The sequence below is a fragment of the Lithobates pipiens genome, unplaced genomic scaffold, assembly GCF_037356315.1.
Source record: "Lithobates pipiens isolate NorthernLeopardFrog02 unplaced genomic scaffold, aLitPip1_a1.2 Scaffold_8, whole genome shotgun sequence".
In the NCBI taxonomy this organism is placed as follows: domain Eukaryota; kingdom Metazoa; phylum Chordata; class Amphibia; order Anura; family Ranidae; genus Lithobates; species Lithobates pipiens.
Window position 1 is genome coordinate 342,946,944 of NW_027507903.1, and position 72,089 is coordinate 343,019,032.

At 42.2% G+C, this 72,089-nt stretch overlaps 1 protein-coding gene across 1 annotated transcript; it reads right to left on the reverse strand.

Annotated features, from left to right (window-relative positions):
• Positions 1-12,173: 12,173 nt before the first annotated feature.
• On the reverse strand, positions 12,174-39,717 carry LEAP2 (liver enriched antimicrobial peptide 2). The gene is made up of 3 exons (XM_077473206.1): positions 39,593-39,717; positions 20,096-20,241; positions 12,174-14,899 (listed from the first exon to the last, which is right to left on the reverse strand). The coding sequence occupies exons 1-3, from the start codon at positions 39,653-39,655 to the stop codon at positions 14,863-14,865; spliced, it is 246 nt and encodes an 81-aa protein (XP_077329332.1). The 5' UTR covers positions 39,656-39,717; the 3' UTR covers positions 12,174-14,862.
• Positions 39,718-72,089: the final 32,372 nt, after the last annotated feature.

Sequence of the window (72,089 nt, forward strand, 5' to 3'; positions counted from 1 at the left end):
TTCTGAAGAGGACCTCTTAAAAGCCAAAGGTCTCTCAGATAAAGTAGTGAAGACCCTGCTGTCTAGCAGGAAGGCAGTTACACAGGCTATTTACATGAAGGTCTGGAAGAAGTTCAACTCCTGGTGTAGTTCTAGAGAGCTCAAAGTCAAGAGCACGGTGTCAGTCTTGGAGTTTCTCCATGAAGGAATGGAGAAGGGTCTCGCAGCCAGTACCCTGAAGACTCAGGTGGCTGCCTTATCAGTTTTCTTTGAAAAGACTTTATCTAAAGAGACTTTAATTTCTAGATTTTTTAGGGCTCTTGCTCGACTTTCCCAGTTGGGATTTGTCTACAGTTTTACAGGGTCTCTCGGGAGCACCGTTTGAACCCTTACAAGAAGCTTCTTTACAGAAGGTGGTTTTAAAAACAATCTTTTTGGTGGCCATCACCTCGGCCAGGAGAGTGAGCAAGCTCCAAGCTCTAGCTATTACAGAACCCTTCCTTAGAGTTTATCAGGACAGGGTGGTACTGAGGACGGATCCAGCATTCCTACCGAAAGTATCCTCAGCTTTTCATCGATCACAGGAAATAGTGTTACCTACATTCTCTGCAACCCCATCGAATGCAGGAGAGGAAGTTTTTCACACATTGGATGTGAGAAGGTGTCTATTGCAGTTTCTGAAAATGACTAAAGATTTTAGAAGATCAAATGCCCTTTTTGTGATATTTTCTGGATCACGCAAGGGGGAGAAAGCTTCTAAGAGTACGCTGGGTAGGTGGCTTAAGCTGGCTATAACAGAAGCCTATAAAGCAAAAGGAGAAATACCTCCCTCAGGTATTGCTGCTCACTCTACTAGATCCACAGCAGTTTCCTGGGCTGAAAGGGCCGGTGCAACGCTTGAACAAATCTGCAAGGCTGCCACTTGGTCCAGTTATTCGACATTTCTCCGGCACTGCCGGTTAGATCTACTGTCTGCGGCAGATCAGGTACTGCAGGCAGTAGTCCCACCCTGGGGTAAGTTTCTCGGTTATCCTCTCCGGGGTTGTCCTGAAAGGCGATTTGAGAAAGACTAAGTTAGACTTACCGGTGACGGTATTTCTAAGAGCCTTTCAGGACAACCGTTACTTCCCTCCCTAGGTTATTCTTAGTAAATGTATTAAGTTCTACCATGGTGTTGTGCTTTCTGTGCTTTGTTTTCCAGTGTCGGAAGGCCACAATAACTGAAGCCATGGAGGAAGAGGAGGTCTTTTTAAAGTGGGCATGTGTTTCCTAATGACAAGGTGGAGCTACACTCTCTCCGGGGTTGTCCTGAAAGGCTCTTAGAAATACCGTCACCGGTAAGTCTAACTTAGTCTTTTTACTTTTTGCTATAATAAATATCCCCAAAAAATATATAAAAAAACATTTTTTTTCCTCAGTTTAGGCCGATACGTATTCTTCTACATATTTTTGGTAAAAAAAATCTCAATTAGCAATTATTGATTGTGTTGCGCAAAAGTTATAGCGTTTACAAAATAGGGGATAGTTTTATAGCATTTTCATTTTTTTTTTTACTAGTAATGGCTGCGATCAGCGATTTTTATTGTGACTGCGACATTATGGCGGATACATCGGACATTTTTGACACATTTTTGGGACCATTTATACCGCAATCAGTGCTATTTAAATGCACTGATTCCTGTGTAAATGACACTGGCAGTGAATGAGTTAACCACTAGGGGGCAGTGTAGGTGTATATATGACGTTATGTGTTTTTTATTGTAGGGGGCGTGGCCTGGCATGTGACGTCACTGATCGTTCTTCCCTATAAAAGGGAACAGACGATCGGTGACAGCCACACTAGGAAGCACGGCGAGAGGTTTGTTTACACAGACCTCTCCTCGTTCTTCAGCTCTGTGACCCAATCGCAATCACAGAGCTCAGGACTCGGTCAGGAGCGCACCGCCGCGCTCCAGACCCCAGGCTGGGCACTTAAAGCAATGTACCAGGTATGTGCTTGTGCCCAGCTGTGCCATTCTGTCGACGTATATGTGCAGGAGGTGGTCCTTAAGTGGTTAAAAGAAAAAAAATGCCAAAAAGCAGAGACGGGCATTCTGATCATGTTATTGGATGTTTCAGCGGTCATATGGTCAGAAGCTCCCAATCACAAGTGTGCATCGGGGAGCTTCCTGTGACATTTTGGTTACTTTTTAGTGAGTGCACTCTTAGCATAGAAAACCATTTCCTATGAACTCATATATGCGGCCACTCGGTGTCAAAGTCTACCCACCTAGCAGCTGGAAACTAATTAGGGATAATTCCACTCTTCTTACAAGAATTACACGGTTCTAACTAAAATGTGAATCACAATTTTTTTGCTTAGAAGATAGATTAGGATTCATGCGGCGTAACACACATTAAAAAAAAAATAAAAAAAATAAAAAAATTTTTTTTATTATTCATTGAAGTGTATTTTTTCCCAAAAAATTGCATTTGAAAGACCGCTGGGCAAATACAGTGTGACATAAAATATTAAACAGAAAATCAACCAACGCTAAACACAATAAAATAAGTGAAAAAGTGAAAAAATTGCAGCTTGAATACTATAGGTCAAAATACCAAATCCCACATTACAAAGTAAAAAAGTAACAGTACAGCGCAAATATATAGTATGAATAATTAAATAACACTCAATAAAATAAAGTGCATAAAACACAAAAGTCCATAAGTGAGAAAAAAAGGTGTAGTAATCAGGAAGAGTCCGCTTGTGCAGTGTGTCTTCAATCAATGTAACAAGTGATGATGTGATCCCTTCACCATTGAGCAGGATGGACTCTCACCTCAAATAATGGACCCCTGATATATCAGACAGGTCAGAAAACGCATGTTCCCATCAAGGGTAAATCATAAAGTTCGGCAGACAAAACAGGAGTACTCCAAGATAAAATCCTTCTCCATGTCATCAAATCAGTGTGATTCCATATATAAACATAAAGAACAAACAAAATCTAGTGCTCTCCGTTGATACGAATTTATTAAAAGACAATAGTAAAAAGAAGTTACACTCACATTCAGAAGCACTGATCTCCAGTGCCGAGTGTTGAGCATAAAAACAAATTACCTTTTTTTCTCACTTATGGACTTTTGTGTTTTATGCACTTTATTTTATTGAGTGTTATTTAATTATTCATACTATATATTTGCGCTGTACTGTTACTTTTTTACTCTGACATAAAATATTGCAGCAATTGACATTTTATTCCCTAGGGTCTCTGCTAAAATATATATAATGTTTGGGGGTTCCAAGTAATTTTCTAGCAAAAAATATTGATTTTAACTTAAGAAACAAGTGTCAGAAAAAGATTTAGACTTTAAGTGTTTCAACTTCCTGCATTTACAGATCGTTAAAAACTTGGCAGACAGCCTGGATTTTTTTCTTCACACACACAGAAGTTTCCCTTTGATCTAAGAAGGAAAAGTTGGTTACAATGTTTCATTTTAAAAACTTGGCAGACTGGATGTTTTCTTTTGACAGCTGAGTGAGCAGATAAGTCTCTCTACGTTATATGAAAGAATCGGTGAAATCTGCAATAGAGATCCTGAGGGGTTGAATCAAGATCATGATTTTTTTAGCGATTAATTGTGCAGCTTTAGGGATGGCTGAACTGTTTGCCCGGCGGTCTGTTCGCGGCGAATTTCGGCTGTTTGCGGTCCGCCCAATCGGCGGACTATTCCCGCTGTTCGACCGGCGGACTTACGTGTTCACTGTGTAAAAGAACTTTGACCTATGGCATCTATCACATCCATCATGTGGTACAGGACAGCCAATTGAGACATTACAGCACATGGACACTTGGACATTCCCCCTAACTTATAAATAGACCCGATCCGGCGGCCATTTTACATTCTTTCTACTGTCACTATAGGGAGAGGTTGCTGTGTGGAGCAGGGAGAGACTGCAGTGACACAAATCGCTAGCTATTAGGTCCACAAAAGTCCTTTTAAGGACTGGTATGGTATAGGAGTAGTACAGTATATAGGGTTGAGTGAACTGCTGTGCTTGTAAATCCAGCAGCCTGTCTTTAGTGAGTGCAGGGAGGGACAGGACGTTGTGTGTAGCAGGGACAGTCAGTTTAATCATTAGCTGTTACTATTAGGTCCACAAAAGTCCTTTTCAGGACTGGTATGGTGTAGTAGTACAGGATATAGTTTTGAGTGCAGTGCTATTCAAGTTATTGTTGCAGCAGTCTGTGTTTTGTCAGTTTAAATAGGGACAGACAGGAAGCTGTGTGTAGCAGTGAGGGACAGTCAGTTTAATCATTAGCTGTTATTATTAGGTCCACATAGGTCCTTTTCAGGACTGGTATGGTAATAGGGTTGTACACGTATAATATTCTTTCTTCCAAATATAGAAAGAATATTATACTTGACTGCTGCCCTTCTGCTGCAGTAGTCCTTTATGAGTATAGGGACTGAGGTACAGCCTGCTAAACACAACCTACTAGTTCCACAAAGGTCCTTCTAAGGACTTGTAAGGTATAGGGTACTAGAGTATATAGGGTTGAGTGAGGTACAGTCTGCTAATCCTTAAGGACTGGTATAGGTCCACAATATATAGGGTTGAGGTGCACTATTGCTGACTGCTGCCCTTCTGCTGCAGTAGTCCTTTATCAGTATAGGGACTGAGGTACAGTCTGCTAATCACAACCTACTAGTTCCACAAAGGTCCTTCTAAGGACTGGTAAGGTATAGCGTACTACAGTATATAGGGTTGAGTGAGGTACAGTCTGCTAATCCTTAAGGGCGGGTATAGGTCCACAATATATAGGGTTGAGGTGCACTACTGCTGACTGCTGCCCTATTCTGCAGCAGTCCTTTATCAGTATAGGGACTGAGGTACAGTCTGCTAATCACAACCTACTAGTTCCACAAAGGTCCTTCTAAGGAATGGTAAGGTATAGTGTACTACAGTATATAGGGTTGAGTGAGGTACAGTCTGCTAATCACAACCTACTAGTTCCACAAAGGTCCTTCTAAGGACTGGTAAGGTATAGCGTACTACAGTATATAGGGTTGAGTGAGGTACAGTCTGCTAATCACAACCTACTAGTTCCACAAAGGTCCTTCTAAGGACTGGTAAGGTATAGTGTACTACAGTAAATAGTGTTGAGTGAAGTACAGTCTGCTAATCACAACCTACTAATTCCACAAAGGTCCTTAAGGACTGGTATAGGTGTACTATTTGGTGTGCAGTATATAGTTGTGTAATACATGTATAAAATACTTGCACATATAGAAAGCATAGTATAGTGCGTTTCCACTGTGCAGCATTGTGACTGCTGAGCGGTTCTGCAGCGATACTACAAAGAGTGACAAATGCAATCCAAAAAAAAAGTATTATAACTGGTGTGATAGATCAGTGGCCCCCAAAAACAATAGATTGAAGCGGGGTGCTATATACCTTCTTCCACATACATACTGCACTTCTGTAGAGAGTTTTGTCACAGGGTCATTTAAAAAATGACAGGCAGAGGAAGAGGCAGGCCCTTCCGCAGGGGTGGTAGGGGTAGGGCAGGAGCAACAGGCTTGAGCCAAAGTGGGAAATTGCAGAAGGTGTGTGCGATTACGTCAAAGGAAGCACCAGAATTGGTTGAGTGGCTCACTCAGCCTTACTCTTCTGCACCCTCTGCTGTGCATATTATGAGGGGCTCCCACCATCCCTGTGCTATGCTCATTATGAGGGGCTCCCACCATCCCTGTGCTATACTGACTTCCTCCTGGTGCTGCTTACGGTGCAGGTGTCAGTGTTTTATGTCATGCTGCTGATGTCAGTGCTCTCTATCACGGTGCTGGTGTCAGATCACTCTATCACGGTGCAGGTGTCAGTGCTCTATATCACGGTGCTGGTGATCATCTCCTGCACCCTCTTCTTTGCCTACCCTGACCTTCCCTCGCCTCCATTGTCTCAAGAGTCCTGAATTTTCAGAATTTCACATATAAAAAAAGAATGCTTGTAGTTGTCGATCCCAGATTCACCTCATACATGTGTTATGTCATTGGCCATGTGGTGGGACTATGTGTGCACAGCTAGTAATTATTTTGTGGCTGCAAATATGACCTGTAGGTTTGTAAAGTTCACCATCCCTGTGCTATGCTGACTTCCTCCTGGGGCTGCTTATTATGAGGGGCTCCCACCATCCCTGTGCTGTGCTGACTTCCTCCTGGGGCTGTACCTCTGCTGTGCATATTATGAGGGGCTCCCACCATCCCTGTGCTATGCTCATTATGAGGGGCTCCCACCATCCCTGTGCTATGCTGATTTTCTCCTGGGGCTGCTTACGGTGCAGGTGTCAGTGCTGTATATCCCGGTGCTGGTGTCAGTGCTTTATGTCACGCTGCTGATGTCAGTGCTCTCTATCACGGTGCTGGTGTCAGATCACTCTATCACGGTGCAGGTGCCAGTGCTCTATATCATGGTGCTGATGTCAGTATTTTATGTCACGGTGCTGATGTCAGTGCTCTCTCTCTATCACGGTGCTGGTGTCAGATGACTCTATCACGGTGCAGGTGTCAGTGCTCTATATCACAGTGCTGGTGATCATCTCCTGCACCCTCTTCTTTGCCTACACTGACCTTCCCTCGCCTCCATTGCCTCATGAGTCCTGAATTGTCAGAATTTCACATATAAAAAAGAATGCTTGTAGTTGTCTATCCCAGATTCACCTCATACATGTGTTATGTCATTGGCCATGTGGTGGGAATATGTGTGCACAGCTAGTAATTATTTTGTGGCTGCAAATTTGACCTGTAGGTTTGTAAAGTTCGCCTCCCATTGAAGTCAATGGGGGCCGCCGCGAACGTTACGGTTCGCGAACTATCGGCCGCGTTCGCAAAACGTCCCGTTGGAAGTTTGTCCATCACTATGCAGCTCTACTCCTTACCATGTTACACCCAGAACTAGGGTTAACACAGGGGTGGCAACGTTGAAATTGCCCCCCCCCCCCCGGAAATTAAATGCCGGTGAGAGTGGGCGGGTGAGAGAGCGAGCAGCCCAGTGTTGTGCCGAGATCAGATTCCCCTACAAAATCTGTTTCCCCTGGCACTCGGCTGAGGTCGGAACTCTGTCCCCCCAGCCCTATGCACTGCTGCTCCTCCTACTCTGCCCCCAATACTAATCATCCTACTGCGCTATTTGTCTGCTAGCGAGGAGCTTTTACCCCACCCACTAGTAGCTGAGAAAGGGCTAAAACCACTGCAAATCGCTGCAGCAGCAGTGTTATGCCGGCAGTATAGCTGCGCTGCCCCATTAATTTCAATGGGAAGGAGCGGTATATACACCGCTCCAAAGATGCTGCTAACGGGGCTTTTTTTTTTACCATCCTGCCAGCGCACCGATCCTGTGTGAAAGCCCTCAGGGCTTTCACATTGGTGACACAGCAGCAGCTCTTTCAGGGTGCTTTGCAGTCACTATTTTTAGTGCTGTAGCGCCTGCAAAAAGCGCCCCATTGTAAAAAGGGGTCTTAGGGATTTCAGATGCTGGGATTTAGGCTGTCATGGCGATCACATGATTGGAAAGCTCCCAATCGCAAAAAGTAATCAGGAGCTTTCCATTAGCCGCCGGTAACTGTGCCAGGAGCCCATAGGGCATGCACTCTCGGCACAGCGGTGTCTGATAATTAGTATGCAAATATGCGGCCTCTTAGCCTCTTGTGTACCATCGTGCCTAGGGGTTAAAGCACCATTTATCTCATGCCTTAAAGGAGGTTTCTGCTGGTAATATTTCAGGTGCAACCAATTGGCAGGCCTCAGGCTGAGAGATTTTTGTCATCTTGCAGCAATGGCAGTTCCCTATTTATCTTGAGGTTTACTTTAAAGAAGACTTATCACTGGAAGTTTAGAATTCTTGTTGAAACAGCTTGCCCTACCACTATCTGACTAAATGTAGAGACAAATCTCTGATTGCCTCTGGCTGAGTGTAGACAGAGTGGGGGTGTGGCAGACAGTGCACACAGAGCCCACACAGCCTCCACTCCCACAGACTCCTCCTTTCAGAACAAACCTCTGCAGCTCTCCACCTGATCACTGTCGAAGTCCAGGCCCCTGGATGCAATGCATATGTGATAGGAGCTTGACATCTGATGTCATCTTACGGCCATTCCTAGTTACGTGGCGGCAAGCCGGTGTTTGGATATGAGCGGGCATCAGCTGTCATGGTTTAAGTGCCTTTTATGTGAATGGATTGTAATACATTTTACTAGGAATACATTATTTTTAAATGGAGAGCACTAGATTCTTTATCTTCTGTTGTATATGACTGCCTTCTCATGACTATACCTACAAAGGAGAGTCGAAATGGCTGGTTTACTTCCAGCTAAGACTTGGCTTTACCCCTAAGGGGAACAACTTGTTATGACTTACTGGTAAAACAGGCATCCTACCATGAGGTGGGCAGCCAGTGAGCACAGGTTGGAGGATTACACAGGCACTTTATGTATTTTGTTTTGCATGACATTCTGTTTATTCACAGAGGTGAAAGAGGATATTTATATGGACTTTTTTTGTTGATTATTCCATGATTATTTTTTTTTTTTGTGATTTTTTTTTCACTTGCTACACGCTTAAAAGTTTCCTTTTTGAACGTTCATTGATTGTATAAGTTGATACATATATGTGTCATCCAGTAATATAAGAGAACATGGCACTTGCACTTTAGGTTTATTAAGGAGTTGCGCTGCACTATTATATGACTTTAGGATCTATGATTGACTCTGACTGAGTGCACACAGAGTGGGGGTGTGGCAGAGACACAGAGAGCCCACACAGCCCCCACTCCCACCGACTCCTGCTTTCAGAACAAACCTGTGCAGTCCTCCACCTGATCATTAAAAAAATAAGACCACAGCAACATCTCCTATTCTAAATACTGGTGAGGTAAAGCCCCAATTCCAAAAGAGTTGGGGCGCTTTGTAAAATTTACATAAAAACAGAAGGCAATGATTTGCAAATCTCATAAACCCATATCTTATTCTCAATAGAAAACAGAAAATGTTTAAACTGAGAAAATGTACAATTTTACGAAAAAAATTGTCATTTTGAAATTGATGGCAGCAACCTGTTTCAAAAATGTTGGTACAGGGGCCATGTTTACCATGGATTAGCATCCCCTTTTTTTTCATTTTCTACCATTTTGTATTTATTTTTTTAACATGCTTTCATCACAGTAAAGCTGGCCATACATTACACAATTTTCTTATTCAATTTGCTTTGGATTTACCTTCAACTATGTAGTACAAGGGCTATTCACATGGTATAGGGTGCTGCAATTGACTCAGGTACCATGTGGACCAATCACAGCATAGGAACCTTAGTTGTTATGAATTCATTCATAACAGCTTTGTTGACATTGTGATTGTGTGTTTGCATAGGCCCCAGTACTGGGATCTGCAATATGCTGTGTCGAGTGGACACAGTGTTCACGAGGAAGGGGGCGTGCTCCTAAACCCAGAACAGGAACCTGAAGCACATATATGTTACAATGCATTCACGCACCACCCTGCCGCAGTACATGTACTGTGGCAAGGCAGCAAGCATAGGGGTGTGCCTGGGCACATCCTTATCACCTCGTGTGCATTAGCATAATTGCTCTGTGAGGCGGGGAGATGGGAAATATGTCCCTCTTACCAGCTCTGCCATAGGAGAAGTGCTTATGCATTTCTCTTTCACTGTGCCGGCAGGAAGATAAATGTCCCGGGCCATATATATATATATATATATATATATATATATATATATATATATATATATATATATATATATTTATATGTAGACACACGCATGTGTGTTTGAACTTTGGGGTGCACACCCTAATGCTATAGGCTGCGCACACCTATGTCAGAAAGTGATTAACAACGCTCTGTAAATGTCTGGGAACTGAGTAGGCAAGTTGCTGGAGTTTTGGGAGAAGAATGTTGTCCCATTCTTGCCTGATATAGGACTCCAAATGCTCAACAGTCCTGGGTCTTCTTTGTAGTATTTTTGTTTCAACATATGTGCCACATATTTTTCAGTTGGTGAAAGGTCTGGACTGCAGGCAGGCCAGTGAAGTCCTCAGACTGTTCTAATATGTAGTCATGCTGTTGTCATTAATGCAGTTTAGCATTGTCCCGTTGAAATATGCAAGGCCTTCCCTGAAAAAGTCATCACCTTCATGGGAGGATATGCTACTCTAAAACCTGGATATATCCTTCAGTATTGGTGCCTTTCCAAATGTGCAAACTGCCCATTCCATACGCACTACTGCACCCATATATCAACAGAGATGCAGCCTCTTAAACTGAGCACAGATAACAAGTCACAAAGTCCCCTCTCCTCTTTAGTCCAGAGAACACTGCGTCCATGGTTGCCAGAAAGAATGTAGAATTTAAATTTGCCTGACCACAGAACAGTTTTGCACTTTTCAACAGACCACAATATCAGAGGCACACTCTCATCTTCAGGCTACAAAGTTTTGTTTTGTGAATGAACCACTAGCCTACATGTGGTCACCATGAATGTCAGTTATAATGATAACATGAACATGATCAAGCTGCTCTGTTCCTAATCCTTAGTAAAGACCTTCAGCTGTCACTGAAAGTGCACTTTGTTAGCTTGGAGCAAAAACATGCGTCAATAGTAGACTAAAGTTCTCTTGGCACAAATTACAGTCTTAAGCTTGAGTGGACTCCTCTGCTCTATAACCAATTAGAAGTGTTCTGGTCACCCAGGAAGCAACATGGATACCTAAAGAAGGACCCTTCTCTTCTACAGTGAAGAAAATGGGATACTTGGAACTCAGGATATCAACTGACCTCATATTTAAGTAAGCAAAGGACATTTAAAGTATGCTTTTTTGAGGTAACAACCATAAATTAAGGAGGGAAGCGGTGGACAAAATGATGAGGGTTACTGCTTTGAGTTCCACCTTAATTTACAGATTGTGGATGCCTGAAGGTTAATTATCTGTTACCTGTTAGGATGGTTACCCAATACCTTCTGTCCTTGACACACAATAGGATATGAGAGGCAATCTTTCCAAAGTAACCTGAAACCCCCCTTAGAAAATTAGCAAAGGATTGGAAGATTTTCCCTCTCCTACTGTTCTGATGGCATCTGTAGCATTTCGGATTTCCCATCAATTTCTGTCCCAATGACATTTGTCACCAAGGAATGTAATAGAATTTGCATATTACAGAAGAAATGTAGGAAATGTTCTGCAATAAATAAACCATAATAGGTGTTGCTTTTCTGTGCCTGCATTGTGTTTGGTGATGCACTGTTTAGCATTGGAGGCTAACAGATTTGGGAAGTATTTTGTGTGTGTGTGTGTTTCAGCAGCTTCTGTGTGCTGCAAAACATAGAAAATGTGGTATAACCCACTTAAATTCAGTGAAGCAGATGGGCGTTGTAGCTGGGAGTTCCTCTTTTTAGATAACAAAATTTGCATAAAATAAGAATAGATAGATAAAAATAGATATCACTTAATGTTATACATGTTAGGCCCCATGCACATGTGTTCAGCAGAGTTTACACCAGCGTCTCATGTTTTTAAAAGCTGAAACCGGCATTTAGAAACACCCGATTTGCTGTGTTTGCATGCAGAGTTTAGCCATGTTTGCGTCTAGAAGCGTTTATGTAAGATAACCTCATAAGATCCTCCCCAAGCTCAAAAAACAGTATTATTTAACTATTTCATCTATTTTGTGAGACCAGAGTGAGTAGCAGCAGCTGTGAGAGCTGCAGTGTACTTGTATTTAGCATGTCACCTGCCACAAGTTTTGGATTGTCCAATTGCCACGTCACTTGCCAAAAGCTGTGGATTGTCCACTTGCCACGTCACCAGCCACAAGTTGTGGATTGTCCACTTGCCACGTCACCTGCCACAAGTTCTTGATTGTCCATTTGCCACGTCACCTGCCACAAGTTCTGGATTATCCATTTGCCATGTCACTTGCCACAAGTTGTGGATTGTCCATTTGCCACATCACTTGCCACGTCACCTGCCACAAGTTGTGGATTGTCCACTTGCCACGTCACCTGCCACAAGTTGCTTGTTCAAATCTAACAACATATGAGTCAAATTCCAATTATACTTTGGATAACAGCAATGCTAGTGGTGTATTTGATTGGATCAAGGGCTCATTAGGGTATATAAATGGTCTATGAATCATTGCAAGCAATTACAATTGTTTAAAATATATTTTTAATGGTTTTTCATCATTTGCCATAATTTTTGAGGACACCTTTAAAAATGCTTATAAACGCAAACGTGGCTAAATTCGGTACTGGCGTTTTGCCGCGTTTGGCATCTGAAACGTGGAAAACTTTTGCGTCTAAACCCATTTTTTGCTTCTGGAAAAACGAGGTTAAACGCAACTGCCTAAAAATGTAAAAAAAAATGAGACTGTGTACATGAACACATAGGATAACATTGAATGAGTTCAGGGGCAGTTGAAAAAAGTGTCCAACTGCCTCTGAACGCGTGTTTAACAGCGTCTCGTGTGCATGGGGCCTTAAAGGGGCTGTAAACATCTGTGTTTTTTCACCTTAATGCATCCTATGCAGTCAACAAATTATTGTGAATCGTTATGTTGCTTGCATTAGTAAATAGGAAAGTATATCATATTTACTTGTTTTACTTTTTTTTTTTTTTTTTTTTTTACATTTCTTCTGTTGTTTCTAATTTGTGGCTTTCTGGCCTAGGTCAAATGATGTCAATACATTGCAGGAGACTTCATGAGCCTTTTTGTTTTTCTTTCATCTGGAAAGATGAGCACACCCTCATGCCTGAGCTAAGGGCAGATAGATTCCAGGAAGTAAATGCTACATCAATCATCTGCCCTTATTCAAAAAGGTCATGGCTTGAAAAGCTAGGGGGGTCTTTTTCAAAGTCTCTGCTCAACAAAATAAATCATGAAGGCATGGGGATGGATGGGCATGTTTGCTTTGAATACTAAAAATTAAACAGCATTTTTAGTTTGTGGTGCGCCTATCCTTTTAAGTCCCATCCAATTAACTGACTTTAAGAATAACCTGAAACAGCAGCATATAAATATTTTTTGTGGAATTCTAACAGTAAATCTATAAAGCTGCGTTTTTGTTGCAATGAAAATTGCTACACAAATCCTTTTGTAATTCAATATTAAAAATTACTGTCATGATTTTTTTTTACAATTTTTCATGATTTTCTAAAACTGGCAAAAAGTTAAATGTTTTATTGTAAGTGTGGTAACTGTGATGTCCCAGGGAAAAATCAGTACACGGTATACAGAACGCCCTATTCAAGTGACTGGCACACTACACTGGCACAACGCCCTATTCAAGTGACTGGCACACTGCTGTTCCCAGCCATTTTTGTCTCATTACACAATCTTAAGTATGTAATCCTAGCGAGACAGATTCTCACACTTAGTGCTTGATTTTTGGGAAGGAACTGGGATACATACAGCAGCTGGTAATACTACAATAAAGTTTACTTCTAGTATTTATTTGACCTGAAAATTTTTATCAGCAAGGTTTGATTTTTTACTTGAAGTACATCTTATTGAGTACCCACAAGCCAGTCTAAATGTTTTGTGTTCAAGCAGTATTTTAATCATGAGCCAGTTCAGGACCGTTTTGTATTGATAATAAAATAAATCCAATTCAGCACTATCAAAAATAAATATTAAATATGATCTTCAGAATTAACCCTAAAAGGGAATAGTAATAAAGGGGAAATCTTAGGATAGGGACACTAGTTCTGGTGGCCTGGGGACCACAAGGGATTCCCTTAATTTGCAGGGATTTCCTAGCACTTCCTGTTTTGGCTATAGGACGGGCAGTGAAGAGAAATCTCTTGCATGGAGCACAGGTGGTAAAAAAAAAAAAAAAAAAATCAAAAGGGATTATACCCCTCCCTTACTCTAGCCAATATAAAAAAAAAAAAAAAGTTGCCTATAATTCTACGTTAATATAACAGAAATAATATAATATGCAATATTATAGATATAAAGTGTGTGCACACAGTAAGATTGTGTTAGTGATTCCAGCTCTCTATAAGCTCTCTTCTCACTTCCTATTTTGGCTATAGGACAGGAAGTGAAGGGAAATCTCTTGAATGGAGCACAGGTGGTAAAATAAAAAAATAAAACCAACAGGGATTATAACTCCTCTATCCCATATAAAAAAAAAAAAAAAGCTTTGCCTATAGTTCTACTTTAATACAATTGTATACAATATTATAGATTTTAAGGTTGTCCACACAGTAAGATTGTGTTAATGATTCCAGCTCACTATAAGCATGAAACCACTAGCATAAGCCTACTGTGTGGACATGCTAGCCATGTTTTGTATTGCATGTAAAGTATTTGGATTTGGATGCTGCTATTTTACATAACCGATGATTTTTATTTTGTTGTGCACAGTTCTATGGCAAAAGATGTGTTAGAGCTCTATGATTGTTTTTGGAACCTTTTTTTTTTTTTAACGTATTAGTATTATTATTTATTTTGGTATGAAGACCAAGTTTAATATTTCATTTTGATTGTGTTGCATTTATTTTATTGTGTTTGAAAATTTTTCATTGGAGGCTGCATTTGGATATACGGTACTTCTTTGGGGGGGAATTAAGAGTGCTGAAGGTTTTCACTGGAGAGTTAAGTTCTTATTCATTACACATCTTTCTTCAATTCATCTACTTGTGAAAAAGTCTTGCTTAAAAAATAATATATTACATATCAATAAATATTCATAAAAACTGAGTGCAAATTGTACACCGATGAGCTCAGTAACCAATAAATAATTTCTTGCAGAGAGAATGATCTAAGTTTATCTGCATTCATTGATGACATTTTTCCCATTGCTCTTAATATCAGCAGAAGATTGTTGTTAATCTGCAAATGCCTTTAAGGAGCAACGTTGGTTTCTGGAAAAGAAAAGACATTATATATAAAATTTTCCATGCAGTTACCTAAAGGAACTATAATATCTCATGCAATATGTGATATAGACCTAAAAGAAAAGCAGTACTGTGCTTGAGAAGTTACTGTACAGCTGATTGAAAATGTGTCTCTACTGGGTTAAGCCACCATAATATGGAAACAAAGAAACTGCGCTAAGATATATAAATGTAACTAAACAGATGCACCTAACCAGCATCAACTGTCTGTATAAAAAATAATAAATGAATAAAATAGAAAGAAAACTAGAATCGCACTAAACCTGTGAATTAAGTATGTGAACCTTTTTTTTCACACCAATTTTGGATCACTTTTTAATTGGTTTGTTTAGGGGTTCACATACTTAATTCAAAGGTTTAGTGCGATTCTAGTTTTCTTCCTAAGCTACCATAATGGCTGTGCTGCCACTCACAAAATGCAGGGATACCCAAATCAAACTCTGTAAAGAAAAGGAACAGAGGTCGCACTAGCCAAGAGCATTATCTTTGCAACCATTTAATATTTAAAAGGATGTATAAAATATACTCACAAATTAAATAAGTCAATATAAGGACTATATTCTGCTTAACTTATTTTGTTTGTTTGTGAATATATTTTATATATCATTTTAAATATTAAATTGTCGCAAAGATAATGTGCTAGGCTAGTGCGCCCTCTGTTCCCTTTCTTTATAGAATATGTGATATAGGGCTGCTTTTACTGGGATTTCTAACTACCCCTAGGAATATATATATTAAATACAGCGCCTTGAAAAAGTATTCATACCTCTTAAAATTTTGCAACCAAAAACGTAATTGTATTGTATGCGATAGACCAACACAAAGTGGCACATAATTGTGAAGTGAAAGGAAAATGATACATGGTTTTTAAAATTGTTTACAAATATGTGAAACGTGTGGGGTGCATTTGTATTCAGCCCCCTAAATCAATACTTTGTAGAACCCCCTTTCCCTGCAATTACAGCTGCAAGTCTTTTTGGAAATGCCTCTACCAGCTCTGCACATCTAGAGAGTGAAACTTTTGCCCATTCTTCTTTGCAAAATAGCTCAAGCTCTGCCAGATTGGATGGAGAGCATCTGTGAACAGCAATTTTCAAGTCTTGCCACAGATTCTCAATTGGATTTAGGTCTGGACTTTGACTGGGCCATTCTAACACATGAATATGCTTTGCTCTAAACCATTCCATTGCACCTCTGGCTGTATGTTTAGGGCCGTCGTTCTGCTGGAAGGTGAACCTCCGCCCCAGTCTCAAGTCTTTTGCGAACGCCAACAAGTTTTCTTCAAGGATTGCCCCGTATTTGGCTCCATCCATCTTCCCATCAACTCTGACCAGCTTCCCTGTCCCTGCTGAAGAAAAGCATCCCCACAACATGATGCTGCCACCACCATTCACGGTAGGGATGGTGTGTTCAGGGTGATGTGCATTGTTAGTATTCCTCCACACATACCATTTTGCTTTTTAGGCCAAAAGGTTAAATTTTGGTCTCATCTGACCAGAGCACCTTCTTCCACATGTTTGCTGTGTCCCCCACATGGCTTCTCGTAAACAGGACTTCTCATGACTTTATTCAACAATGGCTTTCTTCTTGCCACTCTTCCATAAAGGCCAGATTTGTGGAGTGCACGGCTAATAGTTGTCTTGTGAACAGATTCCCCCACCTGAGCTGTGGATCTCTACAGCTCCTCCAGAGTTACCATGGGCCTCTTGGCTGCTTCTCTGATTAATACTCTCCTTGCCCGGCCTGTCAGTTTAGGTGGAGGGCCATGTCTTGGTAGGTTTGCAGTTGCCCATACACTTTCCATTTTCAAATGATGGATTGAACGGTGCTCCGTGAGATGTTCAAAGTTCGGGATTTTTTTTTATCCTAACTCTCCTTTAAACTTCTTCACAACTTTATCCCTGACCTGTTTGGTGTGTTCCTTGGCCTTCATGATGCATTTTGTTCACGAAAGTTCTCTTAAACCCTCTGAGGGCTTCACAGAACAGCTGTATGTATGTAAGACTAATTTACGCACAGGTGGACTCTATTTACTAATTAGGTGACTTCTGAAGGCAATTTGTTTCACTAGATTTTATTTAGGGATATCAGTGTAAAGGGGGCTAAATACAAATGCATGACACACTTTTCAGATATTTATTTGTAAAAAAAATTGAAAACCATTTATCATTTCCTTCCACTTCACAATTATTTGCCACTTTGTTTTGGTCTATCACATAAAAACCCAATAAAATACATTTAGGTTTTGGATGTAACAGGACAAAATGTGTAAAATTTCAAGGGGTATGAATACTTTTTCAAGGCACTGAACCTGCTAGAAGAACCATTGAATAGGTGCTTGTTTTGAAAAGTTGACAACATTCTTCCATCTGTAGGTAATTGTTGCAACATTGTCACCATTTCTATTTTTGGAGATTGGTAAGTAGGAACCTTCTAAGTGCAGTGACCTCCCCCTTGCTGAGGTCACTTCTGCCTCATGTCCCACAGGGGTTTCAGGAAGTGCAGCAGCCATGTTGCTCCTCCAAGCTCTTGGTTCCTTCAGCTGCTAGCCAGCACAGTGACATGGAATAGCATCTCGGGAGGACTTCATACATTGATAAGTCTGTTTACTCTGCAATCATGTTTTTAATTGCTGCCTTTTAATAAAATTGCTGACGTTCTGCACTTAGAAGTGCCTTTCTGTACATACCCTTTCTATTGCTGTAGCTGCTTAGATGTGGACATCAAAGACAGCCTTATCAGTGAATAGCTCCATCTGCAGTCATTAAATCTGGACATGCATGGATCGAAATTAAATCCACATATGGCTGTTCCCTTATTTATGAGAAGTTGATCTATCGGTTGGCTGACTGAAAGAAAACTGAACTATGTATGGCCAGCTTTAGACTGACATCATATTGTTTTATGTGCAGGAGCTTAGAGAAATTATGTGAAAGCTTTGCACTCTGACCCCTGTAGCACTTTTCAGCAGATTGCAGGAGCTTTCTTGCTGCATTTAGCAATAAAAAAAAAAATAGAGTAAATTGCATTTCTGTTAAGACATTTAAAATGGAAGTCCAATATAAACCTAATCTAACTTAAATATGCTCCCACCCCCTTAATAAGTTCTATACTAACTATCCTGTAAAGGAATGATTCTGGGGCTCGGAGCCAATCACGTGACTGGACCAGAATGCCCTTAGATTATGAAACTATAGACATATTTCCTTTACAGGGTAGTTAGAATGGGGATAAGAGTATGTTTTAGTTAGGTTTGAACCAGACTTCCACTTTAGTACACCAACATGCCTTGAAAATTGTAGGTGTTTTAGACGGACTATAATTGATGGAAACCCCTCTGTGCAACAATCCACGGTACATCTCCACTTTGCTGTTTTAAATTATTTTTGGAATTTCGACGCTACTGTAAATGAGAGCGGGATTGAAGGAGTGCTATTCATTAGGAGAATGACGATGGGGATTTTTCTGAAACATTGCATTTTAAAGTAGTGTTTCGATACCAGATATCACCAGCATGTTGGTTTAAGTTTCCTGACTGTAAATACCCTTAATGGGAAAATATGCAATATATGCTTCTAGCTTGCAGTGCTATGCAATGGTTCTGCAATGGTGGTTCTTTCCTGTAACCAGTGGCAGCCCATCATTTAGAGATGCCCGTGCACCACCCCCTCTCTCCTCTCCACCCTCTATATGCACTGGATAGATTCATGCATAGCATGAATCTTTCCACGCCCGCCCCCTATTCATGTGTCCGGCTCCTTTCAGGTCACCGCGCATATGAATTAGAGCAGCCAGGGTCTTTTTTTTGAAGCACCTGATTAGAGCCATAGGCTCTAATAGGCTTCAAAATAGGATGGACTTGAGACACACAGCATTGCATCTGGAGCCCACCCAGGTGTGTTGCAACAGCAAATGAAATTCGCTGTTGCAACACTGATCCTTCTCTCGGCCAATCAAGAAGCAGGTATAAAACCTGTTTCCTGATTGACCAAAGCACCTGGCGATCCCATTGGATGCCTATCGGCGCTTTGGCAAGTGGTGGAATCAGGTAGAATGAACACCTCTGCCACTGCTGCCCGCACTGTGGAGGAATGGAAGAGAGTGGAAACACAGGAGGATCCTCCCTACAGCCCAGTAAGTGTCGGACCTGGGGGGGGGCCTTTGCTGCCACTGGAGCTGGGCTACATACACTATCTGGATTACTGGTCTATATACACTAAAATTCTGAGCTATAGCTGTATTGATGGGCTATATACACTATCTGTATTGCTGGGCTATATATATATATATATATATATATATATATATATACACATACAATATGTAATGCTGGGCTATATACCCTGGTCTTTGACACTGAGCTATATACCCTGATCTGTGAGGCTGAGCTGTATATACCTTGATCTGCATATACCCTGATCTGTGAGGCTGAGCTGTATACTCTGTCCTGTGATGCTGAGCTGTATACTCCTGACACTATGGGTGGACACAAGTGAAATACAGGTAAGTAGTGGGTAGATTCTATAAGGGGTGGGGCTTATAAGTGGGAGGGGTGAAAAAAAGGAAAGCGGGTCTAAGGGACTACCCATCCTTAAACTTCAACAGCCGCCACTGCCTGCAACTGTTGACAGGGGAATCCTTCCTGCCGAGCCATTGTATTTTCCTGACAGGAAAAGCCATCCCCGCCGGGGAGAAGACAGTGATTATTGCTAGCGGCTATACCAGCTGCTAGCTATAATCCCATGTAAAATCCAGCAGGCTGGCTGTATCCAAATTTTGTTCAACTTGGTACATTCAGCTTGCCCATACATGGTACCAATCTCAGCCAGTACCTGCTGAACTGGCCGAGATTCAAACCATCTATAGCTGGCATCACTGCTCCTTCTGCAAATTGATAACATATTGCAATCCCTGTGTAAATGGCATTCCATGTTTGTTAAATTGTTAGGGCAATATTATTAGCTAATCCACCCTGCTTCTAGCGACTAGCAAAAGGAAAACACCTTAGTAAACAAAATAGATGAAGGAACATTGTAGTAGTTTATATCTTTATTGTTTGTTAATTCTATTTTGGTGCAGCAGCTAGGTCAACGTCATAACCAGTTATTCTCAAGCAAACATAACTTAGGCCTCCCCAGGCAGTGCATTACATGTGTAAATTACCTGCATAGTCTTGTAAGGCATTCTGTGTCATCTCTGCATGAAGCGCCAACTGGACGCAGTGATAACCCTCTCCAAAATGGAGTCATCCTTCGAAGTCTCAGCAGTGTCTGGGATCTTGCGGTATTACTCATGGGAGCCCCTTCCAGCTGAAAAGAGACATTTCACTCAGTACTTTTATTTCTTAAAACATTAGATGTTGATTATATGATAAATAGCTATTCAGAACACGTATATTGCTATAAGGGCATTAATATAAGTATATATTATGTACTGCTCAACTTGCTTTTTACATGAACAAAAATCAGATGTCACAGCCACACAATTCTTGCCAGGCCTGGGGGGGGGGGGGTTAGGACTGATGAGGCTTAAATGTTGAAAATAGACAAACCGTTGCCCTCTCTGCTTGCGTTTCCAATTTAGGTGTATAGATCTTGTGTAGGTGAACTGTACACAGTACACGAATTTACTAACAATACTGAACAAACTGTGCATGCAGGGCTACACCGGGGGATATAAAGAAGTTTGTTGGCAAGGCAGAAGTGTGGGACTGTTTTATTAATCACAACATTGTGTTAATGACTCAGTATATATATATATATATATATATATATATATATATATATATATACTATTTTTTTTTTTAATCCAATTTCCTAAGCAGCTTTGTTTAAAAAAAAACTTGTCTACAGAGCTTAATAGCTTAAGCTGACATCTACACACAGGCACAATTGGAAGAGAGCGGTGACTCCACCCCTTTTCCCTCCCTGTAGCTGGTTTCAGTTTGCTATGTTTAGAAGTTATCAATATCAGCAGAGAGCCTCTGAAAAACCCCATTATGTTATGAGATTCTGGTGTCATGAGTATTATTATTATTAACGATTTATATAGCGCCAACAGTTTTACGCAGCGCTTTACAATGAGTACACCCTGTATGACAAACCAGTATAAAACATCAGTTTCTCTTTCTTTTTTTATAATTTCTTTATTTTTCTTTTTACCATTTCAAACAAGAAAAAAAGCTTAAATAAAAACTCTTTCCGTTACTTAACAATATATTCCTTAATATATGTATAACCCAAAACAAATCAAAATATTCTATTCACTTTATATCTGAACTTCCATAAAATTGTATCTGGTCTGTTTAATAACAGCATCTAAATTAGTTGAAAAAGAAGAAGGGTTAAAAGGGTGGAAACAGGGGGGGGTAATCTCCCTCTATATTCCAACCCCCATACTGTTTTAAATGCCTGAACCTAGGGTGACGCTATCCCAAGGCCTGGCCAAAATTCAACTGCTATCTTCCACTATTCCACCTACCTCCCCTATTTGAAGTCTATTTCTTTAACCTCCGCCCCCCCCCCCCAAAAATAAAAACACTCTCTATATATCCCCCCCCCCCCCCATCTCTCCTCTATAACACCTCCATCTGTCTTTTTCCTTCCTCAGAAGAGATATAACAATTCCACGGTGTCCAAATTTCTAAGTAGATCCTTCTTTTTTTTTTTTTCTAGCTGTCCATACTAGGTCTTCCATCCTGTTCACTTCCTCTACCTTTTTAAGCCACATACTCACCATCAGCAGTTGTGTCTGTTTCCATTTAAGTGGTATGCAAGCCTTAGCTGCATTTATTAAATGACACAGGATAGAATTCCTATACGTTTTCCTCTGGATCTCTGACGGATGTAAAAAAAATAACGCTGTGTCATCACCTATTTCTTTCTCGCTAAATTTCTGAAATGATCTCTTGTATCTCTTTCCAGTATTTCCGGACTTTGGGGCAAGATCAAAATATATGTAAGAAGGTTCCCTGTTCCTTCTGACATCTCCAACATTCATTTGATGTATTCGGGAAGTGTTTTTGGAGTTTTTCCGGGGTTTTAGACCATTGTGAGAGAGTTCTATAGTTCTGCTCCTGTAATTTTGTACATTTTGCAGTTTTAAATATGGATTGTATCATATTAATTTTCTAATCACCAGCACCGTGATATAGAGCACTGACACCAGCACCGTGATAGAGAGCCCAGGAGGAAGTCAGCATAGCACAGGGATGGTGGGAGCCCCTCATAATGAGCATAGCACAGGGATGGTGGGAGCCCCTCATAATATGCACAGCAGAGGGTGCAGAAGAGTAAGGCTGAGTGAGCCACTCAACCAATTCTGGTGCTTCCTTTGACGTAATCACACACACCTTCTGCAATTTCCCACTTTGGCTCAAGCCTGTTGCTCCTTCCCTACCCCTACCACCCCTGCGGAAGGGCCTGCCTCTTCCTCTGCCTGTCATTTTTTAAATGACCCTGTGACAAAACTCTCTACAGAAGTGCAGTATGTATGTGGAAGAAGGTATATAACACCCCGCTTCAATCTGTTGTTTTTGGGGGCCACTGGTCTATCACACCAGTTACAATACTTTTTTTTTGGATTGCGTTTGTCACTCTTTGTAGTATCGCTGCAGAACCGCTCAGCAGTCACAATGCTGCACAGTGGAAACGCACTACTATGCTTTCTATATGTACAAGTATTTTATACGTGTATTACACAACTATATACTGCACACCAAATAGTACACCTATACCAGTCCTTGAGGACCTTTGTGGAACTAGTAGGTTGTGATTAGCAGACTGTACCTCACTCAACCCTATATACTGTAGTACACTATACCTTACCAGTCCTTAGAAGGACTTTTGTGGAGCTAGTAGGTTGTGATTAGCAGACTGTACCTCAGTCCCTATACTCATAAAGGATTACTGCAGCAGAAGGGCAGCAGTCAGCAGTAGTGCACCTCAACCCTATATATTGTGGACCTATACCAGTCCTTAAGGATTAGCAGACTGTACCTCACTCAACCCTATATACTGTAGTACGCTATACCTTACCAGTCCTTAGAAGGACCTTTGTGGAACTAGTAGGTTGTGATTAGCAGACTGTACCTTAGTCCCTATACTCATAAAGGACTACTGCAGCAGAAGGGCAGCAGTCAGCAGTAGTGCACCTCAACCCTATATATTGTGGACCTATACCAGTCCTTAAGGATTAGCAGACTGTACCTCACTCAACCCTATATACTGTAGTACACTATACCTTACCAGTCCTTAGAAGGACCTTTGTGGAACTAGTAGGTTGTGATTAGCAGGCTGTACCTCACTCAACCCTATATACTGTAGTACGCTATACCTTACCAGTCCTTAGAAGGACCTTTGTGGAACTAGTAGGTTGTGATTAGCAGACTGTACCTCAGTCCCTATACTCATAAAGGACTGCTGCAGAATAGGGCAGCAGTCAGCGAGTAGTGCACATCAACCTTATATATTGTGGACTTATACCAGTCCTTAAGGATTAGCAGACTGTACCTCACTCAACCCTATATACTCTAGTATGCTATACCTTACCAGTCCTTAGAAGGACCTTTGTGGAACTAGTAGGTTGTTATTAACAGACTGTACCTCACTCAACCCTATATACTGTAGTACACTATACCTTACCAGTCCTTAGAAGGACCTTTGTGGAACTAGTAGGTTGTGATTAGCAGACTGTACCTCAGTCCCTATACTGATAAAGGACTACTGCAGCAGAAGGGCAGTAGTGCACCTCAACCCTATATATTGTGGACCTATACCAGTCCTTAAGGATTAACAGACTGTACCTCACTCAACCCTATATACTTTAGTACACTATACCTTACCAGTCCTTAGAAGGACCTTTGTGGAACTAGTAGGTTGTGATTAGCAGACTGTACCTCAGTCCCTATACTCATAAAGGACTACTGCAGCAGAAGGGCAGCAGTCAAGTATAATATTCTTTCTATATTTGGAAGAAAGAATATTATACGTGTACAACAGGGGTTGACAAATTTGCTTGGAATCTAGGAGCCAGCTTAAAAAGTTAGGAGCTAGGTCCGTGACAACAATCCGGACCTGTCCCTGGCCTGACATGGAGACGAGTGAGGGGAAGATAGCAGCGCCGTCGCCGCCCCCCCCCCCCCCCCCGTCTCAAAGTCATTGCCCATAGCTCTTAGAGGGACATTTTATTTATTTTTTTCAAATGACAATTTTTTTTTCAATTGCATTTTAGTGTAAATATGAGATCCGAGGTCTCTCTGACCCCAGATCTCATATTTAAGAGGACCTGTCATGCTTTTTCTATTACAAGGGATTTTTACATTCCTTGTAATAAGAATAAAAGTGACAACATTTTTTTTAAAAGAACAGTGGAAAAAAAAAAGTTAAAATAAAGCAGAAAAAATAATAATTTTTAAACGTTCGAACCACACATAGTAGGTAGCCCTGTGATCAGTAGAGCGAGAGCAATAATTCTACCCCAGACCTCTGTAACTCAAAACGTGCAACCTGTAGAATTTTTTTAAACGTCGCCTATGCAGATTTTAAAGGGTAAAGGTTTGTCGCCATTCCATGAGCGGGTGCAATTTTGAAGCGTGACATGTTGGGTATCAATTTACTCGGCGTAACATTATCTTTCACAATATAAAAAATAATTGGGCTAACTTTACTGTTGTCTTATTTTTTTATTAACTAAATTATTTTTCCCAACAAAAGTGCGCTTGTAAGTCCGCTGCACAAATACGGTGTGACAGACAGTATTGCAACAACCACCATTTTATTCTCTACGGTGTTAGAATAAAAAATATATATAATGTTTAGGGGGTTCTAAATAAAGGGAAGAAGAGGCAGGTAATATAATACAGGCAGAGGAATCTTCATTAACATTGCTGGTTTGTCATACCAACGGCGACCACAAGAGGGCGCCAGATTCCATAAGGAATCATAGGACCGCAGAAGGCCTCAAAACCGCGGCCTAAATTTTTGGCCGCCGGCGGAGCGGCCCGACGCGATCACGCTGGGGGGGTCCACAGACACAGGATACCCCCAGCTGTGCTGCCCCAGGCGCGAGGTCGCTATTTCTAGTCGCCAATGCGACCTGGCGACCGGGTTTTGTCGAGCCCTGGTGTACAACCCTATTACCATATTACTATTATCTTGAAAAGGACCTTTGTGGACCTAATAGTAACAGCTAATGATTAAACTGACTGTCCCTCACTGCTACACACAGCTTCTTGTCTGTCCCTATTTAAACTGACAAAACACAGGCTGCTGCAACAATAACTATATCCTGTACTACTACACCATACCAGTCCTGAAAAGGGCTTTTGTGGACCTAATAGTAACAGCTAATGATTAAACTGACAGTCCCTGCTACACACTGTCCTCCCTGCACTCACTAAAGACAGGCTTCTGGATTTACAAGCACAGCAGTTCACTCAACCCTATATACTGTACTACTCCTATACCATACCAGTCCTTAAAAGGACTTTTGTGGACCTAATAGCTAGCGATTTGTGTCACTGCAGTCTCTCCCTGCTCCACACAGCAACCTCTCCCTATAGTGACAGTAGAAAGAATGTAAAATGGCCGCCGGATCTGGTCTATTTATAATTTAGGGGGAATGTCCAAGTGTCCATGTGCTGTAATGTCTCAATTGGCTGTCCTGTACCACATGATGGATGTGTCATCATAGGTCAAAGTTTTTTTTCACAGTAAACACGTAAGTCCGCCGGACGAACAGCGGGAATAGTCCACCGATCGGGCGGACTCCGAACAGCCGAAATTCGCCGCAAACCGACCGCCGGGCGAACAGTTCAGCCATCCCTAATCAGTTTCTTAAATGGTCCTTTCTGTATCCCTGGTAGAAACTGCGGGTTGCCTAATATAGGGACCAGTGGTGAATTCTGTGTAGATAGACTATTTTTGACTAACAGATTATAACATATCTGCTGTGTAGGTCCTATTGTGGGATGTAATTTAGGATTGGATGTCAGATTTCTATAGCACCAAGGTGCTCTATGTAATAACTCCCTACACTGTGATCGCTCTAGTTTAGTCCAAATTTTCAATTCCCCGTGTCGACATCAGTCCAACAACCGGCCCATGTGTACAGCCTGGTAATACTTATATATGCCCAGAACTCCCAGCCCTCCATGTTGTTTAAGTAATGACAATAATGTCCTCTTAATCCTTGGTTGTTTATACGACCAAATTAATTTGGTAGGTAATGTTTGAATATTTTTGAAAAATTCCCTTGGTATTGAGATTGGGACTGCCTGGAGGAGGTATATGAGTTTTGGTAAAATAGTCATCTTGATTATGTTAATTCTTCCAAACCAGGAATGTATTCTCCTGGCCGATCCACCTGAAAAACTGCTTAATTTTCAGACAAAGGGAGTCCCAGCTGCAGGCTAATTGCACAAACCAATGGATAGAGAAAAGAAAACTCTGGACAGCCGCATTCCGGATCGAATCTGAAGTAGTTTGTGCCTTTATTTTCCAAGTAAAAAATTACCACATCACACAAACCACAGCAAAAAAGAGAATATGAAACAAAAAAGTGCTGACTCATTTTGCACTGAAATCAGCGCTTACTCATAGCTAGTTATTACTCTAAGTGAGGAACAAATATATACTCCATAGGTGACCTCCTATGATCTTGTGATCAATAGTTAAATTTTGTGACGGCTGGCAGCCCATTAGTCTAGAATCTCCACACCTGTGATCCCTATGTTGAGTCTTTAATTGAAACCAGTGAAAAGAGGCCCCAAATAGACTAATAAAAATTAAAAAGAACCCCAAACTAAACTGATTGCTCAAGTGTGCATATGTGTAAACAATATGTGTGATTCTGTGTACACATATATATATATATATATATATATATATATATATATATATATATATAAAATCCATAATATGTGGGGAAAAAAAAGGGAAGGAAGGGGATGGGAAAATGTGCATAAAAATGTGAACCATGTGATTGTAATATACAACAGTGTATGCGTAGAAACAAAAAGTGTGTGCAAGTGAGCATGTGTATGATGTGCAGGAAAATGTTATAGACGTGTCTATATAGTGCTATTTAAAAAATGTATATGCACGTAAAAACCAATATATACAAATGTGATATATGATAAAAAATAAAAAAAAGGGAGAAAGAAAAAAAGGGGGGGGGGAGTGATAAAATCGAGTATCATTAAGTGAAAATCTCTCCAGTAGTCCACGTACTCTGCTTAATACTGGCACAAAATTTTATTCATATATTTTTTTTTAGGATCCTCCACAATATAGATCCATATGGTCCGCCCATCTGAATTTGTAATTTGATTTAATTAGATTTCTCATTCCCTTAGGGGCTGCTACCATCAAGGCCTCTGACTTCGAAAAGTTTATTTAAAAAAAGATAATGTACTATATAGCTCAATCTCCCTAAAAAGATTCAGGAGTGAGATTGCCAAGTTTGTCACTGAAAAAAGCTTATCATCTGCATAAGCTGCTACTTTGTTTTGGATTCCTCCTATGGTTATTCCTCGGATGTCCTTATTAGACCGTACTTTGCACAACAATGGTTCGAGGATCAATGCAAATAACAAAGGGGACAACAGACACCCTTATCTTGTCCCGTTTGTTATCGCAAACGAAGGTGACACTACTCCGTTTACTTTGACCTGAGCTGTGGTTCCTTTGTACATACTTGCTATCCATCTGATAATTTTCCCCCCTAGTTTTATATGTCGAAGAACCACAAACATAAATTCTGATCCCACTCAATCAAAAGCCTTCTCAGTGTCTGTACCAAGAAAGACGCAGGGGGTCTCAGTCGAGTTGGCTATTTGCATTAGATTTAGGGCTTTGGTAGTATTGTCCCTTGAATCTCTTGTTGACACAAATCCCACTTGATCTTGATGAATCAATGAGGGCAGTTGCTGTTGAATCCTCAAGGCTATTATCTTACTGAATATTTTCAAGTCAGCATTCAAGAGAGATATCGGTCTATAGCTTCCACATAGCTTCAAATCTTTGCCCTCTTTTGGTATAACCGAAATCATAGCTTTCACTGTTTCTGAGTGGAAAAAGACTGTATCTCCTAGTTTATTAAACAATTTGACCATATAAGGGCCTAATTCTGGCATGAATACATTATAATAATGGTCCGATAGGCCATCCAGCCCCGGCGATTTCCCAATTTTTGCTTCTCTTATTGCATTTTGTACCTCCTCTAATGTGATTGGCGAATCCAACTCCTTCTGCGCTACAGCGGTCAGACTCAGCATTCCACTTGAGGCTAGATATTCCTCCATCTTTGCCTGGTCTGGATCTGCCAAGTTCAGATTATAGAGTGAGGAGTAGAAATCGCCAAACGCCTCTGAGATCTGTCCGGGTAGTTGCACCTCCTCTCCATTTTCTCTCCTTATTACTGGTATGTATGTGTATTTCACGCAACGCCCTCACCAGTTGTTTTCCACATTTGTTACCCGACTCATAACTATACTTGCATCTGTATTGCCATTTTGGCTTTATACTGCAGTAAATCTGTCACTTGTCTACGTGTATGTAATAATTCTCGTTCTTCTATTGTCTGAGCCTGTTTATGTCAGGCCTCCAGTTGTTGAATTTTTGTTAGGAGTTTTGATAGTTTAGCTTCTCTTTCCTTCTTGATCCTCGATCCATGTTTAATCAGTATTCCCCATATTACTGCTTTGTGCGTTTCCCAAATTACTCCAGGGGGGCTTTCTGAACTCTCGGTTTTCCTGAAAAAAGTATTTTATCTCTTTCCCCACATCTTCTATCACTACTGAGTCCTGAAGAAGGCTTTCATTCAACTTCCACATCATCGAAGTTGAATGACTTCTTTCTAAAAGGTTATACTTTAGAAAGATTGGGACGTGATCTGACCAAGTAATTAAACCAATAGAGGCTTCTCTAACTGAACATAGTTGTCTATGTGGAACAAAAAATATATCTATTCGTGAATACACCTTATGAGCATTCAAAAAGAAAGATTAGTCATTTTCCTTAGGATGCAATATACTCCATATATCCACCAGTCTTGCTTCTAATATTGCTTTACAGATCCCTTTCCTTATTTTAAGCGACACTGACGATGTCCCTGAGGAGGTAACTTCATTGGGGATAGGGGGGACACTAAGATCTCCTCCCATGATCAACTGTCCTTCCAAACACTACATAAGTTTTCCTAATATTTTCATCTTGCTGTACATTAGGGGCGTAATATGTTGCTAATGTCACTCTGGCCCCCCAATAGTTCCCTTAATGAACAGATATCTCCCATTTACATCTGCCAGAGAATCCCAGAAGTTCCATGCTATTTTATTCAATATCATGATGGTTACCCCCTTAGTTTTAGAATCAGGGTTGTTTGCATGGTACACCATTGGAAAGCTCCTATTTCTTAACAAAGGAAGTTTTTTTTTCCCTAAAATGTGTTTCTTGGATGAATGCTATATCTATTTGTAACCTCTTTAGAGCTTGAAATAACATTCATCTTTTTTCGGGGATATTTAATCCCTTTACATTAAAGGGCATTATTGTTAGGGATTCCATCTACTTTTTACTCCTTCTCACAGTTCACAATATTTGAATGCAATAGATAATTAATTCTCCCGTATCAATGCCTCCCCAACAAATAGAGTATACATGAGGGAGGAGTGGGAGAGGAGAGAAAAAACAAAACCACCACCCCCCCCTTATATCCTACCCCCACTCACTCCTCCCCCTGTTGGTCCCTAGGTCGGTCGTTGGCAATTGCCTCCAGCCTCCTACGGTTCCCTAAAGCTATACTGCCTTTAACCACTCAAATTCCGGTTTTCCCGTTCTTTGTGTGTTTGGCCTATTCAGGGTATGTGGTTGAGCTCAGCTGCCCCAGGCCGAGCTTCCTAAGCACAATCCACCAGTCTATTGTAATATCTTCAGCATAACATATTTCACATATATTACATAGATTGCAAACTATATACAATACGGCTCCCCAGAAAGAAAGAAGAAACAGAGAGCGATGGGAATTCTGTCTATATTGTTATTGCATCTAATACTCTTATTCACACATTCCCTCATTCTCCCCCCCACCCTCCCGTACCTTCCTTTATTATATACTTCTCCTCGTTATTTCATGGGGGATCACACTGTTTATCTAAATTCCATTTAAGTTTCAGTATATTCAGTATAGTCTTCATTTCCTTTCATTTCGATAGTTCATTATAGTTCATTATAATCTGTTAGTCTCTTTCCTAATACAATACCTTTATAATACAGAACCAATATTTCTTATACCTCATTCCTTCAGATTTATTCAGGTGGGGGTGTTATAGCTTCCGCAACAAACCCACCAACCTCAATCTCAAACCCGTGTTTATATATTAACTATATTTAAGTTAGATAGTGAGAACAAAAAAAAAGAGAGAGAGACTGTCACCTTGCAAAATGACAATTGTGACAATAATGAGGTCTGATGACCCCAAGCTGAGTGGCAAGAAGAGCAATTTGTGTTGCACACAGTACCATCCTAAATTCTCCAAGATTTGGAAGTCTACAATAAATCTGATATCTGTGCTGCAGAAAGGGATGACGACACTGAAAAGCCATAGACCAGATTGCACACTCTACCTAAGGCACCTTTCACACTTGTGCAAACTGAAAGTCACGTGACTTGAAGCAATACCTGTGTTATTTTGAGGTCTATGGACCTCGAGTCACATCAAAGTCGGACCAAAGAAGTTGCACGGATTTGAATGGTACTCATTGGATATTATTATACAGGATTTATATAGCGCCAACAGTTTGCACAGCGCTTAACAAAATTAAGCTAGACATTACAGTTACATTACAATTTGGCACAAGAGGAATCAGAGGGCCCTGCTCGTTAGAGTTTACAATCTAGAAGGGAGGGTCAATTGATACCAATGGTAATAGCTGTGGGCAGGGGCGGACTGACAACTCATGGGGCCCCCGGGCAATAGGAGATTATGGGGCCCCCAGGCAATCAGACAGGTAGGTACTGGAGAGGTGGGGTAACTATAATCTAAGGATTTTTAGACCAAAAGGATGTCGGTAAGGGACATTTCAGAGAGAGATGTAAAAAAAACACAGATTTTTACATACTGTCCCTGGTTTTACTGAGGCTGGCAACCCTGATGGGGCCCCCTAGTGGCACGGGGCCCTCGGGCAGTGCCCGAGTGGCCCAATGGTCAGTCCGCCCCTGGCTGTGGGGGATGAGCTGATGGAGAAAGTGTATTAGTTAAAAGCAGGATAAGCTTCTTTATAGCGAAGGGTATGGATATTTGGATATCGCGGATTACGACTTGTCTTGCGACTTTGCAGTCCCAAGTCGCAGGACAAGTAGCACAAGTGTGAAAGGGGCCTAAAGAGATATACAAGTACAGCATTGTAAAGTCTGCTTAGCCCAGGACCTACACAGGTTGCTAATGAGCAGTCACAAATGACTAATTTGTAGGCAGGTGCCTACTACCTCATTTTCTACAACTCCCAATTCTAAAAAAAAGTTGGGACGCTGTGTAAAATGTACATTAACACAGAATGCAATGACGTGTAAATCCCATAAATCTATACTATACATAATAGATGGCAGCAACACGTCTCAAAAAAGTTGGACCGGTGCCATGTTTGCTACAGTGTAGCATCACCTCTTCCTTTAAAAACACTTTGTAAATGTCTGAGAACTGAGAAGACCATTTACCGGAGTTTTGGTAGAGGAACATTGTTAAATTCTTGCCTGATATAGGATTCTAAATGCTCAACAGTCCTAAGTCTTTGTCATATAAAGTATCTCACAAAAGTGAGTACACCCCTCACATTTTTGTAAATATTTTATTATATCTTTTCATGTGACAGCACTGAAGAAATTACACTTTGCTACAATGTAGATTACTGAGTGTACAGCTTTTATAACAGTGTAAATTTGCTGTCCCCTCAAAACAACTCAACACATAGCCATTGATGTCTAAACCACTGGCAACAACAATGAGTACACCCCTAATTGAAAATATCCAAATTGGTCCCAATTAGAAATGTTCCCTCCTCGATGTTACAAGATCTCAGATGTGAATGGGGAGCAGGTGTGTTAAATTTGGTGTTATTGCTCTCACTCTCTCTTACTGTTCTTACTTCCTCTCTAAAGTTTGACTTTTCTGACCACAGAACAGTTTTCCACTTTGAAACAGACAAATTTAAATGAGCTTTGGCCCAGAGGAGACCATGGCATTTCTGGATCATGTTCAGATAGGGCTTCTTCTTTGTATGATAAAGCTTTACCTTCCATTTTTGTGTTCACAGACAGTGATTTTTATAAGTATTCCTGAGCCTGCAGTAATGTCCATTACAGAATCATGCCTGTTTTTAATACTGTGCCATCTGAGGGCCAGAAGATCATGAACAATCCAATATTGTGTTTTGGCCTTGTCCCATGCACATTTTTAATGATATTATGTACTGTAACTGATGATATATTTAAAGTCTTTGCAATTTTACATTGAGGAACATTATTCTGAAATTGTTCAACAATTTTTAGATGCAGCTGGGGAATATTTGCCTATCTTTAGGTCTGAAACACTCTGAGATGCTCTTTTTATACCCAATAATGTTACCTGTGACCTGTTGCCAATGAACCTAATTAATTGCAAAATGTTCAACCAACTCTTCCTTGTTCGTACCACTTTTTGTTGCCCTGTCCCAACTGTTTTGAGACATCATGTTGCCATCAATTTCAAAAGTACATTTATTTATTTATTTTAATTTGATATGTTTTCTGCTTTTTTTGGAATTGGAGTTGTACCTTTCTATGTAATGTTCTTTTTAATGCGATATGTTTTTTGTTTACACCAATTTGCATTGTAATTGTACAGGGTGATGATGCCTTCTGGTCAGGGGAAGTTTAAGTGTGCTGCCAAAGAAGCTGAGCAGGGATTCGAAAGAACCAAGATACAAGAGGAATTAAGATAGGAGAGGAAGAACATAAAATAGCTGCATACGCAAATGACATTTTGTTTTACGTAGATAGGCCTAGGATAACATTACCCAACTTAATGAAGTTAGTAAAGTCTTAAGGAAAAATCTCAAATCTTAAAAAGAATCCCTCTAAATCAGAAATTCTGAATATAAACGTGAGGAAACAGGAAGAGCTGGCCCTGAAATGAGAGTTCCGTGGAAGGAAAAGGAATTAAAGTACCTAGGAGTAAAAATTGCACCTGCCATAGGGACAATGTATCAAGTAAATTTTGTCCTGTTACTGAATGAAATAAAAACAGAAATTAATAAATTCGCAAACAAGGTACCGCTCTTGAATAGGGAGAGTAAATATCATTAAAATGGCCATTTTGCCGAAGATTCTGTATAAAATGCAAACATTACCAATCTCTCTCCCACAGGCTTATTTTAAGACATTAAAGACATTTAGACATTAAAAAACATAATATCAAGGTTTATTTGGCAGAGAAAGAAGCCAATGATACGTTTCATTTCATTTCTGAATAAAGATAAACGGCAAGGAGGACTGGAGGTGACTGATTTCAAAAATTACCATAACGCAGTATTGCTTTCACGGGTGTTAGAATGGGTAAAAAATAACAAAGAAAAAAGATGGGTGGATTTGTAAAACACTATTAGTAACGAACCACTGGGGAAGATTATATGGATACTATCACAATTTAGAGAATTAAGTAAAAATACACATCAAATAACTCAGAAAGTTCTTGCAATCTGGGATCAAAAAGGAAAAATATATACACTACAGGAACTAAAACACAAAAAAGAATTAACGGTGATAGATGAATGGTGGTACACCCAGCTGAAACATTTTGTGTCTACATTGCCGCAACCAATTCGATCCAGAGAGACCCTATTGCCGTTTGAGCACTTATGTTCAGCATCAACTACAAGGAAAGGGATCTCCTGGATATATAAAATATTAGTGAGAATTAAGGGGCCGGAGGTACCGCCGTTTATAGTGAAATGGGAAAGAGAATTGGGAAAGCGAGAGGAAGATTTATATTTGGAAAAGATATTTAAAATGTGTGGATAAGAAAAAAAGAAACTGCGCTATGGTAAAAAGAATTGTGTACTAATTGTTCACAATAGAACTTTGTTCAGCTGCGGCTTAACTGTATCACATAACTACAGAGAAAACACATGAAAAATTATATAAGCTGCGCTAAACCATAAATCCCAAATAAAATTCTATAAGGTAAGAAACCATTAAGCATGAACTAAATAATAATGTGCAAATATCGAATAGACCTATTACACCCCAACTCATAAGAAATTGGGGGTATAGGATAAATAATAACAGTGATCAACAATAAACAATATGATAAACACCCGATGTGTTAAAAATATATAAACGTGCAAATTTCAACAAAGTCCTTGTGAAATAAAAATATAGATGAATGAAGAATTATCAAATCTTCTACTGTGTGGCAGGTGCTTGATCCACCACCATATAGCCAAAATCACTTCTTACCAGAACTTCATGACCCCCCACTACAGAGGGTCACATACAGCATGTAAATATGGATTATCTCCCACTTCTAAAGGACCTCAGCTGCTCTCCTCCCTCCACCGATATCATGACCAGGTTATCAAGCAGGTATCCTTAATTATCTCCCATATGTTAAAACATCTCGCAGATATGTACCTTAATTGGTGCGCTGGAAAAGTAATTAACCAGCGGACTTTGAAGCGCAAACCGATAATAAATTTGTAAACTGCAACTGGTCAAATGCAAATGTGGCACGGCAATAGACAGCAATACAATTGAAATTAACTACAAATGTATTTCATGCTGGTATATAACACCAGAGATAGCACATAAATACCAAAGTGAGACATCAAGGTTTTGCTGACGCGGATGCAATGCTGTGGGAACCATGGCCCACATATGGTGGACATGTCTCAAAATTAAAAAAATCAGGAGAGAGGTGTTGCAAGGGATAAAAGAGAATACTAATATAGAGATACTGGAGGAACCTTGGAGGTGTTTGTTTCATGAGGTAGAAATGTCAAAAAATAAATATAAGAGGACATTGGTACCCCATCTGATGAACACAGCAAAAAGTTTAATTCCCCAACATTGGCAAGAAGTGGAAAGTCCCACGATTGGAAGCTGGTGTAAAAAAAGAAATTATATTTACAACATGGAATATTTAAGATATAGTGGAGATGAGGAAATAGAAAGATTTGAAAATAAGTGGAAAATGTGGAAGGAATTTAAGCAGAGATATGTAGAGATGGTGGGAACAGGCGAAGAGGGTAGACAGAGAGGAATGGGAGATGAGAGGGAGTGGGAGTGAGAGAGGTAGGGAAGGGGGTATTTGGGGGATTTATTCAAAAAAAGTTAATGTATGAAAAAGTTTTTATATATTTGATATAATGAAAATGAATAAAGAGATTGAAAATAAAGTGTGATGCCAGGATATATGTACAATATGTTATATATCAATGTATGACAAACTGGACAAAGCAGAAATAAGTGCTTTTTTAGGGATGGTGTAGATTTTCTTGAAATGTTTTTATGAAGCATTATTAATCTATGTACTAATAACATTTTGTAAAATTTGTCAATTGAGGTTTTGCGTCTTAACTTTTTGGGATTACGTATGGCACCTCAAAGTCTCTTCCTCCTTTTCTCTTTTTTTGTTCTGAATAAAATAATTCAGCTGATGAAGAGCTTTGCCTGGTCTGCATTTTTCAAGAGTACATGTTGGTGTATGCATCCTATGGAGATCACACCAAAACATCTGGGTTCGGGAATGAGAAATCTAAACATGAAGGCTGTGTTAACACTTAAGAGTGGTGTCACAGAATGTTTGTGGGTTGGAGACTCAAGAACTATAAAAGCCAGTTGACTGAGAAATTAGTCACTTGGTGGGGGTGACTTAGGGCCCTGGTAGTGAAGTGATTGGTATGCTTTGGTTCCCTTTCCTAGTGGCCTAGATCCCCTTTCTTGGGTCCAGCTGCAATACGAAGCTTACTAGGGACCTAGCCAGGGAGTAACAGAAGAGAGAGGTCTCACAGAAAAGAAGCACAATGCTGGCAGAAAATGAAACTACTGTGCATATACAGAGTCACTAAGGAAAGTGATGGATCTTAAGCTGGTGAAGTCTGGACCACCTTCCACAGCTTATCCAAATGTTTGCAGATAATGGTGTGCACTGTGTCCTCGTTAATGACCAATTCCTCCGCCATCAATGGCAGAGTCAGTTGCCAATCTTGTACCAGCATTTTCAAGTCTGGGGTTCTTCTTGTCGACAGCCGACTCAAACATGGCTCATCCTCTGTCTCCTTCCCATCACGAAAGCATTTAACCCAGTCGTACTTACATTGTGTCTGCCCACAGGTGCCATCCTGTACACCTGTACTAACATTTCATGCATCAGCATTCAACTCAATTTGTAGCAGAACTCAATGATAATTCATTGCACCATTGCACTGTGACCCTACCTCTCACACTAACCTGATGGTCATGTGCACTCCACATTAGGTGGCGCTTCTTGACATGTCTCTGGATAGCCATGTGCATGCGTGCGCACCTGGCCCATGTTGCCGTTGAGATATTGGACCATTCATTTAACTTTTTAGACATACTGCATAGATATTTGTGTGTGTGTAAGCTCCTATGATCAGTTTTCTGACATATATTTTTTGCTGTTACCCTACTAAACGTCATGTACTTATTTGTCATACTCCTGTTGAAGTCCTATTGGACGAAATTCGTAGGGTGAGGTTATCATGTTCCCTGTATTGCTTTTTAACATGTGATCACGTTTTTATTTTCTACTTTTATTGTTATCTTTATGCTGGTTTTATGCCAATAAACAGCTATTTGTTTATTTTTTTCAATCTACACTATGGGAAGCTGTTTTAATTTTTTTATTTTGCATATGATCCTTATCACGAGTTTGGCTCCATATACCACCCAACCTTTGGCCGGAATTTCCCTCTTTTGCCATTTCATTTTTTGATTTTTGGAAAGGAGGATTAGAGCTTCCGTGGTGATGCAGATCGTGGTGCAGATTCCCTTGTTGGCCTGAGGATCCTTACTGGTGTGGTCTCATCAAGGTTCCATCTATATATGCCTGTACGACCTAGTGTTCACGCACTGGTCCAGTGGTTCCGAGGAGAATTTGAGCTTCCGTGGTGATGTAGACCGTTCCCTTGTTGGCCTGAGGATCTACAGTCCTTCCAGTGGCGCATAGACTGGTGTGGTCTCATCGGGGTTCCATCTATATGTGCCTGCATGACCTAGTGTTCACGCACTGGTCCAGTGGTTCCAGTAAGAGTACCCATTTTTATCTACTTTGATGTCACTGAAGTGAAGCCTGTCCGGGACTATTTCTTGGTTTATACATTGTGTGACACATCACATTTTCACTCTTTGGGTTACACTCTGTGTGAATTATCAAATTTGAGTTTCATATTTGTACTTCACAAACTTCAAAGACTCATTTATTAATTTGAGATTTGGACTTCCTTTTTTCAGTGTTATACACTTCACATTTTTATTATTATTTCAGCGCTACATTGTAGTTTTTCTGTTTATATGAATTTTGGCACATTCATGTGTAGCTGCTTTATTTCACCAGTTTTAGGTTAGCGCAATATATTTTTTCTTTATTTGTGATATTACCTTTGTTTAGAACACATAGGGTCTGATTTATAACAGCAAAATGGATACCGCTATCTATTTTCTGCTGAACACCACAGTGTTTATTTCACATAGTTCCTGCATTTTACAAGTCATTCACAAAATGCTGGGTGTAATATGAAGCCTATCCTATAGAGTGCTCATGTATAACCCTGAATATGATGGGTCTTTTGTCTGGGCTCTCCAATTCCTGCACGGCACTTAAAAATAATTTTTTTTTTAATTCATTAAAGTGAACAGAGCTTCTTTTGCTTCAGTCTGAAAAAATGTGAAGCAGGGAACTCATTTGTAAAGCACAACACAAAAACCTTTAAGCAACAAAAAAAAAGAAAACTTTTTTTTATACCACAATATGAATGTGGTAAAGTCATAACATACTGCTGCTTTATAAACTGGCCCCTCGGTTTTACAGTGCCAAAGAAGATTAGATTATTAATGAAATTGGGCAGAATGTTAGAGCTTCAATATGGGGCACAAAAGTTTAATGAAGTACATTACATTTACCCTTATGCCACAGATCCGGAGACCCTTGTCCAGCAGTTTGCCAAGCTGCTTGCCAAACTTCTATTTTCTATGCTTTGTTCTGCACCCTGATAGCAGAGAACTCCCCAAAGACTTCTCTGTAGCCAAGAAATATTTCTGGCTGGCTGCTGGTGAGGGGTAGAATATACCGGAAAAAGATCGCTAGAGTTTATTAAATGTATTAGCCACCTATAAAAAAAATGTATTTCTAATTACTGTGCAATTTTTTTGAGTCTGCATTTATCATATAGATAGTACAAGAAGAGCCTAAAGCTGGGCACACATGATTACATTTTCTTTCCAACATTTGTATAAAAAATCCTTTGTCAGAACATTATTTCTTGCCATCACTAATAAGTCAACTAATTTTGTCCAGGCCTGCTGTTTGGATGGAATCACAGACCTATTATATGAGTTTTTTTACAATATGCACATTTTTCCAGAACAAAATCCACATACACAGATAAAATTTAATTTGTTTGGGAAAAGTTTTCCATCCTTGTTCTTTGAAATTTCTCATCCCGATTTGACCCCACTAAGCATTAGAAAATCAAACAAATGTTCCGAAAACAATAAAAAAAAAAAAAAATGTAACTGGTGTATGGCCATGTCCTTTAAAAAGATTATTGTAGGGAAGTCATCTATGTACAGAAAAATGACTCTCCACAAACAGAAAATTATTTCAAATTATAATACGTTTTAGAAAGCACCCTAATTAACTATATGCATTTATAAAGCATATTACTAGCTCTTTAACATTAAATTGAGGCATACTGACAAGACAGACTATGTTCCAGTTCACATCTTAGTTGCACAGTAACATGGTCCCATTGCAATTTTCAACCCATTCATTTGAATGGGCTGAAATCAAAAATATTGCATGCACTACTTATCAAAAACACACTGCACCAGATCGCAGGGTACTGCAGAACCTTGCGATCCGGTGCAGGCCAACACACTTCTTTTGTGATCTGCATTTGGGGTGTCGCTAGGAATACATTAACACTCGCAGCAGATCGCACACCCAGCGCATTATGAACATAATAACATAAATCAGCATAAAACACGAGTTTCCCTCACCGCGTTATGGTGTGAACAAGCTCTAAATGAAGTACTTAATTCAAAAATTTGATAAAGCTAAATGAAATTTTCAAAAAAAGGTAAGGAAATATAGATAAAGACAGAGAAAAATAATTTTCTGACATTTTCCACTCAGCTACTCTAAATAGCAAACTTGTTTTAGGTGTAGCAAAAGAACAAACTATAGACAACAAACTATTCCGATTCTGAGAAAGCGTGTGAGATCCCATTGCAAATTGGTAGTTTTTATAGCCTAATTTTTTCACTTTCAATAGATTTTTATTAAATTGTAAGAATAAATATCAGTAAAAAAAATAATCGCTTATTTTCTGTGTGGAAGGGCTATCTATAGATCTATGTCTATGGCTTATCTAGGCTCACCTGGTGTATCAGTACAATACATATCACAAAGATAGCTGTCCACTTCCTAAGTTGTGGAGTCATGGTGCCAGAAAGGGTGCGTGCGATGTAAAGGAAGCATCATGTTTCCTGCCTGGGACTTTATAGACACAACTGATTGCATCAGTTCTATCCTAAAAGGGACAAAGTGCAGTAGTTACATTTAATAAGTTAATGCCTACCAACCCACTTTATCAACACTGCCGGATTACTCAATGTCCTACTGGAACTTAGCTGGTGTCATGGTACTCTAACCCTTGTCCTACTGATTTCTGGATGTTTGATGAAACTCATTAAGATTTGCTCCTTCAGTCAATGGATTTATAACAACTGGAGCAAGGAACAGAGGGGGATTTTCCAACAATGGCAAATCAGAACAGAGGGGGATTTTCCAACAACAGCAAATCAGATATCAAAACCCATTTTGTACAGCCACTTCTGCTGGCCATACAAAAGTAGAAAAGCTGTTTGATCAAGTTAATTAAAAACAAGAAGGTACTAAATTTCTACAAAAAAATCGTGCGAATGTCACATTATTTTTTTAATTAAACTAATTATGACATAAATGCAAAATAAGATTTAGCCAAAGACTCAGTAACATCCAGTTGCATATATTATATTTATTTAACTAGAAGGTGAGTACAGCATAAGGACACTTGTTTCGGCTGTGATTAAGGCCTCACGGCCGAAACATGTAAGTGTGCTTATGCTGCACTCACCTTCTAGCTAAATAAATATAATATATGCAACTGGATGTTACTGAGTCTTTGGCTAAATCTTATTTTGCATTTATGTCATAATTAGTTTAATTAAAAAAATGGATGTTACTGTTACGCTGGCTGTATCCTATTTTGCATCTAGTTCTACAATTGATGCTGGAGACACTATTAGCCTGGAACTGTAAGAGTGTTGCTTTTTTTTTAAGTTAAAAAAGAAGTATGGGAATGTTTTTTTTTGTTTTTTTAGAATCATACTTACCTAGGTGGATGCAGCATCATTCCGATGCTGCATCTGTCCCCTGCCAGCTCTATGACTGCGAACCAAGCGATCAAACGCCACCGATCGCTCAGTTCTCAGTGCTCCCTGAGCAGAGTGGCAGTGACTGTCAGTCAGCACCTCTCTGCACTGACCCCTCCTCACTCACTGGAGTGCTGAGTTGTGGAGGGGGTGGAATCAGCCTGCACAGGATCTTAGCAGCTCACTGAGATGCCAAGCCGGGTACCTGTCCAGACATGTGGACGGATATCGACTATATGGTCACAATCTATACTGAGCCTGGAATGGCCCTGTGACATCAGCCAACAGCAGGCTTTAGTCTACTGAAACTGGATCACAGGAATGCAGAACAAACTGCACTCCTGTGATCCACAGGAGAAGTACAGCCAAACGAGCTTTGGCTGTACTTCACGTTTAAAAACATATAGCATGTTGCTGTGTTTTTGGGCTGTTATGTTATATTTGCAAGCAAAAAAAATGTGTTTAGCTGCTGTGTTGGTCATATACACCGATCAGCCATAACATTATGACCACCCACCTAATATTAAGTATGCCCCCCTTTTTCAAGAACAGCCCTGACCCACTGAGGCATGAAAAGCAAAGTAACATCCACATAAATGGCAGAACCTAAGGTTTCCGAGCAGAGCATTGCCCAAAGCATCACACTGCCTCCGCCCACTTGCCTTCTTATACGGCATCCTGGTGCCATCTCTTCCCCAGGTAAGTGATGCACATGCACCCGGCCATCCAAATGATGTAAAGGAAAAGGTGATTCATCAGACCAGGCCACCTTCTTCCATTGTTCCGTAGTCCAGTTCTGATGTTCATGTGACCATTGTAGAAGCTTTTGGCTGTGGACATGGGTCACCATGGGCTTCACAGCCCCATACACAGCAAACTGCGATGCCCATTTTTTTCTGCTTTCACCACATCAACTTCATGGACAAAATTTTCACTTGCTGCGTAATATATTCCACCAATTTTCAGATGCCATTGTTACAAGATATTCCCTTTACCTGCCAGTGGTCATGGCTGATCGGTGTATATGACTTAAGTCCTTTTGTAGTGTTTGTGGATTACCATTGTTTACAAATGAACGTTTGTGCGCATAAACTTTGGACATCCAGTCTGGGTCTCACTCACAAGCGAATTACACACACAACGATTTTTTCCAGACAAGAAATACATTACCCTTTCGATTTTTTGGGTCTCTAAAGTCTTAAACGATTTTCAATTAACACCCATCAATTGAATGAAAAACAAACGAAAGTTCGACATTAACAACACCAAACTACCTAACTAACATTCTACCTAACTGAACTTAGTAATTCACTCAGGCTGGCACTCTCTTACGCCACCTAGTGGTCAGCACATCTGTTTTTGCTACAGCACATTCTACCTAACTAACTTGGGTCTCTAAAGTCTTAAACTATTTTCAATTACCACCCATTAATTGAATGAAAAACAAACGAAATTTCGAAATTAACAAATTTCAAATGATTTTTTCTACTAGTGCATGGTCACCATTAGAATATGAAAGCTTATGGATGCTCTGGAACCATTCTATACAAATGCTGTGATAACCAGCTGTGAATCAGTGTGTTTAAGTGACACCAAATGTCCTCTGAACCTCTCATATTTCCCCTCACTTACGTTTGTTTGGAACGCACAGTGCCCATTAGTTGTGGTCATGCGCACACTACAAACCCTATAGTCCACTCCCTAGTTCATCTCAGGAGTGAGTAAGAGAGGGTGGCTGTGTTCCTATATACAGTGAGACCATGGAAAATAAATGTAGCCATCCTCTAACAGGAAGTCAATAGAGGGGACTTTTTTTAGGTTAAGAATATATACTTGAATTAGATTTTTTTTAAACCATATTTTAGTGTCACTTTCAGTATCTTAAAGCATAACTAAAGTCTCCATATATACCTGTCCAAAGGCCAGCACCGGCATCTTCTTCTGAGTGCCATTTCCAGGGCAATAGCTCCTGACTGTCACTGATTTGGAACAAAGTCCTTCTGTTGCTCTCCTTTGTCTCTTATTTTGGTCTGATCTATATACAGTATATGAAATGCACATTTTATCTTTCAAAAAGTGTTTCACAGTGCTAAATCTTTCATTCAATTTCTAAATTGCTGCAATTGTAAATTTCAAAAGTCAGTATGAATGAATAGTAGTTGTAAAAAAAAAAGCACTTTTTGGTTTAACTAATCATTTTGTTTTTGTATAATTCACCTTAACTACTTACCCCACTGGGCACTTAAACCCCTTTCTTAACCAGACCAGCTTTCGGTGCTCTCACATTTTGAATGACAATTACTCAGTCACGCAACACTGTACCTATATGACATTTTGTTCTTTTTTTTTTTACTCAAATAGAGCTTTCTTTTGGTGGTATTTAATCACCACTAGGTTATTTATTTTTTGCGTTATAAAATAAAAAAGACTGAAAATTCTGTAAAAAAAAAAACATTTTCTTTGTTTCTGTTATAAAATTTAGCAAATTAGTAATCTTTCATATATTTTGGACAAAATTTATACCACTACATATCTTTGGTAAAAATAAGCCAAATCGGTGGATATTATTTGGTCTTTGTGAAAGTTATAGAGTCCACAAGCTATGGTGCCAATCTCAAATTGATCACACGTGAAGTACTAACGGCCTATCCATTTCTTGAGACCCTAACAAGCCAGGAAAGTACAAATACCCCCCAAATGACCCCTTTTTATAAAGTAGACATTCCAAGGTATTTAGTAAGAGGCAATGGTGAGTTTTTTTAAGTTTGCATAGCACAAATTACACCCCAAAACACATTCTACTATTCCTCCTGAGTATGGCAATACCACATGTGTGAGACATTTACACAGCCTGGCCACATACAGAGGCCCAACATGCAGGGAATGCCATCAGGCGTTCTTCAAGCATAAATTACATATATAATTTCTTGACTACCTCTTACACTTTTTAAGGCCCTGGAGAACCAGGCCAATGGAAACGCCCCAAAAATGACCCTATTTTGTAAAGAAAACAACCCAATGTATAATCTATGAGGCATAATGAGTCTTTTGAAAATGTATTTTTTTTTCTACAAGTTTTTGGAAAATGTGTAAAGAAAATGAAAACGCATTATTTTTTATTTTTTTTACACAATGTTGTCCATTTACACAATGTTTCTAACACATAGCATGTACATAGCAAAAATTACACCCCAAAATAGATTCTCCTACTCCTCCTGAGTAAGGCAATATCACACGTGGGAGTGTCAGGGCTGGCTTAGCCCTTCCTTCTCTGGGCTGGCTGCTCAGCTGTCAGCTAATTGCCAGCTCTCATTTCTCTCCACAGTTACCAGCTGTTCCTGATCATGCTCGTCTGACCTGCCTACTTAAAGCTGTCCAGCTCACTTCACTTCTGCCTTCGCCTTGGTCACATCACAAGAAACCATCTCTTGCGATTCTGTTTAAAGACTGGCTTGCTGACATCCCTTCTGGCTCCTTATCCTGCTTGCTGTTGCTCTACTTGGATCCCTGACTTCTGGCCTGGCTGACTACCTGATCTGGTTATTGAACTCTGGCCTGGCTGACTACTCGATCCGGTTACTGGACTCTGGCTATGCTTTGACTAAGCTTTTTCTATTTACCTTTTTATTTTTATTTAATAAACAAGTGTGATTTAATTGTACTTCTGTCTCGGTCTGATTCATGGTTACTGACAGGGAGACAGCGTGGCCACATACAGAGGACCAACATGCAGGGAGCACCATCAGGTGTTCTAGGGGCATAAGTTTTAAATCTAATTTGACTACCTATTAAACTTTTGTGAGGCACTGTAGTGGCATGGATGATAACTGATATGGCCTGGATGAGCATGAATGGGGGTGGATGAGCCGTGAATGGTGATGGCTGAGCATGAATGAGTATGGCGGAGTATGGCCGGGTATGCCTGAGTATGGCTGGGTATGGCTAATTATGGATGGGGGTGGATGGGATGGCTGAGCATGGATGGATGAATATTTCTGAGGATGGATGGATGGCTAAGCATGGATGGATGGATGAGTATGCTGAGTATGGATGGCTGAGGATAGATGGATGAGTATGCGGAGTATGGATGGCTGAGCATGGATGGATGGGTATGCTGAGCATGGATGGCTGGGGATGGATTTATGTCTGGAATGGGCACATATCAGCACTGTGGGCACTACACATCCAGCCCACAGCACTGCTGCCTCTGATCTCTCCCCTCTCCCCTTGCACTGTACCAATAGGTACGGGGAAGGGAGAGAGGAATCGGACGTGCCGGTTTGTTTACAAGTGATCGCGCCATCATTTGTTTACCATGATCTGTGATGTGCCGGTTCCAGTCACGGATGTTCCAGAGTGCGTGCCCGATTCTGGGAGGACGTCAATGTACGCCCTCCCAGAGTTATCCAACCATGCTGCAGCGGTCATTTGGTCATAGCGGTTGGCAAGCGGTTAAGGGGGTGTGTCCTATGCTACATACTTTTGCTAATAGGTGTCCCTCGTTCCCATCTCAAAAAGTTGGGAGGTATGCCCTGTGCCTCTTCATTGGCTTGTGGGAGATGTCACAAGAGGCCATCATACAGGTACTCTGAGACTGGCCCAGCACTGTAAGCTGAGCTCTGCATGCTCAGCTCACTTTACAGTTCAGGTGGGGACGGCAAGCAGGCAGGTAGGGGCATTTTATTTCAGAAGAGTCAGTGCAAGCCTCTTTTGCAATAAAAGCCTGCCTGTATGAATGTATTTATATTTGTGTTTATAATGATGTGTTTTGAAGTATTCTGAATTTGGCAGAGAACATTTTGCTCCACTAGAATTAATGCAAACTAATGTATATTTGTATGTATAATAGCACCATATGGAGTCCTTTAAATTATGTTATATACGTATACTGTATAGCATAAGCCAAAGCCAATTTTACATTTGAAAGAGCTGTCCATAATCTACAAATGGTAAAAAAAATATGTACAAACATAGAAGAAATGTAGCAGGCTAACACTTAGTTGCCAATGAGAGAACAGAATCTTTTCTTAATTGACTAAAGCAGTATAGTAGTAAATGAATTTTCCAAACGGTTTCCTGTATTTTTATAGCATTCTATGTTTAGATACAGCTTCCAGAAATATCATACCGATTAGCTAAAAGCACATAGAACACGCTACAATGTACAAAAGCCTTAGATGATATTATAAAATATGCAGTGCTTTCAAGCTACACAGCTACAGTGCCTAGAAAAAGTATTCATACCCCTTGCAATTTTCCACATTTTCTCATGTCACAACCAAAAACACATTTTATGGGATAGACCAACACAAAATGGCACATAATTGTGAAGTGGAAGGAAAATGATAAATGGTTTTTCATTTTTTTTACAAATCAATATCTGAAAAGTGTGGCTTGCATTTGTATTCAGCCCCCTTTACTCTGATATCCCTAACTAAAATCTAGTGGAACCAATTGCCTTCAGAAATCACCTAATTAGTAAATAGAGTCCACATCTGTGTAATTTTATCTCAGTATTAATACAGCTGCTGTGAAGCCCTAGGAAGGTTTGTTAATGAAACCTTTGTGAACAAACAGCAGCATGAAGGCCATTGAACACACCAGATAGGTCAGGGATAAAGTTGTGGAGAACTTTAAAGCAGGGTTAGATAATACAAAGAGTATGGCACAACTGCAAACCTACAAAGACATTGCCATCCACCTAAACTGACAAGCTGGGCAAAGGGAGCATTATTCAGAGACACTGGAAAGTGAACCTCCATCTATCTTTCCATCGATCAACTCTGACCAGTTTCCCTGTCCCTGCTGAAAAAAAGCATTCCCAGAACATGATGCTGCCACCACCATGTTTCATGGTAGGGATGGTGTGTTCGGGGTGATGTAAAGTGTTATGCCGTGTACGCTCCATCGGAATTTAGCTGTCCGAATTCCCAGCAGCCAAAAATTGATAGCATGTTCTCAATTTTCCAGACGGAAAAACTTTGTATCGGTAATTTCGATCGTGTGTATGCAATTCCGACACGCCAAAAATCACGCATGCTCAGATTCAACTACGAGACAGAAGCTATTGGCTACTGGCTATTGAACTTCCTTTTTCTAGTCCTGTCGTACGTGTTGTACGTCACCGCATTATAAACGATCGGAATTTGGTGTGACCGTGTGTAGGCAAGACAGCTTGAGCCGAATTCCGTCAGGAAAACCATCAGAGCTTTTTCCGATGAGAATTTCCGATCGTGTGTATGCGGCATTAGGTTTCCGCCACACATTGCATTTTGCTTTTAGGCCAAAAAGTTAAATTTTGGTCTCATCTGACCAGAGAGCCTTCTTCTGCATGTTTGCCGTTTCCCCCAAATGGCTTCTCACAAACTGCAAACGGGACTTATGGCTTTCTTTTCTCTTTTTAAAATAATTTATTGAGAATGATACAATACAAGTTAATAATACAAGTTTTAACATTGTATAAGGCTATCAAACTTGAATAAAGGAACTTCTCAGTTAGTAATTTGGAATAACAATAGTACAGTTACCATATAGAGAGTAATGTGGGAATCTTTTATAGGTAAATATATGTGAAGAATATAATCATAACAATTAAAGGGGTTATGCACCTAAAAAAAAAAATATTAAAAGCCAGCAGCTACTAATATTGCAGCTGCTGACTTTTAATAAAATCACACTTACCTGTCCCAGGGTCCAGCGATGTCGGCGGCAGATGACAAGCGATCGCTCGTCTCGCTGCTGCCACCGCCGCCATCCTCTGTCAGGGAATCGGGAAGTGAAGCATGGCGGCTTCACTGCCCGGTTCCCTGCTGCGCCTGTGCGAGTCGCGCTGCGCCTGTGCGAGTCGCGCTGCGCGTCTCTTCAGATCCCCCGCTGTGTCCTGGAAACTGTGTGTTTCCCAGAACACAACGGGGGGGGGGGGGGGGCGGGGGGTCTGCGGCGGTCTGCGGCGGTCTGCCCGGAAGTGGGTGCAGATACCTAGATTATCCAGGTAACTGCACCCCCTCCCCCCTGAAAGGTGCCAATTGTGGAACCGGAGGGGGGGAGGGATCAGATTAGCGGAACTTCCCCTTTAGGGTGAAGAACCACTTTAACCACTTACAGACCGGACCATTTTGCTGGTCAAAGACCAGACCACTTTTTGCGATTCGGCACTGCGTCGCTTTAACTGACAATTGCGCGGTCGTGCGACGTGGCTCCCAAACAAAATTGACGTCCTTTTTTTCCCACAAATAGAGCTTTCTTTTGGTGGTATTTGATCACCCCTGCAGTTTTTATTTTTTGTGCTATAAACAAAAATAGAGCGACAATTTTGAAAAAAACGCATTATTTTTTACTTTTTGTTATAATAAATATCCCCCAAAAATATATAAAAAAACTTTTTTTCCCTCAGTTTAGGCCGATAGGTATTCTTACATATTTTTGGTAAAAAAAATCAGCGATTATTGATTGGTTTGCGCAAAAGTTATAGCGTTTACAAAATAGGGATAGTTTTATAGCATTTTTATTAATAATTTTTTATTATTTTTTTTTTACTAGTAATGGCGGCGATCAGTGATTTTTATTGTGACTGCGACATTGTGGGGGACCCATCGGACATTTTTGACACATTTTTGGGACCATTGTCATTTATACAGTAATCACTGCTATATAAATGCAGTGATTCCTGTGTAAATGACACTGGCAGTGAAGGGGTTAACCAGTGGGTGGCAGTGTAGGGGTTAAGTGTTCCTAGGGGTGTGTTACTAACTGTGGGGGATTGGGCTTTCACTTAGTAAACACTGATCTCTGCTCCAATCACATGGAGCAGAGATCAGCGTCACTACTTGCTAGGCAGAATGGAGAAATGCTGTTTACACGGCATTTCCTCCATTCAGCCGTCCCATGAGACGATCGCGGGTATGCCCGCGGCGATCGAGTCCGCGGGTCCCGCGACCAGACTCACGGGGGTCCCGACCAGCGCGGGAGCGCGCCGGCGGCGGCACGCTCCCGATGGCAGGGCGGCATTGAAGATTGGACATACATGTACGCCAATATGCCTGCCCGTGCCATTCTGTCGACGTACATCGTCGTGCGCTGGTCGGGAATCGGTTAATAAACCTGGTATAATTTGCATAAAGGAAAATTAATAATATGTCATATATTAAAGAATTAGACATAGAGGTCCAACTATGTTGGATAAATTGGTCTGTATTGGGATGTCCCGGAGAGACACCCACCCAACTAGGGCCAAGGTCCTTTTCCCGGATGAATGAACGTTCCACCAAAACACCCCCAACATAACTTTGGGTAGATTGTTTCTAAACCGATCATTTACTTTCTTCCAAAGAGTAATTCAATATAAGAATGGAATAATACATTCCCATTATTATACATATCTAAAAATTAAGTTTAATAAGTAGGAAAAAAGGGGTGGGATCTAAAAGGAGGTTGGAGGGAATGAGGGGTCTACAGAGGCAATCGATTGTTCAAATATACAAGGAATCATATAATCTGATCCCTCCCCCCCTCCGGTGCCACAATCGGCATCCTCTCCGCCCTCCGACAGGGACAACTGACCCATGTGCCCTGTGTGGCTCACGTCCTTAACCTGGTGGTGCAGCGGTTCTTGGGCAGGTACCCAGGCTTACAGGATGTCCTGAGGCAGGCCAGGAAAGTCTGTGTGCATTTCCGCTGATCATATAATGCCAGTGCTCAGCTGGCTGAGCTCCAAAAGGAGTTTAACCTGCCCAAGAACCGCCTTATATGTGACATGCCCACCAGGTGGAACTTAACGTTGACCATGCTGCAGCGGCTGCACATGCAGCAGAGGGCCATCAATGAGTACCTGTGAGACTATGGCACCACGCCAGTGAGGCATGATCAGGGATGCATGCACTGTCCTGTCACCATTTGAGGAGGCCACGAGGATGGTGAGCAGTGACAGTGCATGCATCAGTGACACTGTACCTCTTGTCCACCAGTTGGAGCATACGCTGCATGGAATAATTGACAGGGCACTTGAGGCAGGAAGAGGAGGACTTCCTTGCCTCTCAAGGCCCCCTTTATCCAGACAGTTTTCCTGCTGTCCCACCCATCACACAGGAAGAGGACGAGGAGGAGGAGGAGGATTGTGTCAGCATGGAGGTGGAGCCTGGCACTCAGCATCAGCAGAAGCAGTCTTTTAGGGATGATTTACAGTCCCAAGAAACCCGTGGACTTGTACATGGCTGGGAGGAGGTGGCTGCGGATCATGTTGTTCTTAGTGACCCAGAGGACTCCAGACCGAATGCCTCAGCTAACCTATGCTGCATGGCCTCCCTGATCCTGCGAAGCCTGCGGAAGGATCCTCGTATTCTTCGGATCAAGGAGAGGGACCATTACTGGCCAGCCACTCTCCTTGATCCACGGTACAAGGGTAAGGTTGCAGACCTTATCTTGCCGTCGCAGAGGGAGCAGAGGATAAGACATCTCCAGGAGGCCTTGCAGAAAAGGTCTGTGCAATGCATTCCCTCTGGGAGGATACAAACTCCTGGTCCTGGACAACGTGTTGCTGAGGCTTCGGTCAGTCACAGAAAGAGCGGTGGAGAAGGTGGTCGTCTCACTGCTGCGTTCAGACAATTTTTTAGTCCGCAGCCCCAAGGTATGATCGGTTCCAGCGTCTGATTTACATGGTGCAGGAATACCTAGGGGCAAGGTCAGACATGGACACCTTTCCCACTGAAAATCCACTGGCTTACTGGGTCTTGAGGATGGATCACTGGCCAGAGCTTGCACAGTATGCAATTGAGCTACTAGCCTGTCCTGCATCCAGCATTCTTTCGGGAACGCACCTTCAGTGCTGCTGGAGGCTTTGGAACCGATCACAGGGTGCGCCTGTCCACCGACTCGGTTGATCGACTGACCTTCATAAAGATGAATCAGTCTTGAATCACCACCAGCTACCAAGCACCTAAAGCTGATGTAACCGAATAATTTTTTTTGAAATGTCACATCCCTTCAAGACTGCCTATGCTGATGCTGAGTGACTGTCCTGTTATGTTGACTGACTATCCTCTTCCTCCTCAATGATCCTGCTGATAGCTTGGAAGAACATTTTTGGTTCTGGGTGACGCCACCAGTGGCTAAGGCCCAATTCTTCAGCCCCTGTTTAACAGAGGAATGTAATTACAATTTTTGATGCAATGCTTTGCAGCAGGGCTCATTCTTGCACTCCAACTAGAGTATCTGGGAGAGTTTGCAGTGTCGTGGCACAGTACCTAAGGCCCAATTTTTCAGCCCCTGTTAAACAGGAGAATGTAATTACAATTTTTGATGCAATGCTTTGCAGCAGGGCTCATTCCTGCACTCCAACTAGAGTATCTGGGAGGGCTTGCAATGTCGTGGCACCAGCACCAGTGCCTAAGGCCCAATTTTTCAGCCCCTGTTTGACAGGGGCATGTAATTAAAATTTTTGATGCAATGCTTTGCAGCAGGGCTCATTCCTGCACTCCAACTAGAGTATCTGGGAGAGGTTGCAGTGTCGTGGCACCAGCACCAGTGCCTAAGGCCCAATTTTTCAGCACCTGTTTAACAGGTGTATGGAATTACAATTCTTGATATAATATTTCACAACAGGGCCCATTCCTGCATCCACCGAGAGTAACTGTGAGGACTTAATGTTGTAGCACCAGCACCACCACAACCACCAAAGGTCCAATTTTTCTACCACTGTTCAACAATGGCATGTAATTACAATTCTTGATATAATCTTTCACAGCAAGGCCCTCCAGCGCCCACCAAGAATAACTTTGAGGGCTTACAGTGTTGTGGCCCACATTTCTGCAGAGCATATAGGGCAGGCCCCTACTTTAAAACATCCAACTTACAAACATCTCCTACTTGAAAACGGAAGGAGACAACAGGAAGGGAGCAAAAAAAATTATACAGGGGTGATAACCCTTCCCTATGTTTTCCAAAAAGCTTAAAAATAGATTTTTTGACTGGAGCTACACTTTAAAAATGTACCAGTTCAAAATTACAAAGAGATTCTAATTAACACAACAAACCTACACAGTCCCTGTCTTGTTTTCACCGCCTGTATACTGCTGTTCTGAGTATATAGGGCCTGGGGTCCCCACGCCTTTACTTTTTTTAATTTGGGTACAGGGTTCCCCTTAATATCCGTACAAGACCCAAAGGGGCTGGTAATGGGCAGGGGGGCTACCCATGCCATTTTTCTCAATGATTTTCATCCATATTGATGGAATCAGACATTACATTAAAACCGCAAGCAGTTTTAAATTACTTTTTGTCCGTTAAATGTCATTTTGTGCAGGGACTGTTCTAAACATGGGAAACATGTGCCACTTCACAGGCATACTATAGACACCCCCCAGGCACGATATTTAAAGGAATATTTCACTTTTTTTTTCACTTTAATCGTCATTAAAATCAGTGCTCACAAAAAAACTGCCGTTTAAAAAAAAAAAAATTGGCATTGATCCATGTCCCCCTGGGGCAGGAGCCGGGTCCCCAAACCCTTTTCAGGACAATATCTTGCATATTAGCACTTTTGATTTTGAACGTTCGAGTCCCATAGACTTTAATGGGGTTCTAAAGTTTGTACGAATTGTCGGTCTGTTCGAAATTCTGGTGCGAACCAAACCGGGGGGTGTTCGGCTCATCCCTACCTAATCTGTGGAATATTACAATATACTTAATAAACTTCTATATTTATGAATTTGTAAGGATAAATCCGTCATCAGGGGAAAGATTGTTTGATCTTATCCTTTGAGATTTGTCACCATTAATTTAGTGACAATAAGTAAGAAGTTTCATGTGTGCAATATCTTCATAGAAGATTTCAGTCCATTTGTTCTACAGGATTTGGTGGAGGTGATGCAAAATGACTCCGCTTGTTGGTACTGGAGAGGGCTTGTTAAATAGGATTTTCTTGTTGAGTATTGGGTGAGTTTGATGATACTCGGCGTTTGGATCGTTCTGTTGTGTTTTTTGGAATTGTATGTGGTACCTTTATGAGTGAATCGAAGAGCAAATGGAAAACACCAACGATAGGGGATGTGGTGGTATTGGAGTATCTGTAGATGTGGTTTCATCTCTTTTCTCTTGAGGAGAGTCTGTTGTGAAAGGTCCTGGAATATTTGATAAAGATGACCTTGAAAAGTCAATGCATCCTTATTATGTGCTGCTTGCATTAGTTGCTCCTTTGTTCTGAAATAATGTAATTTTATTACAATATCCCTGGGGGGGCCATCTTCCTTTTTGGGGGCCAGAGTTCTATGGATTCTGTCCATCTCCAAGTGTTCAATGGGAATTGATGGAGCTAACTCCTGAAAGAGTGCTGTTCCTATTGATTATAGATCTATTATGGTTTCTGGCAGAGCAGGTACAAGGGGTGGGGGGCGAGAGGGACAGGTGCCCTGGGTGGTGTGTGAGAGAGGGCGGGTTGTTAGCAGGCATAAGAGTCCTATGCCGGGCATCACTAAATGGCGGGCCGCGGTCCGCGTCCGGCCTGAGCTGCTGCTCTTTCTGGCCCCCCATGATCGCGCTATTTAATCGATGCTTTTGTCCCCAGTCTCCTCCGCTATCATTAGCAGAGTAGAGAGGAGCGGACGGAGGGAGTCGAGACAATTCTGCACTGGGGGCAGGACTAGCACTGCGTGGAGAGCGGTAGCTGCCTGTCACATTAATCTGGAGGTGATTGGCTGCTAGGAGGTGGTCCTAGCAGCCAATCACCAGTTCGCTAATATGAAAAGTCAGCCCAGCAGCTCCCGTGTCCCGCCCAGTGCTGCTGTGCCTTCAGTTTAGGATTGTCCCATGGCTCCCACCTCCTGCTCTCCGCTCTGTGAAAGGTAGAAGGGAGGAGGAGGAAAATATATGGAACTGTGAAGGATGGGCAGCGGAGGAATGGGGGCAGTGCTGTGTGGAGGGGTCCTGTAAAGGGGGCAATACTGTGTGGGGGCATATGTAAAGGGATCTATAAATACTGTGTGGAGTGATATGTAAAGGAGCAATAAATACTGTGTATGGTGATATGTAAAGGGGCAATAAATACTGTGTCGGGTGATATGTAAAGGGGCAATAAATACTGTGTGGGGTGATATGTAAAGGGGCAATACTGTGTGTGTAGTGATATGTAAAGGGGAAATACTGTGTGTGGGGTTATATGTAAAGGGGCAAATACTGTGTGGGGTGATATGTAAAGGGGCAAATACTGTGTGGGGTGATATGTAAAGGGGCAATAAATACTGTGTGTAGTGATATGTAAAGGAGCAATACTGTGTGGAGTGATATGTAAAGGGCGAAATACTGTGTGGGGTGATATGTAAAGGGACAAAACTGTGTGTAGGGTGCTATGTGAAGGGGGCAATATTGTGTGGTCTGAAATGTAAAGGGGCAATGCTGTGTGGGGTGATATGTGAAGGGGGCAATACTGTGTGGGGTGATATTTGAAGGGATAATACTGTGTGGGGGGGTCATGTAAAGGGCAAAATACTGTGTATGGGTTGATATGTGAAGGGGGCAATTCTGTGCGGGGTGATATGTGAAGGGGGCAATTCTGTGCGGGGTGATATGTGAAGGAGGCAATACTGTGCGGGGTGATATGTGAAGGAGGCAATACTGTGGGGGTGATATGTGTGAGTGAAATCTTCTAAGCGTGTGTAAAGGGAAGAATTTTCTTCTCTAAGGACTTCTAACTCATCAGCATGAGTATTGGTGATATAATTTATTTCCTCCATTTTGTGTTCTAATATTGATGTGCGGCGCCCTACCTCACGAATTTCCCTTGTCAGTTTTTTAGTTATTGTGTCTGAGGTATTTTGGAGGGCTTTTTGTAAGACACGTTTGAACTGACTAAGAAGATCTGAGGCATTAGGGATATTCTGTAATGTTATAGGGGTCATTCTGAATTCATGGTCAGAGTCAATATATTGTGAGGGAGAATAGTTATGCCCCGTACACACGAGAGGGATTAAGTGTGACAGACCTCCAAAGGAGTTCCGCCGGAGTTCCGCCGGAGTTCCGACGGAGTTCTGGCGGACTTTTCGACCGAACGGACTTGACCACACACCATCACACCAAACTCCGACGGAGTCGAACGTGATGACGTACGACTGGATTCGACGTAGGAAGTTCCTAGACAGTAGCCAATAGCTGCCCTAGCGTCGGTTTTAGTCCGTCGGAGTAGCACACACACGAGCGGATTTTTCAAAGGGGACCGGGTCCGGCGGAGTTCCGTCGGGAAAATTTAAAGCATGCTTCATTTCTAAAGTCCGTCAGACTTTAGCTTCGCTAAAGTCCGTTGCAGCCCACACACGATCGGATAGTCCGCCGGACTCAGTCCGTCGGAGTTTGGATGTCGAAAAGTCCGCTCGTGTGTACGGGGCATTAGAGTTCACTTTCAAATTCTGCCTCTGAGGTAATGCAGAGCGGGAGGATTGTGCTGCCGCCATTTTAGAAGCGATTTTAGTCAGGTCTCTGCCTGATAGTTGTTTAAGTTTTGTCTTTTTCCCATTAAACATTATATGTGCTTGTGCCCTGCAGGCTAAATAGTAAGCAGGTTACCGTGGAGATGCGGTATTCGTCCGTGACTCGAGGAGAGAAGGCCGCCTTCATCCCGGTGACAGCAAAGCTCTAAGCATCCATGTCTGCTCAGCAGCTTCACATAGCTCCTCCCCCCTTTTTATGGCTTTCTTTCAACAATGGCTTTCTTCTTGGCACTCTTCTATAAAGGCCAGATTTGTCTAATAGTTTTCCTGTGAACAGATTCTCCCACCTGAGCTGTGGATCTCTGCAGGTCCTCCAGAGTTACCATAAACCTCTTGGCTGCTTTTCTGATTAACCTCCCTAGCAGCATTCCCAAGTATGGCTCGAGATGAATTTTCATTACCAAAATCGGTAACCCCCGAGCCACACTCGGGATTGCATCGCAGGATCCAGGCAAAGTTACTATTTGACCCCATGATCCTGCGATGTCTCCCCACTGTGTGTGCGGGCTGTGTACTGTGCTCGATCTATCACTGTGCCAGTCTCCATTCCCTGTGAGTGTTGCGACGCACAGGGACGGAGCCCGTCGCCAAATTCCAAAAGTGAAAAAAACATAATACATACAGATTAGATTACTGTATCAAATAATTTCAACTTCTATTTTTGTCCCTAATGCTTTGTCCAGTGCACTGCATGCAATTTTATATTATATATACTGTTTCTGCCTGGAAACTTGAGATGTCCAAGGCAACCAAAAAGTGTCCCTTTACGTCAAAAGCAGTTTTAGACCAGCTAGAAAACAGCGATAGTAAATTAGAATCACTTGCAGAACTGAGCAATAGTGATTTGTTCGGAAATTTGTCATCAAACACTGTAAGTAATGACAATTCTGCTACTGAGCAAATTTCATTGTTTTTGATTACATTATTGAATAATTTGTATTATTATTATATTAATATTTGTTATAATTATTTATAGTTATTATATTATAATTCATGATTTTGTCTTTCAAACGTAATCATACCCGGGATGTCTACCAGACTCTTGTTTGGACAGATTTAAGTGGATTATTCCTACAAATGTACAGGCCTACAATATAAAAGCCAAATTTACATACAAAACAATGTACCACTTTTAGCATCAAAAATCAGACATAATCATACCGCCAGGGAGGTTATGCTCTCCTTTCCTGGCCTGTCAGTTTAGGTGGATGGCCATGTCTTGGTAGGTTTGTTGTGCCATATTCTTTCCATTTTCGGATAATGGAATAGTGCTCCATGAGATGTTCAAAGCTAGGGATATTTTTTTATAACCTAACCCTGCTTTAAACTTTTCCACAACCTTATCCCTGACCTGTCTGGTGTGTTCCTTGGCCTTCATGATGCTGTTTGTTAACCAAGGTTCTCTAAAAAACCTCTGAGGGCTTCACAGAACAGCAGTATTTATACTGAGATTAAATCACCCACGGGTGCACTCTTCTTTTCTAATTAGGTGACTTTTTAAGGCAATTGGCTCCACTAGATTTAGGGGTATCAGAGCAACGGGGGCTGAATACAAATGCACGCTACACTTTTCAGATATTTATTTGTAAAAAATGTTGCAAACCATTTATCAATGTGGAAAATTTCAAAGGGTGTGAATACTTTTTTAAGGTACTATATATAAGAAACGATTCTATGCACATAATTTAGCTTTATTCTTTCTTTTTTTTTTTTAGCTTTGCATTTTATTTTGAAAGATAAAAGGACAATATATAAAAAATAAGAAAATTACATAATACATACATATAAGAAACAATTGTTATTTAATTTTGGCCAATTTAGCAGGAAATCGATCCACGATTACCCTGTCAACACTGCCTGGTTCAACAAAGGTCAATGTAAAAATTGACTGTGCAGAGTGGAAAGCCGTCGACTGATGCAGGTGCAGTCATTGTTCAGATATTCAGAAAACCACAGGTGAAGTGGCAGTCTGAATAGGTTAGCGAGGATGGAGGAATCCACTGACTTCTCTCGTTCAGCCCATGAACACAGCTAAGCCTTAGTAGGACATTTTCTTTTGAAGGTTAAAAATGGCTGACAGATGAGCTTAATAATTACATTATAAAGATCCACCCACTGTATGATGAGTTTAGCATAGCACATAAGAATCTCACAGTGTCTCTTGCCAGCATTGTTTTCATCATATTCAGAAAGTACTATCTAGAGTCACACACTTTTCATCCTACAGTAAGCACTATTCTTAGGTCAGAGGATATCTAAACCCAAACAACAAACATTTGTTGCAGCAAGTACAGAACATACAGTGCCTTGCAAAGTATTCACCACCCTTGACATTTTACCTATTTTGTTTCATTACAGCCTTTAGTTCAATGCTTTTTTAATTTTAATTATATGTGATAGATCAGAACACAATAGTCTAAGTTTGTGAAGTAAAATTAGATAAATATATATACATAAAACTATTTTTCAGAAATGAAAAACTGATAATTGGCATGTGCGCATGTATTCACCCCCTTGTTATGAAGCCCATAAAAACCTTTGTGCAACCAGTTACCTTCAAAAGTCACATAATTATTGAAATGATGTCCACTTGTGTGCAATCTAAGTGTCACATGATCTGTCATTACATATACACACCTTTTTGAAAGGCCCCAGAGGCTGCAACACCTAAGCAAGAGGCACCATTAACCAAACACTGCCATGAAGACCAAGGAACTCTACAAACAACTAAGGAACAATGTTGTTGAGAAGTACAAGTCAGGGTTAGGTTACAAAAAATATCCAAATCTTTGATGATCACTAGGAGCACCATCAAATCTATCATAACCAAATGGAAATAACATGACACAACAGCAAACCTGTCAAGAGACGGCCGAACACCAAAACGCATGGACCGGGCAAAGAGGGCATTAATTAGAGAGGGAGCACAGAGACCTAAGGTAACCCTGAAGGAGCTGCAGAGTTCCACAGCAGAGACTGGAGTATCTGTACATAGGACGACAATAAGCCATACGCTCCATAGAGTTGGACTTTATGGCAGAGTGGCCAGAAGAAAGCCATTACTTTCAGCAAAAAACAAAATGGCATGTTTTGAGTTTGCAAAAAGCCATGTGGGAGATTGCCATAATGTATGGAGGAAGGTGCTCTGGTCTGATGAGACTAAAATGTAACCTTTTGGCAATCAAATAAAAAGCTATGTCTGGCGCAAACCCAACACATCACATCACCCAAAGAATACCATCCATGTTTTTCAGCAGTTGGGACTGGGAAACTGGTCAGAGTTGAGGGAAAGATGGATGGTGCCAAATACAGGGGTATACCATTCTGTGTGTGATTGGAGGCTAGGATGGAGGTTCTCCTTCCAGCAGGACAATGACCCCAAACACACTGCTAAAGCAACACTTGATTGGTTTAAGGGGAAGCATGTAAATGTGTTGGAATGACCTAGGCAAAGCCCAGACCTCAATCCAATAGAAAATCTGTGGCCAGATTTAAAGATTGCTGTTCACAAGCGCAAACCATCCAACCTGAAGGAGCTGGAGCAGTTTTGCAAGGAGGAGTGGGCAAAAATCCCAATGGTAAGATGCGAAATATCCAAAGCGACTTGGAGCTGTGAAAGCCGCAAAAGGTGTCTCTACAAAGTATTGACTTTGGGGGAGTGAATAGTAATGCACATTGACTTTTTTGTTATTTTGTCCTATTTGTTGTTTGCTTCACAATAAAAAAAAATCACCTTCAAAGTTGTGGGCATGTTCTGTAAATTAAATGATGCAAGTCCTGAAACAACCCATGTTAATTCCAGGTTGTGAGGCAACAAAACACGAAAAATGCCAAGGGGGATGAATACTTTTGCAAGGCATTGTAAGCTGTTGATCCTGCTAGAAGTCATGTGTCCTTGTAACTTCCTATGCACTGCACTAAACTGAACAGAAAACTCAGTCAATGTTATCAGCCTTTAAAAGTTATCTTTTGTGAGCTACTGAATACAGACCATCCCCCTATGTTATGAAGAAGAGGAGAAGTAGCATCCGGTAGTTTGAAGAGCAGTCTAGGGTGACAACACTGCTATTCATAGATAAAGGGCGTAGGGAAGGGATCTGCGACTCAGGCTCACTGCTGGGCACAGGCTCGTCCTGACTGAGACTTTCCTGTGTATGAAAATGGGACATATTTGTTGGTTTTTGGTCATCAATTACATACAATTTTGAGCTCATGACTGTTGCAAATTGAATGTTGACAAATAGAAAAGACTACCATTCTGACCCCAGCATTTTTAATTCTTGTCCCAATCATTTTTGGCCACTACTGTCTATTGATATGTAAACCACTTTGTTAAGGCAGCGATTTGGGATCAATAACGTCTTGTAGAAGGACCAGGGTGGACCTCGGGAGCTGTGGCCTCAGCCGATGTGGAAGGAAGCTTTGAGAGTGATGAGCGTGGTTTGGTTTGGTCAGATAAAAAAAAACAGTCTGTTGTAGTACCACAGCCTAGGGAACATGCATCTGCTGATGCTCCCCATCTCTGTGATTCCATGATCTATTATATGTACTACACAGGCTTCCAATCTTGGCCTTCAAATAATTGATGTCTGCCGTGGGGTACAGAGGCTTCACCAATTCCAAGAGTTTCTCTACTGTGCCTTCCTCTTGATTTTATTTGAGTAATCCCTACTCTTGACTTTCCATAGACACGGCAGCTCCCGGTACTGCTGTATAAATTCTGGCACAAAGTCTGGCGCTGTGAATTTATCCATCATTGTGAATTCAATTAACAGATGCAGACAGGCCCTTGCACTACCTGTTTTGGTGAATTCATCCAGAAATATGACCACAAAAGAGGTATAGTGTGCATGGGTTTTGCAAAGTCAGCAGATAAAGTATTGGTATTAGTTGACTTTTGAGCATTTGGGGGGGAGGGTTCCAAATGAGTTTGTGTCCCAAAAAAATGGCCTCTTGTACTCTGCCTGAATTGAGGACAACAACACTTGTACACATTTTAGGGGGTGTTTAGGGTAAGCACAAAAATTAAGCTGACAAAAAACATTGTTAAGTTACTAGGCTAGGTGTGTATGGGCCCAGGATAGCATGCTGGGGAGGTTAGTAAAAGAAAACATGCATGGAGGGCAAAAAAGGAGCATTAAAAGCTTACAGCATGCATGAGGACAAATGGGACATTCACAGCATATTACAATCATGGTAAGTAGGGAATGAAGAAATTAATACAATACATTATCAAACTTTAAATACATAGAATGTGATGTTAAAGGAGAAAACTTATCATAAAGTGGAGTTGCACCCAAAAAAATTAAATCGTGAATGTTCCTAAAAAAATAAAAAAAAACATTTGGAATTTTTTTTAACTCACCCCTAAATGGTGCCTCTGCCTCCTTCAGTGCCTGGGCTTGTGACGTCACTTTCCCTTGGCGCAGGAAGGGCTCAGCTCTGCCCCCTCCCTCTTGTCAATCATCTGGGATGATTACGTGGCCACTCACGGCGTAGCGCCCACACTTACAATGCCAGTGCCGCCGAATGGAGGGGGAGATGAGCGGGGCTTTGAACCCCTGCATCGCTGGACCCTGGGACAGGTAAGTGTCCGATTATTAAAAGTCAGCAGCTGCAGTATTTGTAGCTGCTGACTTAAATTATTATTTTTTTTTAAATGGCAACACCACTTTAATATAGTCCTTCTGCAGGACCTGAATGATGGTAGAACAGGTCTCTGGAATAATGATTCCCTGAGCCTGGGGGGAGATGCCTGTCGAGAACTTGAGGTCCGGCAGACTTCTCCCAGTCACCAAGTACTGTAACGTGTTGACTAGCCTCTGCTCCGGAGTGATGGCTTGCCACATGCAGGTGTCCTGCCTGCTAATATAAGGGGTCAGCAAAGCCAAAAAACTGTGAAAAATGGGGTCTGTCATCCGGAGATAATTCCTGAAATTATCAGGATTATTCTCTTAGAGCTCACCCAGCAAAGGCATATGACAGAATTGGTTACAATCAGGGGCGTCGGTAGGGGGTGGCTAGCAGTGGCTGAACCCCCGAATGTGTCCCTGAAAAGCCCCGAGTCTGGTACATTTATTTTATAATTACTAGCCCCAAGTCCCCATGGCGCCGCACTGCACATGAGCGAGGAGCGTCGGCGCTGCCGCACTGCGCATGAGCGAGAAGGAGCTTCGGCGGCGCCGCACTGCGCATAAGCAAGAAGAACCGTGGCGGCGCCGCACTGCACATGAGTGAGAAGGAGCAAGCGTCGGCCGGCGGGACGCGTGACGTCGATACCGCATGTGACTGTATTGACGTCACACGTCCCACCGGCCGACGCTCACTCCTTCTCACTCATGCGCAGTGCGGCGCCGCTGACGCTCATGCGCAGTGCGGCACTGCCGACGCTCCTTCTCACTCATGCGCAGTGCGGCGCCGCCGGCGCTCCTTCAGGCTCAATGCGCATTGTGGCGCCATGGGGACTGGTGGGGGTTAGCAATTATAAAATAGTGAGAGAATGTCAGTGTAGGTAGGTCAGTGTGTGTTAATGTCAGTGTAGGTAGGTCAGTGTATGTAAATGTCAGTGTATGTAAATGTCAGTGTAGGTAGGTCAGGCAAGTCAGTGTAGGTAGGTCACTACCATTAGTGTATGTATACGTCCAGTGTATGTAGGTCAGGCAGGTGAGTGTAGGTAGGTCACTATCATCAGTCATAGTTGCCAAAGGTCCCGAATTTCCCGGGACATTCCCGGCATTAGGATATTTGTCCCAAATTAATTTTGTTCCGGGAAATTTGGTTTGTCCCGGGAAATTCAAATTTCCTGTTTTTCGCCGCCGCCCGCTAGAGGTCCGAGGCTGGCTGCCATTTTAAGAAGACCAGAAGCTGGTCTTCAATAGAGAACCTGTGCCGCCCACCCCCGCTGCCAGTGTGTGTTTGTAAAGTGCAGTGGGCGCCACAGTTCAAAGTTAGTCTCGGCAACGTGAACGACGGTATGTCGGGGGCCAGTCTGTGGATGGGATCTGTCAGAGGGGGCCAGTCTGTGGATGGGATCTGTCAGAGGGGGCCAGTCTGTGGATGGGATGTCATGTCAGAGGGGGCCAGTCTGTGGATGGGATGTCATGTCAGAAGGGGCCAGTCTGTGGGTGGGATGTCAGAGGGGGCCAGTCTGTGGATGGGATGTCAGAGGGGGCCAGTCTGTGGATGTCAGAGGGGGCGCAAGTGAGTCTGAATGTCAGAGGGGCGCAATCAGATTCTGGATGTCAGAGGGGCACCAGATGTAAGGAGGGGCTCCGCTGATGGACACCAGATGTGAGGAAGGAATTTTTTTTTACAATGTTGGCAACTATGTCATCAGTGTAGGTAGGTCAGGTAGGTAGGTCACTGCCGTCAGTGTAGGTAGGTAAGTGTATGTAAGTCACTACCGTCAGTGTCACGGCCCAGCCAAAAAAAACCTGCGTTGCATACAACCCCCCCCGTTTCCGGCTTGGACTCTGGGCTGAAGCCCCTGGTCCTTTTGCCACCTAGCAACGCTCCTGGTTATGATTAAGCAACCAATTATTGGTCCAAGAACTCCACCTCCTCCTGTTCCTGGACTGGACTTGGGTCAAAGCAATAACTCCAAGCCCAATGATAGCACAATCTCTCAGACAAGAAAGCCACATGGCTATTTTTCGAACGGCCGTTCATAAACGAACTGACAAACGCACTGAAAATCAGAAACAACCTGACAAGCACGACCTGAAAATCAGAAAGGACCTGACAAGCATGACCTGGAAAACAGAAACAAACTGAAAAGCACGCACTGAAAATCAGAAACGGCCTGATAATCATGACCTGAAAATCAGAAACGAACTGAAAAGCACACACTATAAATCAGAAACTACCTGACAATCACGACCTGAAAAACAGAAACGAACTGAAAAGCGCGAATCGACACTTGTCAAACTTCTACTAACACAAGATTAGCAGAAGGAGCCCAAAGGGTGGCACATGACTATTGAACTTCCTTTTTATTAGCTCTTAGTAAGTCTAGTATGTCACTACGCTCGTAATTGTTGGCCAACAATTGTGTGCAGTGTGTATGCAAGACAATTTTGGGCTAACGCCCTTCGGAGAAAATTCCACGGTTTTGTTGGCCAACAATCTGATTGTGTGTACGAGGCTTTAATTTCTGAATTTTGTGTAAACCACATGAAAGCATGGATCCATCCTGCCTGTATCACCTCACAAAAAAGAGCGTCAATTTTGAAAAAAATGCAATATTTTTAACTTTTTGCTATAATAAATATCCCAAACAAATATATATATATATATATATATATATATATATATATATAAATAATTCTTCCTCAGTTTAGGCCAATAAGTATTCTTGTACATATTTTTGGAAGAAAAAAAACACAATAAGCGCACTGTATCTCCCTGCACATCTGCTCCACTGCTGTAACCCCCTGCTCTTCTGCCCCACCACTGTAACCCCTTGCTCATCTGTCCCACCAATGTACCTTCTTTCTCCTCTTCCTCACCACTGTACCCCCCTGCACATCTGCCCCACCTCTGTACCCCCCTACACATCTGCCCCACCTCTGTACTCCCCTGCTCTTCTGCCCTACCTCAGTACTCCCCTGCTCTTCTGCCCCACCTCTGTGCCCCACCTCTGTGCCCCCCTGCTCTTCTGCCCCACCTCTGTACCCCCTGCTCTTCTGCCCCACCTCTGTACTCCCCTGCTCTTCTGCCCCACTTCTGTAACCCCGTGCTCATCTGTCCCACTAATGCACCTCCCTTTAACATCTGCCCCAACCCTGAGCCCCCCCGCTTATCTTTTCCACAACTGTAACCCCCTTCTCACCTGGCACAACACTGTAACCCCCTGCTCATCTGCCCTATCACTGTACTGTACTATGCTCTTCTGTCTCCCCCCTAAACCCCCTTCTCATCTCTCCCACCACTGTACCTCCTGCACCTCTGCCCAACCACTGTACCCCCCGGAACATCTGCCCCACCACTGTACCCCATTCTTCTGCCCATCACTGTACCTCCTGCACATCTGTCTGACCTCTGTACCCCCCTGCTCTTCTGCTCCACCTCTGTACCCCTCTGCTCTTCTGCACCACCACTGTAACCCCCTGCTCTTCTGCCCTACCTCTGTACTCCCCTGGTCTTCTTCCCCACATCTGTACCCCCCTGTTCTTCTGCCCCACCTCTGTAGCCCCTGCTCTTCTGTCCCACCTCTGTAACCCCATGCTCATCTGTCCCACTAATGCACCTCCCTTTAACATCTGCCCCAACACTGAGCCCCCCCCTGCTTATCTTTTCCACCACTGTAACCCCCTTCTCAACTGGCACAACACTGTAACCCCCTGCTCATCTGCTCTATTACTGTATTTTACTGTGCTCTTCTGTCTCCTTGCTGAGCCCCCTTCTCATCTCTCCCACCGCTGTACCTCCTGCACCTCTGCCCACCACTGTACCACCCTGCTCTTCTATCCCACCACTGTAAACCCCCTGCTCATCTACCCTAACAATGTACCCCCTTTCTCATCTGCCCCACCACTGTATCTTCCTGCACATCTGCTCCACCGCTGTACCCCTATGCTCTTTTGTCTCACCACTGAACCACCTTCTCACCTGTCCTAACACTGAACCCATCTGCTCATCTGCACTACCACTGTAACCTCCTTTCTCATCTGCCCCACCACTGTTCCCCCTGCTCTTCTGTTCCACCTCCATTCCCTCTGCTCTTCTGTCCCACCTCTGTAACCCCCTGCTCATCTGTCCCACTAATGCACCTCCCTTTAACATATGCCCCAACACTGAGCCCCCTGCTTATCTTTTCCACAACTGTAACCCCCTTCTCATCTGGCACAACACTGTAAACCTCTGCTCATCTGCCCTATCAATGTACTGTACTGTGCTCTTCTGTCTTCCCCCTAAACCCCCTTCTCATCTCTCCCACCTCTGTACCTCCTGCACCTCTGCCCAACCACTGTCCCCCCCTGGAACATCTACCCCACCACTGGACCCCTTTCTTCTGCCCCACCACTGTACCTCCTGCACATCTGTCTTACCTCTGTCCCCCTCCGCTCTTCTGCACCACCACTCTAACTCCCTGCCCATCTGTCCCACCAATGTACCTCCTTTCTCCTCTGCCCTGCCACTGTACTCCCCTGCACAACTGTCCCACCTCTGTACCCCCTGCTTTTCTGCTTTTACTGTGCTCTTCTGTCTCCCTGCTGAACCCTCTTCTCATCTCTCCCACCACTGTACCTCCTGCACTTCTGCACAACCACTGTACCCCCCTGAACATCTGCTCTACCGCTGTACCCTGTTCTTCAGCCCCACCGCTGTACCCATTCTTCTGCCCCACCACTGTACCACCTACACAACTGTCTCACCTCTGTACTCCCCTGCACTTTTGCTCCACCAATGTAACTGCTTTATCCTCTGCCCTACCACTGTACCCCCCCCCTGCACAACTGCCTCACCTCTGTACCCCCTGCTCTTCTGCCCCACCAGTGGCTTACATGTGGCTTAAAGGGAAACAGAGTGCAGGGGTTCAGTAGTAAGTGATGCAAAGTTCCAGGGTCAGGTGTAAATGACGCAGAGTTTAGAGGTTGGGAGTAGATGATGCAGACCTGAGGGGTCAGTAGTAAGCAACACATACACACAAACACATAAAAAAAAATATAGTTGTGCTCATAAGTTTAAATACCCTGGCAGAATTTATGTTTTTTTTTGGCCTAGCCATTTTTCAGAGAATATGAATGATAGCACAAAAACATTTCAAAGCAATTTATTATCAATACATTTTGTTTACTCTTTTTAAATCATAATGACTACAGAAACTACCCAAATGACCATGATCAAAAGTTTACATACCCTGGTGATTTTGGCTTGATAACATGCACACAAGTTGACACAAAGGGGTTTGAATGGCTATTAAAGGTAACCATCCTCACCTGTGATCTGTATGCTTGTAATTTGTGTGTGTGTATAAAAGGTCAATGAGTTTCTGGACTCCTGACATAGCCTTGTGTTTTGGACTCGGACTAGAAAAGCCCGGTATCTTGTTTCTGTCCCCCTGGCCAAATTAATCCTTAATATAATTAATCCTTAATCCTAGGAGAATTTGGGCCACAAAAACAGCTCTGAGGCAGGAGTGTCCCCCCCTCGCCACTGAGTCCAATTGGCCAGAGTAGTACCCAATGGGCCTGAGTCCACTGCCATGGTTTTGGGTTAGAACTCCTGTGGCATGTCCTTGTCTCTCTGAGACAAACAGTTTGAAAGTCTTTCCATAGCCAGGTAGGCCCAAAGCGGGGGCCGTCAAAAGGATTTTCTTCAGAATTTCAAAGTTGTTCACAGCTTCTGGTATAAGCAGGAAGGGGTCGGATTTCAAAGCTTCGTAGAGCGGTTGCATCAAAAGGGAGGCTTCTGGGATCCAAGCACGGCAGTAGGAGATTAGTCCTAGGAAAGCATGGAGCGGCGTCTGTCCTTGAGGCAGGGGGATGGCCTTGATTGTAGCAACCCTTTCTTCAGTAAGGTGTTGTATGCCTTGGGAGATGCAATGACCTAGGAAAATCACTTTCTCTCTACACCACTGGACATTTTGCTTTGAAGCCTTACAACCTTGTTCAGCCAGGTAGTGGAGGAGGCTCTCTGAAAATATGGAGGCGTCACCGAAGGTATTCGCACACAGCAGGAGGTCATCAACATACTGGAGGAGGACAATGTCCGGGTGGAGTTTCATCCACGTGTCCAGGATGAGTCCCATTGTTTTGGCAAACTGGGTAGGAGAGTTCTGCACACCTTGGGGCATGACAGTCCAGGTGTAACAGAGGCGTGGCATTGGTCTTGGTGGGCGGTCCAAATAGGGTGTACCAGAGGCCATCATGAGAGGAGTAATTCTTTTACTACCCTGTGCTTATTCTAAACCCTTTGCCACCAACAACAACTTAACACTTTCCATTGTCTTGTACTCTGGTCGTGGTAGAAGCAGACCCTTTCGGATTGGTTCCCTAAGACCTGAGACAAAGACAGCAGTCAGTATCTGCATGTGTGCTTTGATCTGCTTGCTGAACCCCAGGTCATTGAACACTTGTGTAATTCTGGTATGAAATTTCTCAACCGTTTCCCCCTTATCTTGTGTCATATCCTGTATACCGGTCGCTTGATCTGCCAAGCGATCTTGAGCCCATGTTTTCAACTGGGCCATGAATTCGACCCCCGAATTCCAAGTATCGAGGTCATACCGTATATTCTCATTAAAGCATTTTCCCATTACTGCCCAGTAGGCGTCCCCTGCTTTTATTTCACAGACTTTTTAAATCCCGCCATGCACAACTATATGTTTTCTGGATCTGCTCAATCCTTCTATTAAAAGCCATTGGCTGTTTTTCCGGGTCCGGCAGGCCGGCAACCAGGGTGGCAGCATTCTTGGGAGTGAAAGTTACATACATGGGGGGGGGGGGGGCCCGGGGGGTGGTCCATTGTGTGCGGGTGGTTGGCCAATGGGGGGTCGTGTTAGACCCCTTCCCCCAGATACGGACGGCCAGTGTGAATCAGGTACTTGAAGCCAGTGTTGAGAAGGGTAAGGAGGTTGGGAAGGGTATTGTGGTGACACATATGAGTCGTTGAACAGGGAATCCATGTTAGTCTCGGAATGTGGGTCATATTGTGGGAATGTAACATTATGTCTTGGTGGGACTGTATTCGGGGAGGGCCAGTGGGACCGTGGTTGCACTGGTGTCTATGTTAGTTATACCCCCCGACACCACAATGTTCTGTGCATGGGGATTTGTCTGGTCAGGACTATGGTGGGAAGGACCGGCATGAACTGCGGATGTATCCGGGCTGTGGTGAATGGGACTGGCATGAACTGGCGATGCTGCCTGATCCATCCAATCAATGTGGTCTGGCCCCGGCATGTCCACCACAAACTGGTCTCGTGTTTGGTCTATTGAATCAGTCACAGAATGGGCGGAAGAGCTAGCTGGGCTTGCCCTACCATCCCGGGAACCTGCCATCATCAGCGGGGTTGGTTGAGCAGAAATAGGGATGAGTTGGGCCTTGTAGTATGTTCCGGTCGATTGGTCTATCACTGGGTATATGTGTGTGGGCTCCAGTGTGGGCGGCAGTGCTGGTGGGTCAGGCGAGTGAGGTGTACTATAGTAATGGCAGTTGACTGAGGGATACAAAGCCAACCGTCAAACATGGCGGAGGAGGTATTCCCTGTTGGTCTATTTCTTGCTGCGTAGAGGCAGTAAGGGGAGGTGCCGTCTGTGAAAGAGGGGCGGTAGACGAAGGGCGGTACTCATTTCCTGAAAGACAGCCGCCATCATAGGATGGTGGCTGCCTACTCAACTTCCTCTTTCCTAATTTCTTGTACACGTACACAATACGGCCATTTTGGTTTGTTTCCTCCTCAATCCACCCTTCTTCAGCAATAGCTTTCGCAACCTTAAACCAGGAGTCTGCTATACCTAGTAGGCCATGATCTTTTAACAGGCCTCTTTTCCTTTTCAAGAGAGAGCGCCATTTGTCTACTTGTAATCTACCACCCAAATGCATGTCAATCTCACATATTTTGCTAATTTCTTCCCCTTCTTAATGGCATCTTCTCCCTCCCGTTCTAACACAAAGTCACAAGCTAAACGGCCCTCTGTGGGCCTAATCAGTTTATTCCCCATCCTTCACAATTTTCAAGTTAAATGAAAGAGAGGAAGGGAGATTGAGAGAGAGAGAGAGAGAGATAAAATTAGAGACTTGAAGTTGATATAGAAAAAGAGGAAGTAAAAAGATCTCAAGTAATAAGGTACTTAGTGAAGGCAGAGAGAGAGAGACCAGATAATAATTAAAAGATCCCTTGTATTGTAAGACAGTTATTGAGGAAACATACAATAAAAATCAACAACCATTACTCAATGGGCCTTTCTAAACATTCCTAACACGTCCCAGTGCAACACCCAAATTCCTCACTCTATTTTTCTCTGCCTCCTCGTAGTTTTCTGGTTGCTGAGGTTGTAGGGGACACCTTTTGCTCCCTGTCCTCTTAATCTAGCCTCAGCCTCAATAACTGCCAATGTCTTGCCGAGTAAAAATGTCACTGGATAATGCACATTTAGTCCTCATTAATACCAAACAACAGTCCACAAATACACTTAGGACATACATGACATCACCACAATCAATGTGGCAACCAAGGTGAAATATGGGATTGATTATCCTCACGGGATCCCCACGCCCTCGCCTCGGGCGTATGTAACGCCCCCTCTTGGTACAATTCCCGTACTCTTGGTACAATTCCCGTACTCTTGGTACAATTCCCGTATTCTTCTTAGTACAATTATTTATTCCCCCAAGAGGAGTTTAACCACGTCACCTCCATCCGTGATGATATACATATAAAAAGATAGCCAAGGACTTGAGAATGCAAATCAGCAGTGTTCAAACTCTAATCGAGAAGTGGAAAATGAGGGGTTCTGTTGAAACCAAACCACGGTCAGGTAGACCAACTAAAATTTCAGCCACAACTGCCAGGAAGATTGTTTGGGATGCAAAGAAAAACCCACAAATAACTTCAGGTGAAATACTCTCTGAAAACATGCGGTGTGGCTGTTTCAAGAAGAACAAAATGGAGGCACTTGAAAAAAGATGGGCTGCATGGTCTAGTCGCCAGAAGAAAGCCATTACTATGCAAATGCCACAAAGTATCCTGCTTATAATACACCAAACAGCACAGAGACAAGCCTTCAAACCTGGCACAAAGTCATTTGGAGTAATGAGACCAAAATTCTGCTTTTTTGCCACAACCATAAACGCTACATTTGGAGAGGAGTCAACAAGGCTTATGATGAAAGGTACACCATTCCTTTTTTTAATTTAAGATCTTTTTTTTTTTTATTTCATAATCTTTATTCATTTTCATCATTATTTTACATAATAAAAGCAAGAGAAACATTCTCTATAACACGTATAACATTTATTTCACCCTAACAGATACAGTAATTCTATAGAACAGAATAAAACCTTTAGAAAGCGTTCCTATCCATAATGTGTCAATAATTCTTCTATCTAACCCCCCTTTTCACTCACTGCTCAGATATTCCTCCTTCCCCTTTTTCTTCCTCTCTCTCTACCTATCTTCCTCCTCTCCCATGCCTCATACTGGATATCTCATTCTATCCAACCAGGGTTTCCACATCTTTTTAAATTCTTTAAAATTTCCTCTCCTTAAATATATCACCCTCTCTTTCCATATTGTTTCCATGATTACTAGCTGCCAGTCCGCTACTGAAGGGGCATTTTTTGCTTGCCACCTTTGAGCTAACAATTTTCTTGCCTGAAACAAACACCTCTGTATTGCTTTATTTGTATATCGCAATCTTCCTATTGCTTCTCTCAGGCCCAGCACACATATCCTGGGATCCCCCTTGATCGCCACTCTAAATGTTTCATTCAAAGTGGTAACAATCTCTGACCAGTAGCGAAACAATTTTGGGCATCGCCAGAACACGTGTGCCAGGTCTCCAGACTCTTGGCATCTAGGGCATTTGTCATCTACTCTGCATCCAAAGCTTTTGGTGTATAATAGGCTCTATGTAGCAGCATTAAATGTGACATCTTCTGGGCAGGCGAAACTGAAATTGAATATCCATCCTCCAGTATTTTCATCCACTGTTCATCCGTAAGGATTCCAAATTCCTCCTCCCATTTCCTTCTGCATTTAAACCTTTCTGGACTTCCTATACTTCCTTCACATATGGCTGGTGTAGACATGTCACTGGAGAAGTGGTTGAGGGGGTGTACATCTCACCTAGGTTGCTACACAGTGTGAGATGGTAAGTCCAGGATGGATCAGTTTCTCAGCAGCAATATGCTGCTGAGTTGTTATTTAATCTTGCCGGGCCTGGGTTTATATGGAATGGCAGGTAGGTTTGGTAGAGGGACCTGTCATTCCACACCCCCCATCCCTCGATCCAGTTCTGGGTTTTGGATCAGGTGAGCTTTGATCCTAATTAGCCTGGGAAGGTAAAGGCTCTGCGGGCCTGCAGGTGTTCGCTCTCAGCCAGGGAAACGAACAGTCTGTGTGTTGGAGGAAGCTGCAAGCACAGCCACTGCTGGAGCTAAAACCCACCCTGCGATATCCAGGCGAAAGACGCTGTGTTTATAAGTGTCAGATAGGTGAGAAGAACCTGTTAGTAAGCGCCCAGCCGGGCTAGGTTGTTTTTATTTGTTATTATTTTGTTCCTGTTATACACAAGAAGCACGGTGTTGCTGTATATTTTGTTTGTTGGACTGTTTGTACCACGAATAAACGCCAAGGTCTGCTTTATAAATTCCAAGTCTGCTGTGAACTGTGTCCAAACACACCCTACCCCGGGAAGATCCCTTACAATTGGTGGAGAATTCGGGCAACACGGTTGCTAGGGGCAACGGTGTGGACAGACTTGGCTACAGCTGCTTATGTCCTGGGTGAAAGCTGCAACTACACTCCAAGAACAGTCCAGCAACATGGAGGAGATGCTGAAGCAGTTTATGCAAGTGAGTTTGCAACAACAGCAGGCTCAGACAGAGGCCAATAGACGACATGAACAGTCCATGGCGGCACAACAGCAGATGCATAAGGAAGAGTTGCAAGCTTTGCGCCAAAGCCAACAACAACTTATCGAGCACCTGATAGTAAATCGAGAGGCGCCGGTGGTTGCTAATCCACCCACAGTGATGGGAGCCGCTCCAGAGATTTTTTTTGGGAGAAGGACTGTGCAGAAAGCGCTGCAAAAGATGACTGCTGAGGACGATGTTGAGGCCTATCTAACAGTATTTGAGCGCGTGGCTGAGCGAGAGAAGTTACCAGCCGCTGAGTGGGCAGAGGTAATTGCGCCCTATTTAACAGGTGAACCTCAAAAGGCCTACTATGACCTCAGTGAGCAGAAATAGGGATGAGTTGGGCCTTGTAGTATGTTCCGGTCGATTGGTCTATCACTGGGTATATGTGTGTGGGCTCCAGTGTG

Bases quoted from the DNA above. Each gene is read 5' to 3' on its own strand.
- LEAP2 (XM_077473206.1), bottom strand. From the start codon at position 39,655: ATGACTCCACAACTTAGGAAGTGGACAGCTATCTTTGTGATATGTATT. The intron at 20,242-39,592 runs GTGAGCCTAGAT...GTCTCTTTTCAG, and splicing joins GTATTGTACTGATACACCAG to CTGGAAGGGGCTCCCATGAG. The intron at 14,900-20,095 runs GTAATTTACACA...TTTCTTTTCCAG, and splicing joins TGCCTTACAAGACTATGCAG to AAACCAACGTTGCTCCTTAA.